The sequence below is a fragment of the Chanodichthys erythropterus genome, chromosome 10, assembly GCF_024489055.1.
Source record: "Chanodichthys erythropterus isolate Z2021 chromosome 10, ASM2448905v1, whole genome shotgun sequence".
NCBI classification, from domain to species: domain Eukaryota; kingdom Metazoa; phylum Chordata; class Actinopteri; order Cypriniformes; family Xenocyprididae; genus Chanodichthys; species Chanodichthys erythropterus.
In genome coordinates, this window is record NC_090230.1 from 26,390,282 (window position 1) to 26,461,335 (window position 71,054).

The 71,054-nt window shown below is 36.0% G+C and overlaps 6 protein-coding genes and 2 pseudogenes across 8 annotated transcripts; 6 read left to right on the forward strand and 2 right to left on the reverse strand.

The window, feature by feature from the left end:
• The first annotated feature begins 1,503 nt into the window (after positions 1 to 1,503).
• On the forward strand, positions 1,504 to 5,268 carry LOC137028227 (major histocompatibility complex class I-related gene protein-like; annotated as a pseudogene).
• An 8,204-nt stretch (positions 5,269 to 13,472) lies between these two features.
• On the reverse strand, positions 13,473 to 19,152 carry LOC137028070 (class I histocompatibility antigen, F10 alpha chain-like). 3 transcript variants are annotated; one of them, XM_067396788.1, is made up of 6 exons: positions 18,972 to 19,152; positions 17,804 to 18,070; positions 17,053 to 17,331; positions 16,576 to 16,863; positions 16,322 to 16,411; positions 13,473 to 16,059 (listed from the first exon to the last, which is right to left on the reverse strand). In XM_067396788.1, the coding sequence occupies exons 1-6, from the start codon at positions 19,015 to 19,017 to the stop codon at positions 15,971 to 15,973; spliced, it is 1,059 nt and encodes a 352-aa protein (XP_067252889.1). In that variant the 5' UTR covers positions 19,018 to 19,152; the 3' UTR covers positions 13,473 to 15,970. The 3 variants fall into 3 exon arrangements, with proteins under 3 accessions (XP_067252889.1, XP_067252890.1, XP_067252891.1); XM_067396789.1 differs by having other exon boundaries at positions 13,473 to 15,991; positions 18,972 to 19,151; XM_067396790.1 differs by having other exon boundaries at positions 13,473 to 16,091; positions 18,972 to 19,151.
• LOC137028071 (class I histocompatibility antigen, F10 alpha chain-like) lies at positions 19,148 to 22,558 on the forward strand. Its single transcript, XM_067396791.1, has 5 exons — positions 19,148 to 19,314; positions 19,576 to 19,842; positions 19,924 to 20,202; positions 21,114 to 21,187; positions 22,031 to 22,558. The coding sequence occupies exons 1-5, from the start codon at positions 19,209 to 19,211 to the stop codon at positions 22,112 to 22,114; spliced, it is 810 nt and encodes a 269-aa protein (XP_067252892.1). The 5' UTR covers positions 19,148 to 19,208; the 3' UTR covers positions 22,115 to 22,558.
• A 1,797-nt stretch (positions 22,559 to 24,355) lies between these two features.
• Positions 24,356 to 27,877, forward strand: LOC137028228 (major histocompatibility complex class I-related gene protein-like). Its single transcript, XM_067396999.1, has 7 exons — positions 24,356 to 24,401; positions 25,338 to 25,601; positions 25,686 to 25,958; positions 26,700 to 26,993; positions 27,067 to 27,124; positions 27,457 to 27,531; positions 27,739 to 27,877. The coding sequence occupies exons 1-6, from the start codon at positions 24,356 to 24,358 to the stop codon at positions 27,515 to 27,517; spliced, it is 996 nt and encodes a 331-aa protein (XP_067253100.1). The 3' UTR covers positions 27,518 to 27,531; positions 27,739 to 27,877.
• Positions 27,878 to 31,383: 3,506 nt separating this feature from the next.
• Positions 31,384 to 40,827, reverse strand: LOC137028229 (major histocompatibility complex class I-related gene protein-like). The gene is made up of 6 exons (XM_067397000.1): positions 40,820 to 40,827; positions 37,800 to 37,846; positions 36,679 to 36,945; positions 32,514 to 32,792; positions 31,957 to 32,250; positions 31,384 to 31,463 (listed from the first exon to the last, which is right to left on the reverse strand). Exons 1-6 carry the CDS (start codon positions 40,825 to 40,827, stop codon positions 31,384 to 31,386), a joined length of 975 nt encoding a protein of 324 aa, XP_067253101.1.
• LOC137029360 (major histocompatibility complex class I-related gene protein-like) lies at positions 38,464 to 40,311 on the forward strand. Its single transcript, XM_067398951.1, has 3 exons — positions 38,464 to 38,782; positions 38,890 to 39,171; positions 40,013 to 40,311. The coding sequence occupies exons 1-3, from the start codon at positions 38,464 to 38,466 to the stop codon at positions 40,309 to 40,311; spliced, it is 900 nt and encodes a 299-aa protein (XP_067255052.1).
• Positions 40,828 to 44,812: 3,985 nt separating the features above from the next.
• Positions 44,813 to 46,973, forward strand: LOC137028230 (major histocompatibility complex class I-related gene protein-like; annotated as a pseudogene).
• Positions 46,974 to 51,884: 4,911 nt separating this feature from the next.
• LOC137029292 (major histocompatibility complex class I-related gene protein-like) lies at positions 51,885 to 53,847 on the forward strand. Its single transcript, XM_067398862.1, has 5 exons — positions 51,885 to 52,095; positions 52,188 to 52,466; positions 52,563 to 52,853; positions 53,312 to 53,387; positions 53,732 to 53,847. The coding sequence occupies exons 1-4, from the start codon at positions 51,885 to 51,887 to the stop codon at positions 53,344 to 53,346; spliced, it is 816 nt and encodes a 271-aa protein (XP_067254963.1). The 3' UTR covers positions 53,347 to 53,387; positions 53,732 to 53,847.
• Positions 53,848 to 71,054: the final 17,207 nt, after the last annotated feature.

Below are 71,054 nucleotides of genomic sequence, written 5' to 3' on the forward strand. Positions count from 1 at the left end.
CTAACACAGAAATGCAAATTCTTCCAGCTATGCAAACTCAAATGCATGTGCTATTGATTACGTCATTTTTTTGTGTATATGTACTTACATATAATAACAACACATGTGGTTTAATAGCACATTTTATAGAAACTCTATCGCCCCCTAGAGTACTGGAGGACTTCTTGTGACACGGTTAACTGTATTCGGAATATTTTGTGTTTTTCAAACGTTGTTTATATCGATTATTTATTTATTTCACACAAATCCTCATGAATAAAGTGTTTTTGTGCAGTGTTCCCGTGAGATCCGGTCTGCTCTCTCTCTCACAGGTGTGGCGTGTCTCCTGTGCTCAGGGTGAAGCAGACAGTCGTGTGGAGCTGCATGTCGAGCGCCGGTGCTCAGACTCGAGCGCTGCAGAGCTGATGTGACAGCGGCCCGTTCACAGCCCTGATTCAGTGTGGCAGTGAAGAGACTAATTACCTCCTGCGAACAGCCCTCACAAACAGCCCTGCAGCTCTCTGATACCGCTCACTCGCTCCAGACCTGCTGAGAACATACACTGCCAGCGCTTTCACATGTCATAGGCACTGGAGATGGGTCATTGTGTGCACTGACTGGGCCTCTAATAAGAGAATTTTAGTATATATATATATATATATATATATATATATATATATATATATATATATATATATACAACAAATATCAAGCAGTATCATTAAGATGAATATGAACAGGAAAACATTTACATTTTTTCTCATTTAGCAAAATTCAAAGCAACAAATGTGGAACAACTTTTTCACCGTCAGGCCGAACAGTTCTAAGAACAGAAAGAAACTGTTACAAAATAAGTAAGGAATTTATTTGCAGGAATTTATTTACTTACTTTACAGTGCATTTGTTTTACAATATATTCTATTACTATCATAGGAGGAATAATTATAATTATTATATTCTGATACACCAGTGTGAATGTAATGTACTGTAGACTGAGACATTATATCACAACTAAAAAGAGGGCTGAGTAAAGTTTAGGTACAAGTAAATGCATTTTCCCCAATTTGTTCTGGGAACATGCACCAGACTTTAGAATTTAAATAACACAATTTCTTTTAAATTAGCTCTTTCTGTAGCTGTTTACATGTTGATCACTCACCAGCAACACACAGAAGCAGCTGAAGGTGTTGCTGACAAAGAATTCATAATTTAAATGACTTTACAAAATGAATCTCACCTGAGTAAACCAAAGGTACATAAATGAAGAAAATGATTAACTTCATTGCAAATGAAAATCCATCTTTGGGTAGTCACCGAAGAGCGCTCTTTCGCCTTTGCTGCATCTGAATCGACAGGAAAAACCTGTTACTGAAGAAGCTGCAGGACACGTCACTGCAGATCTAGATAAACAACCTCAACACGTAAGTTTAGGGTGAAACCTTATACTCACAGGTCGACATTAACTAAGGAGATTTCAATGTAATCTACGGCAATTATACTCAAATACATGGATTTCCATCTGCAATGAAGTTCATCATTTTCTTCATCTGCTTACCTTTGGTTCATTCAGGTGAGATTCATTTTGTAAAGTCGTTTAAACGATGAATTCTCTGTCAGCGAGACCTTTAGCTACTTCCGTGTGCTGAACTGACAGAAAATCATGATATGTTTTAATAGAATAGATTTGGTTTATTTGCTAAGGTAAAGATCAGAACTGGATTCACAGTCACAAAATGTGTTTGAATGAGTGAAACAAGTAGAAATTGTAGAACTATGGTAATGATGGCAGCCCCCCCAAAAAGCAAAAATGGCCTTTCTACAAAAGAAATATAATTTTTTATGTATTTATTTTTTTTAAAAAAAGCTAAAAAGCTAAGAATTGTTTTCAGTGGGATTAATGTCTCAAAATCAATTCATATTAATCTGGATAGTACTATTTCATACAAACCGAATTCCAGAAAAGTTGGGATGTTTTTAAATTTGAATAAAATGAAAACTAAATAACTTCATAATAGAACATAGATAACAAAACAAATGTTTAAACTGATACATTTTACAATTTTATGCACAAAATTAGCTCATTTCAAGTTTGATGCCTGCTTCAGGTCTCAAAACAGTTGGGACGGGGGCATGTTTACCATGATGTCTGGGCATTGAGGTTATGAGTTTCTGCAGTTTTGGTGTTGGAATTTGGTCCCATTCTTGTCTGATATATGTTTCCAGCTGCTGAAGAGTTTGTGGTTGTCTTTGACGTATTTTTCATTTAATGATGCACTGGAAGGTCTCCCTCCTCTTTACACGGTGTCCGTGATTTCCAACAAGAATGTCAAATTTGGACTCGTCTGACCATAGGACACTTTTCCACTTTAAAATCAGTCCATTTTAAATGAGTCTTGGCCCACAGGACACGACATCTTTACTTCTGAGAGACTCTGCCTCTCTAAGATATCCCTTTTATAGCTTATATAAATTATCAATTAACTTAATTAGTTGCTAGATGTTCTCTCAGCTGAATCTTTTCAAAATTTCTTGCTTTTTCAGCCATTTGTTGCCCCCGTGCCAACTTTTTTGAGACCTGTTGCAGGGGTCAAATTTGAAACGTCATAAAATTGTAAAATTTCTCAGTTTAAACATTTATGTTATCTATGTTCTGTTGTGAATAAAATATTGGCTCATGTGATTTGAAAGTCTTTTAGTTTTCATTTTAGTCAAATAAAAAAAAAAAGTCCCAATTTTTTTGGAATTCGGGTTGTAGTTATTTCATTTGTCACTATAAGATGTTTAACCGTGTTTGAGAGCTTTATGTCTTTTGCTTGTTAAATATTTTTCAGGGTCACACACCTTCATCACCACATACACTGGAATAACAGGCCAGACAACTGCAGGAATCCCAGAGTTTTCTGCTGTAACTACACTGGATGATCAACAGATTATTATGACAGTGACACGAAGAAGCTGATTCCCAAACAGGACTGGATGAAAGAGTTTGCATCTGAAGAACTGTGGAGAGAAGACACTGAGATCAGAAAACATGTGCAGCAGATCTACAAAAACAACATTCATGTTGTAATGCAGCGATTCAGTCAGTCACATGGTGAGTTCAGATGATTTATACTACAATTTAGAATATCAAAGATTACCTTATACATTAAACAAAAAGAGAAGATGTATTTTTTTCTCTCACCCCACTCTGTTTTCTTCTTCAGGTGTTCATTCGTATCAGAGGATGTATGGATGTGAGTGGGATGATCATACTGGAGACTCACAAGGGTTTGATCAGTACGCTTATGATGGAGAGGACTTCATCTCACTGGACCTGAAGGAGCTCAGATACAACACACCTGTAGCACAGGCAATATCCACAGTACAGAAGTGGAATAATGACAGAGCACAGCTTGAATCTCTGAAACAATACTATGAAGATGAGTGTGTTTACTGGCTGAAGGAGTTCTTGACATTAGGGAAAGCAGATTTAGAGAAAACAATAGGTATCTTGTCTTTGAGAAATTCACTTTGTTTAACAATAGATCTTTTTTATTATTACAATGAGTCATTAAAGTGTTAGTTCACCCAAAAATGAATTACTCTCCCTCATGCCGTTCCACACCCGTAAGACCTTCATTCATCTTCAGAACACAAATTAAGATATTTTAGTTGAAATCCGATGGCTCAGTGAGGCCTACAATAGCCAGCAATGACATTTCCTCTCTCAAGATCCATTAATGTACTAAAAACATATTTAAATCAGTTCATGTGAGTACAGTGGCTCAATATTAATGTTATAAAGCCAAAAAAGCAAAATAACGAGTTATTTAGTGATGGCCGATTTCAAAACACTGCTTCAGGAAGATTCGGAGCACAAATGAATCAGTGTGTCGAATCATGATTCGGGTCGCGTGTCAAACCGCCAACGGCTGAAATCATGTGATTTTGGCGCTCTGAACCGCTGATTCGACACAAAAGATTCATAACGCTCCGAAGCTTCCTGAAACAGTGTTTTGAAATCGGCCTTCACTAAATAAGTCGTTATTTTGTTTTTTTGGCGGTCCAAAAATATTCTCGTGGCTTTGTAATATTAATATTGAACCACTGTACTCACATGAACTGATTTAAATATGTTTTTAGTACATTTAGTACATAGTACTTGAGAGAGGAAATGTCATTGCTGGCTATTGTAGGCCTCACTGAGCCATCGGATTTCAACTAAAATATCTTAATTTGTGTTCCACAGTTCAACAAAGAAAGAGAATGCATGTTGTGTAACAGTATATTAGATTAGTGTAAAAACTCTTAAAGTCAAGCATAAAGGGATAGTTCACCCAAAAATGAAAATTCTGTCATCATTTACTCCCCCTCAAGTTGTTCCAAACCTAAATACAAAGAAAAATATTTGACAGAATGTTTGTATCCAACATCCCCCCATTTACAACAATAGTATAATTTTTCCTACTATGGTAGTCACTGGGAGGTGAACAAAAGACAAAGAAAATCACTTTCTGATCTTGACTGAATACGTTTTATAACTTTAATTGTAAGCATTAATCTGTATTTAATATTTTACAATAAAGAATGTCCATTGTTATTTTACATTTGAATACTATAACTTTTGTAGTATTTCTTACATGAAAAATAACCTGTTAGACCCACTTGAAAAAATTTAAGTCGTGTTTATTTAATATCTCTTAATTTTATTGCATTTATTTGCACTGTTTGCAATTTGTTTATTTGCTATTTTTTATTACTGATGTTTACTTATGTTTTTTGTTTATGAAAATAAAACTTTGTGTTAAAAATTAGATTTTTGTTTGCATGTGCTGTCAACTATAATTTGTAGGAAAAAAATCAGAAACTGCAAAAAGTCACACAAAACAACAACAATCAGAAATTGGAAATAGCCAAGAAAATTACATCTCTAGTTAATGTTCTGATCAGAAGTATTAAATATGTTCCTCACATTTATCTCAATCTTTTTCAGCTCCTGAAGTGTCTCTGTTACAGAAGCATCCCTCTTCTCCAGTAGTGTGTCATGCCACAGGTTTCTACCCATCAGGAGTCACTATTAGCTGGTTTAAAAATGGACAGGATCACTATGAGGATGTGGATCTTGGAGCGATTCTGCCAAATGATGACGAGACCTTCCAGAGGACATCTTCCCTTCGTGTTCCTCCAGACGAGTGGAAGAAGAACCAGTACACTTGTGGGGTGGAGCACATGGGAAAAAACATCCGGAGCAGTCAGGAGGTGGATGTGATCCATAGTAGTAACAGTAAGTTGTTAATAGTGCAGTAGGCCTATATGGTGTTTATGGTTATGCTTTTTTATTCTTGCTACAAAGTTGATCCTATCCTTACAATATTTAGCTACTAGGTCATTTGATCTTAAATGGAGTGACGGAAAGCTATCAGATTTAATAAAAAAAAAAAATGTGTTTCAAAGATGAATAAAAAGTTTGGAATGATGTGGGGGTGAGTAAACAATGACAGAATGTTCAATTTAGGAACAGATTATCCCAGACGAGGAATAAGGGTCTTCCATCAGTCATTTAAAAAAAAAAAAAAATTGAAATATTATTTCAGTCAGGACCACTTAAGTCAAAAATGGCAAGAGACAAACTTTTTAGTAAATTTTTTATTGGCATATTTTGTTAAAGTTACATTTGCTGGTATGACTCTGTTCTAAATTCCCCGTCCTTTTCATGAGCTCCATGAAAGCAAAGACCGGGAACAGCAGATGAGGGATATCCTCCCATTTTTTAACTGGGAGAGCAGCAGAAAATCCCCCTATTGAGAACAGAGCATGCATCAATGACAACAGAATGACTCTGATTAAGTTATAGACAAGTTTAAGGAGGAGCTGGGGAGGAGGTGGGTTGCAGTGGAAGCAGCCAAGCAGGCAGAGACATGGAAGCTGTGTTTAAGTAATGCACCTTATTTTAGAGTTGCCAATGGAGTCCATAGAAATTGGATCAGCTGATATGCGTGGGGTTGGAATTTGAGAGTCAGCTGATAGCGGAGCTTGGCTACGAGGCCTGCCTGAACTAACGCTGAATGCTTGATTTAATGTATTAACTAACATGAAATAACAACGAGCAATACATTTGTTATTGTATTTTTTCATCTTTGTTTAGTTAGTTAATAAATATCCAGCAGTTCTTGTTAGTTCACAATGCAATCTCAACAAAAAAACAACTCATGATTTGAATAATGTATTAGTAAATGTTGAAATGAACATCAAGATAATAAATGTGAAAGTGCAGTTCATTATTAGTTCATGTTAACTAATAAATTGTATTTTTAATGAACTAATGAATTGAATTTATTAACATTAACACAGATTAATAAACACTTTAACAAATGTATTGGTCATTGTTAGTTCATGCTAATACATTAATGTAAACAAATGAACCTTATTGTAAAGTGTTACCCTGTCATCATTTTCTCACCCTTACGTCATCTCTCTTCTGTGGAACATAACAGACGACATACAGCATAATGTCTGAGTGATCTTCTTTCACACAATGAAACTTTAAATAAACTGAAACTAGATGACTAGGAAAAGAGACATTAGTATTATGAAATGAGTCCATATGACTTGTAAGCCACATTTAAAGTCTTCTGAAGTCATGTGATAGCTTTGTGTGTTTATTTAAATGTAAGTTGTTGTTCATCTCAGTGCATTATACAGACAGGTTTGTTCTCATGGATATAAACTGATGTGAATGAGTTTGGGCTGTTCCTCAAACAAACCCTGTTTCAGAAGATTCTTGCTGATTTCATTTATTTTAGTTCAGTTTTGGTTGTCTTTTATAAGTTAGTAATTTTAGAACCGATTTCACAGACAAAGCTTAAGGTAGTCCTAGACTAAAGTGCATGTTTGAGCTGTTTTAACTGAAATCAACTTGTACTGACATAATAATATAATAATAATAATAATAAATATGTCAGTGTCATTGTTTTGTCTCAAGATGCACACCAGGGGCCTGTTTCATAAAACAAGTTTACCAAATAAGGTTTATTTCAGTAAATCTGATTTATTGTCAGTTGATTTGGTTCAAAATAATCAGACTAACTAAAATAAGCCTAGCTTATTTGGTAAACTTGTTTTATGAAACAGGCCCCAGTATTTTTTTTTCTTTTTTTTTTCTTCTAGGATATGTTTATAAAAGCTACTTAAATATCCTATGTGAACTAAGGCCTAATCCTGTCTGAATCTAAGCCCTGTCTGTGAAACTGGGTCATAGTGCTTTAACTTAATCCTGTTTCAAATGTTGCCAAGCAACAGTTGAAATTTTAAAAAGTTATCCTTTAACATATTTTTTTTTCCTTAATGATAATAACCCTGAACCTAACTAATAACTTTTAATCAGTATTATTATATCATTAGTTAATTGTTTCAGCATTATATTGCTGTTTTTTGTATATTATTGTATTTTTTTTAACAAGTGTTTTGTTTGTTTTTTTGTTTTGTTTTGTTTTGTTTGTTTGTTTGTTTTTAATGTCCTACAGAATTATACTTCACAATAGTGTGTGTGGGAGTGGGAGTATTCATAGTCCTGGTTATTGGTGTTGTAGTCTGTATTGTGATCAAAGTAAGTATATGTTTATAAATCTTTTTTTCTGCTCTTTTTTTTTTCTTTTAAGTGAAAAGTTTTATCAGCTGGAGGATGATAGGAATGTCCTCAGCAAGCATCACACAAGTATTTAAAAGTTGTGCAGAGATTTACAGAGACTTTTGAATGTGTTTTGTTTGAATGTGTGTTGGTCACATGCTGTTTCAGTGGTCATACTTGTGTTATTAAAATAGCCTAATTTAATTAATATTTATGACATTACTTTGCAGAAACGAATGAACGGTATACTGTAATGAGGATTGTGGGAGAACAGATGAGGAGATGACCAAATAAAAACACACTGGAGACGCATGAATCAATGTATAACTACAGATGCAAATCAGCTAAATAACATCCAGATGCTGTCTGGATATGAAACTTATGTTAATATCAGGTGTAATGTGACCTGTGATTTTGTCTTTCACCACTTGCATATTATATATTTTAAATGAAAAGGTAAATATAATATTTATTTGTAAATATAAAGTTTATTTTTTTAATTGTAAGTTCACTGATTACCAAAAGTTTGACAGCTAGCTTTTTGAAAAAAATAAACACTGAAACATTTAAGAAAATGTGCAGTTCTCCTTTTTTCAATAAAACTCGTATGGAAGAAAATATAAAGCTATCTAGTATATTGTGACATTTTAACCTCTAATTCCTAGGTTTTTTAAAAAAAAATATATATAATTAGTAGTTAATATCTTGCATTTGAAAGCAAAATTGCAAATGTATTTAATATTTATTTACTTTATTGCTTCATATCTCACAATTTATACCCTGTTTTTATAGCATCAAAATAAAAAAAATATCCCCTTTGGGTGATGCTACTCCACAAACCACCAACAGAGCATATAAAATACCAAAAATAAAAATCTTTTTTTTTTAAAACATCGCCAAGTAAAACGCTGCGTTTATATAGAACTGTCTCTTTACGACACAACAAACTGGACACGTCCCAGACGCACATTCAGACTTCTCCTCAGCGTCAGGCGCAAGTCAAACGAGCGAAGAAAAGGTTCATGTGACGACGAGGGAGCTTCAGTTGAACAACAGTGAACTGCGGTCAGATGAAATGTTGTCAGGCTATTTCGGTAAAACTCAGAAAAATGAACACGACTGTCCAATCAGCCATTATACTGTGCTCGTGGCGCGCACTCAAGAACTGCATGTGCAAATGCGCCGGCGCGCACTGCATAATTACTTTATTATAGCTTAAATAAAGCGCAGAAGAAACTACGAGCATGCGCCATCGTTGTTCTGTTGTAAATTAAGTCATGAAATTACCAAACATGTGATTAAAGCTGCCTCTAAACTGTGCATGCATGTACAGGTGCTGGTCATATAATTAGAATATCATCAAAAAGTTGATTTATTTCACTAATTCCATTCAAAAAGTGAAACTTGTATATTATATTCATTCATTACACACAGACTGATATATTTCAAATGTTTATTTCTTTTCATTTTGATGATTATAACAAATTCAAATTCAGTATCTCAGAAAATTAGAATATTACTTAAGACCAAAACAAAGAACGGATTTTTAGAAATCTTGGCCAACTGAAAGTATGAACATGAAAAGTATGAGCATGTACAGCACTCAATACTTAGTTGGGGCTCCTTTTGCCTGAATTACTGCAGCAATGCGGCGTTAAGGTCAGGCGAGTTTGTTGGCCAATTAAGAACAGGGATACCATGGTCCTTAAACAAGATACTGGTAGCTTTGGCACTGTGTGCAGGTGTCAAGTCCTGTTGGAAAATGAAATCTGCATCTCCATAAAGTTGGTCAGCAGCAGGAAGCATGAAGTGCTCTAAAACTTCCTGGTATACGGCTGCGTTGACCTTGGACCTCAGAAAACACAGTGGACCAACACCAGCAGATGACATGGCACCCCAAACCATCACTGACTGTGGAGACTTTACACTGGACCTCAAGCAACGTGGATTGTGTGCCTCTCCTCTCTTCCTCCAGACTCTGGGACCCTGATTTCCAAAGGAAATGAAAAATTTACTTTCATCAGAGAACATAACTTTGGACCACTCAGCAGCAGTCCAGTCTTTTTTGTCTTTAGCCACTTCTGATGCTGTCTGTTGTTCAAGAGTGGCTTGACACAAGGAATGCGACAGCTGAAACCCATGTCTTGCATACGTCTGTGCGTAGTGGTTCTTGAAGCACTGACTCCAGCTGCAGTCCACTCTTTGTGTATCTCCCACACATTTTTGAATGGGTTTTGTTTCACAATCCTCTCCAGGGTGCGGTTATCCCTATTGCTTTTACACTTTTTTCTACCACATCTTTTCCTTCCCTTCTCCTCTCTATTGGACACAGAGCTCTGTGAACAGCCAGCCTCTTTTGCAATGACCTTTTGTGTCTTGCCCTCCTTGTGCAAGGTGTCAATGGTCGTCTTTTGGACAACTGTGAAGTCAGCAGTCTTCCCCATGATTGTGTAGCCTACATAACTAGACTGAGAGACCATTTAAAGGCCTTTGCAGGTGTTTTGAGTTAATTAGCTGATTAGAGTTTGGCACCAGGTGTCTTCAATATTGAACCTTTTCACAATATTCTAATTTTCTGAGATACTGGATATGGGATTTTCCTTAGTTGTCAGTTATAATCATCAAAATTAAAAGAAATAAACATTTGAAATATATCAGTCTGTGTGAAATGAATGAATATAATATACAAGTTTCACTTTTTGAATGGAATTAGTGAAATAAATCAACTTTTTGATGATATTCTAATTATATGACCAGCACCTGTATACTGCGGTTCATTTGAGCATATGTGAACGCTGCCGTTCGAACCCTGGTGCGCACCAAACAAGCGGACCGAGGCCGCTGAAAAGATGGGTCTCGGTCTGCTTCCAAACGAACGGTTCTAATGATATATGAACGCAACACGGACCAAAGACATGTAAACGAACCAAAAACAGGAAGAAGAGACCCTGAAAAGGACAGAATCCTCACGCATATCGTTTTTTCTAGTCATAGTTGCGAGTTTGCCCGTCACAGGCATCAGACACGCGTCTTCACGCAGCAGATTGTTTGTGTGTGACGGATGGATTCCCGCCGCTGTTTTGACTCCTTTACACATTTTATAAGCTTCACGAGTTCCCAGCCGGCCAAAATACCATCATATGAAGTGCATTTATCTCAACACACAGCATTGTTTTGCATGTTCAGTAATTTCCGTCTCAAAATAGGCAATACGTCATAAAATCCGACCAATCACGTTGTGAATGTATCCCTATGCCTTTAGGTTCGGTGATAAAATTGCCAATCTGAACACTAATCGGACCAGGACTGTTTTTTTCCTCTTTTTTGGTCCAGACCAAATGAACCAAACAATACGAACTACAAGTGCAGGGTGAACGCACCCTAAATCCCATCTCATCTAACCATGTTAAGAATAAATGGGCCAAATCTAATTGCATCTGGACTCTGACTCAGTTTTCTGTAACTGTAAAAGGATACATTTCAAAAATATTGATTTAAGGGATTAGTTCTCTTTGAAAATGAAAATTAGTCCAAGCTTTACTCACCCTCAAGCCATCCTAGGAGTATATGACTTTCTTCTTTTTTTTTTAGATACACTGATTTAATGCAACTGTCAACATTAAGAAAGTTGTATTAAAGTTTTAAAGGCCATATTTACAAAAATAAAGCCAAATGTTTATCTTCATTTATTTTAGAGAAAGATATTTGCAGAAAATGTTTTTACAATTGCAGTGTGTAATAGCAAAAATGGCAAAACTATTCAAATGCAATAAGATCTGGAATTAGTCACATGCTGTTTCAGTGGTCATCAAATCATGAAATTAAAATAACCTTGATTAATTAATATTTATGACATTACTTCACAGAAACGGCTGAGCAGGTATTATAAATTTAAGCCGGTACCCTGTGAAAGTGAAGAGGAGGTTTACATCGACAAAGGTCTTTGAAGAGTTTCCTCCAATCGTCTGCACAGACTCCAGATCTTAGTCTGGTTTCAGTCCAGATTTCAGTCTTCAGGATGAGCGAGATCAGATGATTTCCAGCAAGATTGTGTGACCAAAACACATTTCATTGTTGAACAATATTCATGAGTATGTGGAGAAAAAAAACACTTTCTAACATATGTGTGGCATTGAGTCTATAAAAACACATGGGAGAAGTATAAGTGCAGATGCAAATGAAGTAAAGAACATCCAAATACTGTCTGAATATGAAACTTGTGTTAATATCAGGTGAAATGAGCGCCTTACTACTGTGTGTGATTTTGTCTTTTGCCACTTGCACTTGTATTTTAAATTAAAAAGGCATTTTTTTTGTAAATGTACAGTTTATTTTCAATTTGTAAGTTCGCTGATTACTAATAGTTTGACAGAGTTTGTGAGTTTCAAATGGGAAATAAAATGAACACAAATATTTAAGAACATGTGCAGTTAAAATAAAACTCATATGTAAGAAAATATAAAGCTGAAAATAGTACAATAAAAATACAATAAAAGTAAAAACCAATATCTTGCAATTGTGACATTTTTAACCTCTAGTTAGTAGTTAATATCTTGCATTTGCAAAGCAAAATTTCAAAGATAGGGGTGGGGTGAACAGTAGCTCATTATCATTTAAAGGGACATGCACCGAAACGGCTCACTGTGAACAGAGCTGTTTTTGACTAGGTAAAAAGGGTGTTTTTTACACAACCATTTAGAAATTTTAATCAAAGTATGTCATAGACTTTTCATGAAGACCCTAAAGAATCATACTAACTTGTGGAAAACTGGCATCCAATGTCCTCTTTAAAACATCAAATCCATCTGGTGAAGAGTAATAAATACATCAAACGTAACTTTTAGCTTCCCAGGGTGTTTTTCAAGCTTTTTTTATGTTAGCATTGAATTTTTCATTTTGTATCTTCAAATAATCATAATTTTTCTCTGTGTTTCTCTTATTTCCCTGTTAGCTTTAGCATGAAGGTTGTCTAATGTTTGCTATGTTAGCACTAGCATAAGCCAAAAGAACCTCCACAGAAAAAAAAGAGAAAGAAATCCATCTGGAAAAAGAGTAATACACGTATCAAATGTAGCTTTAGCTTTCCAGAGCACTTTTTAAAAGCTTTTTTTTTAGTTTAGCAGCGATTTTTCATTCTGTATCTTCAAATAATGTGATATTACCCATCATTTCTCACTGTATTTCTCTTTTATTCCCTGTTAGCTTTAGCACGAGGGTTGTTTCTTTGTTTAACAGTCTAATGTGTGGTATTTCAAATTCAAATATATATCAAATTTATCAAATTCTTACAGCTACACAAAGTCAAACGTGTGCTATTGATTACATAAATTTTTACTTGCATATAACAACGACAAACCTGGTTTAATAGCACATTTTATAGAAACTCTATCGCCCCCTAGAGTACCGGAGGCCTTCTTAAAGACTAGGTTAACTGTTTTTGGAATATTTTGCGTTTATCAAAGTTGTTTATATTGATTTTTTATTTATTTCACTGGAAAAGCAGAGCACAAATCCTCATGAATAAACTGTTTTTGTGCAGTATACCTGTGAGACCTGTCTGTTTTCTCTCATGCAGGTGTCACGTGTCTCCTGTGCTCAGGGTGAAGTTATAAGGATTAGAATAAATTATATACATTAAATATAAATAGCTGTAGGATAGAAAGAAAGAACGTAGATCCATAAGCAACAGTCTGGTGTTAGTTTGTTTGTTAGTCTCACATATTCGATCAGAATTCTGGGGTACATTTTTGAATGTAGTTTAAAAATTGTCAGAGTTGACATATGTATGAGTTAAAATCTGTGTAGCATAATCCATTTAGTCAGAATCTCTATTAAAACTATTATGTATACAGATAGATTATTGACAGACTGAACTTGCTCAGAAAAAAATTGACAACAGTATAGAGGTTTAATATTTAATGTAGCACAAAATAAATAAGGCAGGAAAGATAAAGGATTAATAAACTGGATGAAAAACATCTCAAGACATGTTGATGGGAACAATGTTGTGAAGGTCACAGGTTAGCATTCATTTTTAATGCTGTTAACCACAAGCACAACAAGTACTTTCCAGTGAGAAACCATCAGACAGATTGACTTAATCTGATCATTGACTCCAGTGTATGTACATATACAAATATATACATATATTTCCACAGGAAATAAGGCACATATATATAGTACTTAGACATATCAGATATGTGCATAAATATATAAACATCTGATTGGGAAAATGCACTCTAATATCTCCATAGAAGTCATAGGGTCCATAGGGTCATCTATTAAGAACGTAAGGTTATTAACAGGCAAATTCAAAATGTGAGATTATTTTTTGTAGTAAATTTTTGACAGTCTTTTTGACAGGACTTTTTTTTTTTGCTAGAGAAGTTTAGTTCTTATTTAATTTTTTTTTAAAAACAAATATAAAGTAATATCATTAAGACAAACATCTCCAACAAATAACGGAATACAACAAAAACTGCTTTTCCACAGTCAGGCTGAATGGTTTTAAGAACGGAAAGAAATGGTTACGGTTATATTTCCACTTGAGTTTGGTTCAGAACGCCGTGATTACAGAACTTTCTTGGCCCGAATAGTTTGTTGGTAGAATGCGTGTCTGTTGTCCTGTTGCCAGTTTCTCTGTAGCACTTTTTAAGCGAAGTAAACACTAGAAATATCCTGTCATCCTCCATGGTCGCAATTTTCTAGGACTGGGCAAAAAAATCTATTTTTTGATTAATCGTTTTTTAAAACGTGGTCGATTCGATATCGAATTCTCAAAAGCCATGAATCGTTTTTTTCCGTATTTATTTCTGCAAACATTGAACACAATATCTGATTGATGTTAATCTTATTACTAGTCTTATCCACTAGATGTCATCCTCTTATTTACCTTGCGTGATATTGTCATTTATTTGGTGCTGAACATGGTGGACACAGGCGCGACTTTCAGTGTGAAAGACGTTCCGGACAGTTGAAGGAACTGTCAGTCTCCCGATCGGGAAAGCACTTATTATTTGCACGTTTTCAAGTCTTGCCAATTTAAGCATTCAAGAGAAAGAGAACCTGGTGCGCGCGCCATGTGAGAAGTTTTGTGCGCACACACCCAAAGCGCTCATAGCTGCACATCTCGGACAGCATGCAAATAATAAAATTAATTCTCTTTCACCTCTCCTTGCACCTAAATGGGCAAATTCACACAAATTTATCTCAAAATGCCTGCCTTTGCGAGTATCTAAACATAGTCGGTTATGGTTATGGTAAGCAGTAAATAAAGGACGCATGTGTATCAGTATATTGGATCTGTGCATTAGCTTAAAGTGACAGCAACCTAATATTCCTGCAGCTGTTTGTGTTTTTAATCAAACTACAAAAGAGAAAATCACTTCTTTAAACTTTAATAAGGATTGACCTTTATTTAGTTTGTACAGTGAAGATTATTTGCAGTATTATTTTACATTTGATTACTCAATTTCTGTACCTGAAAACCACTTTTAGACCTACCTGAAAAAACCTTAAAAGCACTGATTATTTCATTTGTATCTTTGTTCTATTGTATTTATTTATTTGTACTATTGCTTATAATTTAATTATTTGTTCTTTTGTTCTTTAGCGGTGTTCTCAAATGGAATCGAGAATTGTTAAATTTCACTGGTATCTAAAATATTGGGTGTCATAACCTTATTTATTACATTATCCACAGGATATAAGGCACATATATAGTACTTAGACATATAAGATATGTGCATAAATATATAAACATCTGATTGGTAAAAAGCATTCTAATATCTCCATGGAAATGCTACAAATGGTGCTGGGTCACCTATTAATAACTTAAGGTTATTATTTATTTACAACATAAGGATACATTGGTCAAAAACAATAACTATTTTATTAATTTATTTTATTATTATTTCATTGAATCGAATTGAGAATCGAAATTGAATCGAGACCTTTTGAATCAAATTGGGACATCTAAACTGATACCCAGCCCTACAATTTACATCTCATAATGTCTGTAAACTCTTGCGTCTAATGACTGACACATTTCCAAAGAGTTCCGTTATCAGCATGGAATGAAACGGTTAAGCAAAGAGAACGGTGTGGCCTGATGGTGGAAAAGCGGCTAAAGTGATTCTTTCTAAAAGAAATGCTAAAATCCAATGATTAGAGATGGAAGAAAAGGTAAGAGTATAAAGAAGATTATTTTAAGTATGTATAGTTGAATGCTCATGGGAAATAATCTTTAAAAGTCTTTGTTTTTAAACCTTTATAAAAGGACCCTATCCTACTGTTGTCGGGTAGAGTTGGGAAGATTGTTCCACCGATGAGGAACTGTGAAGGTAAAGGTTCTGGAAAGTGATTTTGTGCACGAGGTGCTGCTCACTCACACACCACAGTCTTCTGGAGAGGAGATAAGAGCCTGTGAATGTTCTGTATGCATTTTGCAATACATTTGTTCTTCTTGTTGGCTGTGAAGTGAGATAAATGGAGGTGTATCATGCTGTAATGAAAAAAATTAAAGACTATTTTTAAAAGATTCACATATCAATTCACACACCACCACAGAATTCTTAAAGTTTGGTCATTTAAAATAAAATAAAATAAAATAAAAACATTACAAACAACAAAAGGTCACATTGACTGCACTCTTCTTCACTGTACTGCCACACACAGCAACACATGAAAAAACATTTGCACATGATGGGAATTATTTATCTCATTAGTACTTACGAGCTTTGGATTCATTCTTGCGTTTACAAATTACACACAGTACAATCAGTGCAACAACTGGGAAAATGACTGGAACATATAATCCAAGACCTAGAACACACATTCACACAATACACAATGAATGATATGGCAGAAAAACCTAAACAACAACAACAAAACAAAATTAAAAAAAATAAAAAATAGTGAAGCCATTTTCATTGTCAGTTTTTGGCCCCTAAAAGAAGTAAAATGTACATGTAGAAAAATGAACTTACTGATCTTATCTTCAGTCATAGTCTTCTGGATGGTTTCTGTCAAACTCTTGTGCTCCACCACACAGGTGTACTGTTTCTTCTTCCATTCATCTGGAAGGACATAGAGGGTTACAGTCTTCTGGAAGGTCCCGTCCCCATTTGGTAGTGTATCTCTAGACTCCACTTTATTACTCATAGCTTGTCCGTTCTTCCTCCATGAGATGTTTGTGTTTCTGAAGAGAAAACCTGTGACATGACACTCCACAGGAGAGTCTGGGTTCTTCTGCCACAGAAACACTTCAGGAGGATCTAGAAGTAAATAAATAACAGGGAACAAAACTAAGAACAGAGAAAGAAACACATGCACTTTCTGCTTATTACAGTTTAACAGTCTCTAATGTTGACCTGCAGAGATTTATCAAGCCGTCTGTTGAAACATGGGATCTGCACATGCAGGAAAGAAATGATCCAACTGTCCTGGTAACTCTGATACTATACCTGCTTTCTCAACAGTAGCTTTAGACAAATTTAAGAACTCCTTCAGCCAGTCAACGCAGTCTTGCACAAAGTAGTGTTTCAGAAATTCAAGCTGTGCTCTGTCATTATTCCACTTCTGCACTGTTAGCTCTGCCTGCTGTACAGGTGTGTTGTATCTGAGCTCCTTCAGGTCCAGTGAGATGAAGTCCTCTCCATCATAAGCGTACTGATCAAACCCTTGTGAGTCTCCAGTATGATCATCCCACTCACATCCATACATCCTCTGAAAAGTATGAACTCCTGAAAGAGAGAGAGTGGGACATTGTACTGTACTTACTTTATATGTTTAATGCACAAATAAACCCTTTCGTGGTGAAACGAGACTCCTCCTGATCACCCTGTCAGGGTTTATTCTGTAATAACAACTGGCTGGATCTACACTATCCCGCTTATCACACGTCTACTTGTGACATAAGTAAATAATTAGATATGGCTCCAGAAGTATTTTTCCATTCATTTCTCCCATTGGGATTTAAAAAACCAAGAACAGCATATTCAAATTAAAATAGAATATACTTTTTATACTTTAAAAAAAATGTTTTCCTATGGAGAAAATGAATGGAGGTTTTACTTCCAGAACTGTTGCACTCTATACAACATTGCTATTAGCAACAGACATTATCGAGGGATAATTGACATCAGAATGTCACGACTGACCAATCAGAATCAAGTATTTCAGAGAGCCATGTAACAACATTATATTTTTACTCACCTTGTGACTGACTGAATCGCTGCATTAGGACATGAATGTTGTTTTTGTACACCTGCTGCACATGTTTTCTGATCTCAGTGTCTTCTGTCCATGTGTCTTTAGATACAAACTCCTCCATCCAGTCCTGTTTGGGAATCATCTTCTTTATGTTACTATCATAATAATCGATCTGATGTCCGTCCAGTGAAGTTACAGCAGAAAACTCTGGAGTTCCTGCAAATGTCTGGCCTGATATTCCAGTGTATGTGGTGATGAACCTGTGCGACTCTGACAAAAACATTGAACACATTTAACACAAATAAACAACACCACAAAGCTCTCAAACTGGTAAATAAATACAGTGTCATAAATCAAATTACTATATGATATCAAGACAAGTCATTCAGTTTTTTTCTTTTAGTCCCCTTGGAATATTTTTTTAAGGAATATTGCAGTATTTATTATAAATGAATAAATAAAGGACTTCAGATGACACAAACTCTGGATCAACATGCACCAATGCAAATCTTCCTATATATCCGAATCATTGTTAACATCATTACATCAATGTGCTCATGTTTCTGCCTTAAATTAATATATTGTTTAAATGAATAGTTAGCTAACTGCGTGATTTGTATATGTACATTTCTGAAATTACATACTGACTTGCACAGAGACCTCTGATAAGATCACTCCAAACTGTAATGTTGACATGCTTTTTTATTTTTGCTTGTAAACGATAAGTATTGTGAAAAGCGCTGTACAAATAACTGTGAATTGAATAAAAGACTGGCGCAACTTACATTTCAAATCAATACTTTCGTTATAGTGTATATTTCACTAAACGGTGGCACGCAGACACACATGCACAGCTTATGCTTTCATTTACATTAAAATGTGCTTAACTTTAGTCATTCACAGGGCTATTCTCACTCTTATTATAGTTTTGCCTTTAAATAGACTTGCAGACAAATACATAACACTGGAAATTACTGAAACGATTTCAGTGCAGCTTCAAAAAACAAACAAACTAGCAGAAAAACTCATTTTTAAGCCCATGACAGAATTAGTTCTATTATCCTGGATATTATAAAAGACGTTTGAGAAAATGTTAGATTTGAAACATTTTCTGTAGCTGAAGGCCTTGTTGACAGAATTCATCGTTTAAACGTTGCAAAATGAATCTCACCTGAGTACACAAAAGGTATGTAGATGAAGAAAATGACGAACTTCATTGCAGATGAAAATCCATGTATTCAACTCATAATTCTTTAAGAGTAGTCATCGAAGGGCACTGTACAAACTCTTTAACCTTTGCTAAATCTAAATCGAAAGGAAAAACAGAGCAGACGTCACTGCAGATCTAGATAAACAACCTCAGTACGGAAGTTTAGGGTGAAAGCTTTTACTCACAGGCTGTCGTAACATGCTCTTCGACGACTACACTTCAGTAATTGTGGATCAAATACACGGATTTTCGTCCAGAATGAAGTTCATCATTTTCTTAATCTTCATACCTTTGGTTCATTCAGGTGAGATTCATTTCGTAACATATTTAAATGATGAATTGTCTGTCAGCATCCCCTTCAGCTACTTCTGTGTGCTGAACTGACAGAAAATCACGAGATGTTTTAATAGAATAGATATGAATATACAAGAATATAAAAGTAAGATTACAATTTCAGTCGGATTCAGTTTGGATAGTGGTATTTTATAGTTGTTTGATTTGATTTGACACTACGAGATGCTTAACCGTTATGTCTTTCTGTTGTTTTGTGCAATGTTTTTGTCAGAGTTGCACAGGTTCATCACCACATACACTGGAATATCAGGCCAGACATTTGCAGGAACTCCAGAGTTTTCTGCTGTAACTTCACTGGACGGACATCAGATCGATTATTATGATAGTAACATAAAGAAGATGATTCCCAAACAGGACTGGATGAAGGAGTTTGTATCTAAAGACACATGGACAGAAGACACTGAGATCAGAAAACATGTGCAGCAGGTGTACAAAAACAACATTCATGTCCTAATGCAGCGATTCAGTCAGTCACAAGGTGAGTTCAGATGATTTATACTACATTTTTAAATGTCAAAAGTTTTATATTTTTATTCTCTCATGCTGTTTTCTTCTTCAGGTGTTCATTCGTATCAGAGGGTGTATGGATGTGAGTGGGATGATCATACTGAAGAATCACAAGGGTTTGATAAGTACAGTTATGATGGACGGGATTTCATCTCACTGGGAGTGAAGGAGCGAACATACACTGCACATGTACCACAGGCAGAGCCCACGGTGGAGAAGTGGAATAAAGATGAAGATCAGCTTAAACTTCTGAAACGATACTACGAACATGAGTGTGTTTACTGGCTGACATATTTCTTGGAGTTAAGGAAAGCGGGTTTCAAGAGAAGAGGTGCGTTGTTTTTGAGAACTTCACTTTGTTCAACAAGTAGATCATGGATTGCTTCATTAAAACATAACTTTATGTCTGAGTTAATCATATGGATAAACATATCTGTAACGAAGCGGGACTCAGGCAGGGATCCAAATGCAAAGCTTTTATTAAAAGTGAGTGTGGTCGTACAGGCAGCAGCAAACAGGAACAGCAAGGGACAGGCAGAGTCGTGGTCAGGATACAGGCAGTATATCAAGGCAGGCAGATATCATACACAGAACAGCAGTCAAGGCAAGGGTCAGGACAGGCAGAAACGGGTCGATAACGGGTAACAGGCAGGAACAGCAACAGACAGACAAGATAATAATGCTTAGAAATGTAACACAAGGTAAACAAGACTTCACAATCCAGTGATGTGTGAGTGAGTCATTTATAGTCCAGATAACAAGCTACAGGTGTATGTGGCAATTGGTGATTGGTGCGGAATGTGAACATGTGACTGGCAGGGAGGATTATGGGAAGTGTAGTCCAGGAGCTGACATGAACTGACAGTGAACAATCTTTTTTTATGTTTTATATATATATATATATATACTTACTATAACATTTATCCTATCTTTACCACATATTTTTGTATTAATTTTCTGTTTAATTTTGTTTCTTAGTTGTCATTTTTATTAGTTTCATTTTTTTTTTTTTCAGTATTTACAGTGCTTTAACTTAAACCTATTTCAGGTCATTTCCAAGAAAACATTTGTAAGTTTTAATTTGATTAATTTTAATTTGTAACTGTAAAAAATTGTTAACAATAACAGTGGATGTAACTAATAACTTAGTTTTAGTATTGATTATTATTTCATCAATTGTTTCAGTATATTATTGTATTTTCAAGTGTTCAAGAGTATGTTTGTTTGTTTGTTTGTTTTAAGGACCTACAAAAGATTACACAGTGTTGTATGTGGTGGGAGTACTGGTTATTTGTGCTTTTGTGCTAATGAAGCGAGTAAGTATGTGTTTTTTTTCTGCTCTTATTTCTCATTCAATGATTGTTCAATGATTTTGAATGATTGTGTCATTGGGTCATTATAAGTTTCCATGGTTTCTGATTTATCACACACCTGTTTTTGTTTCAGTTAATTACAGTTTATAATCTGTGTACTGTGTAAAGATCACATACCTTTTCACACTGAGGACAATTGAGGAACTCAAACACAACTATTTAAAATGGTTCAAACATTCACTGATGCTCCAGAAGGAAACATGACGCATTAAGAGTCGGGGATGTAGACTTTTGAACAAGAATATGATGTGCAAGCTTTTTCTTATTTCGTTTAAAGATCATATTGTTTTCATTTAGTACTGCCCTTTGGAAGCAACAGAAGATTCTTGCATGTTTACTAAAAGATAAAAAGTATAATTTACCCTGTTCATCCGATTCAAAAAGGTTTTTTTTTTTTTTTTTTCGGCATCCCCGAATATTTGAAAAATTAATATTTTCAAATATTAATTTTGCCACTAATATTAAACAATGTATTTCAGTGCATTGTTACAATGATCATTTTCAGCACACAGTTAAAATATATTTTTATGAAGTGCAAATAAATACACTTTTAAAAAATGAACTGAACTTTCACTTCAAGTATAGTTTTCTAAAATATATTTTTTATAAAATATACTAAAGTACAAATATTTTAAGTGTGTTAAAGTTTTATTGTGAAAATATGATGCTAATATACTTTTTATATATTTAAAGTTAGTACATTTTTTGTTAGTATATTTGCAGTGTACTATAGAAAAAGGGAATATATTTAAAATACAATAAAGTATACTTTTTTTTCCACTATAGGGTATTTTGCAGAAACTAAGGAGGTTTTTACTTAATGAACCCTGTTACTACAACCGCTTGATCAGCAGATCAAACTACCCTTGATGACTTTCCTCCAATTGTCTGCACAGACCCCAGACTTCAGTTCAGTCGTGGATTTCATCAGGATGTGGGAAATCAGAAGATTTCCATCATGCTTGACCAAAACAAGTTTCAGTGTGGGTTAATATCCATAAGTTTTCCCAAACAAGATGACCAAACAAACAAAAAAAGAACATATGTGTGGCATTGAGTCTATAAAAACACACTGGAGATGCATCAATGTATAATGCAGATGCAAATCATCTAAAGAACATCCAGATGCTGTCTGGAAATGAAACTTATGTTAATATAAGGTGTAATGTGTGCTTTAGATGTACTTCTGTGTGCGATTTGTATATATTTTCAATGAAAAGGTCACTTTTTTCATTTTCTTTTTTTACGTAAATAATTTATTTATTTTCAAGTTGTAAGTTCATTGATTACTGATAGTAATAAAAAAAACATTTAAGAAGACATGGAGTTCTCTCTTTTTTAATAAAACCTGTACGTAAGAAAATATAAACCTGAAAGTATGTAAAGTATGTGTAAAAAAGGAGAAATACTATTATCTTGTAATTGTGACATTATTAGCCTCTAATTTCTATATTTTTTTAAATGCACTTAGGTGATATCTTGCATTTGAAAGCAAAATTGCAAATGTATTTTATTTAATAAACATGAACTATATGTATTGCTTTATATCTCACAATTTAGACATTGTGTCTCAGTATCCCAAGAATAAGAAAATGAAACATGAATTTATATTTGTAATCACTAATATACACAGCTCATATCATCACTTCTTTGCTGCTAAGCCACTCATTTTCTCAGTATGTTGTCAATTACGGTAAGTAAGTTTGTATTAGCGTGTGTTCAGTATGTGAGTTCTTAGCTGTTATCTCTTGACAGGAGCTGACTGTGATCTCCACACCCATAAATGTGATATGTCTTGTCAGTATGCACCATGACATTGTTATATGTATTATTATGATTACTGTTTATGGGTTTATACTGTTATTTATACTGAAATGACCGATCCAGAGTCTTTTCCAGGCACTTAATCACCAATATGTGAATATAGTTTTTTATTAATAATGTCAGATAAATTGTTGTCCTGCCCATAGACTCAATCACAAGCACAGCTGTCAATCATGATGCCACACCCCCTTTTTATACCATCAAATAACTGACTAAAATCAAACTTGCTAGAAAAACGAACACTTGCACTTGTCAGCGTGACAAGAGATGCGTAAAATGACAGAAACCATCTTTAGGAAAAATTTAAATTATAATTGGATATTTGTAGTTTGGGTCTCATCACATTTGTTTACATGGAGAAGTCGGGGTTTATGACCTATACTGCAGCCAGCCACCAGAGGGCGATCGAAATAAGTTTGCTTCAGGACACCTGCAGCCCACTTATAAAAGTTGTTTTTGTTTTTAAATTAGTGCTGTCAAATTGATTAATCGCAATTAATCACATCTAAAATAAACGTTTGTAAATATATATGTGTGTACGTACATAATAATCGATTTGACAGCACTATTTTAAATGCGCCATTTTAGGTGCGCAGTACATTCTGCGTCAAATGGTTGCACTTTGTGAGCTACTGGCGCCACCAACACAACTCGGAAAATAAAATACTGATACGATGCCACATTGTGCGGCTTTTGTTTGTAATTCTGCCCTTCATCCGTTGGTTGGTGTTTTTTTGTTTTTTTTTTTTGACAGGAGAATCAAGTCACTTTATAAATAGTGAGACCTTGAATAAGAGCATGTTCAAATGTATTGGCCAATCGGTTGATGCAAATGTTGAAGAGGGTGGGGCTTAAACTGCAGCCACGCCCCCTGGGGGAAATTCAGTTCTTTGGTTTCCAATTTTAACAGCACATTGGCTGCCTGTGAACAATGAGTTCATCAAATTACAGAATTTCCCCCATTTCCATTGTCAATAAGTTTAAGGTATAATCCTTCATGCCAGATTGAATGCTTTCTTGAAACCAATGAAAGAAACAAAAAAAGATTTGCCTTTTATTTTGATGTACTCATTCATCAATTAGTGTTTATAGAGTAAAAGCTTCCTCTAAACGTCCGTATTGAGGTTGGGTATCTAGAGCATCAGTGATGTTTGTTCAATCCACAGCTTCCTCTAATGACCACTTCTTCCTGTCGAATCAGATGTTGTGAAGACTTAACAGTTTTACAGTGCACTTCGACGACTACATTGAAGAATTGTGTATCAGATACAAGGATTTTCTTCCAGAATGAAGTTCCTTATTTTCTTCATCTGCATGCCTTTGGTTTATTCAGGTGAGATTCATTTAATTTCATTTAAACGATGAATATCTGTCCTTCAGCTACTTCCGTGTGCTGAACTCTGTGTTACTTTAGTTTAATTTATTGCGCTTTTGTCATTTTATGGCTTTTTAAAATAATGCAGTTTAGGTTTAATTTATTTTTATTTCAATTATTTTTAGTGCTTCAACCTAAACTTATTTTAGTTTATTGCCAAGAAAACATTCATAATTTTCGTTTAGTCTGTTTTTCAACTAATATTTTTTTTATTTATTTGTTATTATTATTTCAGCTTTATTTCTGTCAATAGAAATGTTTTTAATAGTTTTAATTGACAGAAAATCATGAGGTGCTTTTAAACTGATGTTTAATCTTGCCATTTCTGTTGCGGGTTGAAAAGCAGGATTTTTTTTTTTTTTTTGAAGATGCACAGATCGGACCTTAAAGGGTTAGTTTGTCCCAAAAATGAAATTTCTGTCATTATTTACTCACCCTAAAGTCGTTTGATGAAATCCATAGATTTCTGAATCACACATAGGCAGCAACATCATTGCACCATTTGATGTCCGAAAGGCATTAAAGACATTGTTAAAATAGTCCATGTGACTTCAGTGGTTCAACTTTAAACCTTTAAAACTTACGGCCCGCTCTCCCGTTTGCGTGTCTCTGTTTAAAAGCCAATAGAAACTGAACTCATATACAGTAGCACAATAATTCTCTTTGCATACAAGATCAGAGTCAGATCAAGCCTCAAACATGCTCCTGTTGCGTTATTTTCACCCTCTGAGTCTGAACAAATTGCGCAATATGCGTTTACAACAAAAACAGCAAACAGATACCTAAAATATCTGTGCAAAATTATTAATTTGAAATGAAAAGAGAATGATTTATTTATGATTTATGGTGTTTAACCGTGTTTGAGAGCTTTATGTCTTTGTGTTGTTTGTTCAGAGCCTCACACCTTCATCACCTTTTACACTGAAATAAGTGGAAAGACGACTGCAGGAATCCCAGAGTTTTTTGCTGTAACTACACTGGATGATCAACAGATGGATTATTATGACAGTAACATAATGGAACTGATTCCCAAACAGGACTGGATGAAGGAGTTTACACCTGAACTGTGGAAGAAATACACTGAGATCAGAGAACATGTGCAGCAGATCTTCAAAAACAACATTCATGATCTAATGAAGCAATTCAATCAGTCACATGGTGAGTTATACTGCATTTTTAAATGTCAAAGGATTAGCCTGTACGTTCAAAAAAAGAGCAGATCTCATGGTTTACCTTCTTCAGGTCTTCATACGTATCAGAGGATGTATAGATGTGATTGGGATGATCAGACTGAAGAGACACAAGGGTTTGATCATCATGGTTATGATGGAGAGGATTTCATCTCACTGGACCTGAAGGAGTTCAGATACATCACATCTGTACAGCAGGGAGTTCAGACAATGCAGAAGTGGAATAATGACAGATCACAGCTTTTCTTACTAAAACAATACTTTGATTATGAGTGTGTTTACTGGCTGAAAGAGTTCTTGAGGAAAGCAGATTTAAAGAGAACTGGTACGTTGTGACTAAGATGATTGCTTTGTTCAGTATCTAAAATGAGTATGAATGCACTGACATGATTTTGCTGCATCATTTTTGTTGAACATGGATTGGATGCATTTTATGGAGCCCCTAAAAAACACTTGGTTAAAAACAACCCAATTTGGCTTGTTTTTAGCACAAGCGTTGGGTAAATATAGGACAGAACACATGTTGGGCTAATTTTACCCTGCAATCTAACCCAGCATAATGTGTTGATTTTATTTACTTCATATTTACTACTTATTTTTTTAATTCATGCTTACATGTTAACTTAAATCCTCTACACTTTTGTAAAATACTCCACACAACCACTGGTTTGCCTGATAACTTCATTTATTGTCGATCATATTTTACAGCATATTTTATACCAGTTTTAATATGTAGGTTATACATATTGCCTACACTCTAAAAAATGCTGGGTTAAAAACAACCCAAGTTGGGTTGAAAATGGACAAACCCAGTGATTGGGTTGTTTTAACCCAGCAGTTGGGTTAAATGTTTGCCCAACCTGCTGGGTAGTTTTATTTAACCCAACTATTGTTTGAAAATGACTATATGGCTGACTTAAAATGAATCTAAAATGAAATTAAAATGTTAATTTATTAAACATATTAATACATGTTAATTTTCCAGATATTTTGGGTTCATTTTAAGTAAGCGATATGTTCAACTGATCTGAAATATGTTCCTCACCTTTATCTCAATCTTTTTCAGCTCCTCAGGTGTTTCTGTTACAGAAGCATCCCTCTTCTCCACTAGTCATGTGTCATGTGACAGGTTTCTACCCATCAGGAGTCACTATTACCTGGTTAAGAAATGGACTGGATCATCATAAGGATGTGGATCTTGGAGATCTTCTGCCAAATGAGGACGAGACCTTCCAGAAGACATCTTACCTTCATGTTCATCCAGACGAGTGGAAGAAGAACCAGTACACGTGTGAGGTGGAGCACATGGGAGAAACCATCCGGAAGATTCTGACTGAGGATGAGATCAAGACTAACTACAGTAAGCTGTTAATACTGTGGTTTAGTGTTTTATGGTTAATTCACAGTTTTCACCATATATCGCTCTCTTATAGGACCGCCTCCCTGGTGGAGAAAACTATTCTTTCCTTCCGCTGCCAGTGATTTTAGCAGGTTTGTATCAAGTACTAATGTAGGAAAACAATGATATTTTCAGTTTCTCAGTGTTTTTCCATAGAAATGTGCAGGTATCCACAGAGAGTTTATTGCAGTGTTCAATGAAAACAGGTTTGTTTGTTTGTAATGAGTCGACATCAAGAGTTGAGATCTGTTCCTCAAAGCAATTGCATGGCTTGATAATATTCTTGCAGTCAGTTCTTAAACCTTTATGATGATTGATTAAGAGCAGATAACCAGTGTTTAGTTTTATTTGTATGCTATTATAGTTTTTCTTAATAATTTCAGTATATTTTTAACACTAAAAACAGTGTTTTTATGTTTTTAAGGACCTACAGAAACACGCATGCACTTCTGTGTGTGATGGGAGGATTCATGTTTGTACTGTAGTCTGTATGAAGCAAGTAAGTTCATGTTTACATGTCTTTGATCTTTCTCTGAACCGCTCTTATTCCTCATTCAAGAGGCTTCATCAGCTGTTGGATGAATATATATTTCCTTTCATTTGTGATGTGGAATTGGTCACATGCTGTTTCAGCGATCATACAAACCCGTGTCATTAAAATATCCTCATTTAGTCTTTATTAAACTTGATCTTTATTTCTTTGCAGAAGCTAAAGTGTGAGCAGACGATCTGTCAGAATGAAAAGCAAAGCTTCAGTGACAAAAGTTTTTCCAATCTTTCTCCAGATCTCAGTCCGGCTGACAATCTTCAGGAGAACAGATGATTTCCCGCTTGCTTATGTGACCAAAACATGTTTTATTTTAGAAGAAAAACTCCTGCAAATATACAATTTACATGTGCGCATCATTATTTTGGCTTTTGGAATATACAATTTAATGCATTTTTTTTCAAGTTGTAACTTCACTGATTTCAAGCAGTTTAAAGGCTTTTATAAGTTTAAATGTTGAACTTGTACGTCCTTATTTGTGAACCACACCTTATACACCTGAAATGTCACTTTTTTTCCTTCTTCAGTAAAATCAATTTAATATATTTTTGTTCAATAATATTTTGTCTTTTTTATTTTGCATTTTGAGAGAATTTTATGGTACTAATGAATATTTGTGCTATAATTATTATCAATCTGTTCTATTGAAAACAATACAAATTTTTGTACATAAAAAGGCCTTCAAAATCCAATTTTTGAAAAGCAGATTAGCACCATTTGGTTGTAAAAAAAAAAAAAAAAAAAAAAAAAAATCTTAGTGTAACCACTAGGTTCCAGTATAGCTCTCTATAGAGCAGCTTGTGAATTGCTTAATTGTTTTTAGACATAATTACAAGATTTGAAGAGTTTAAAAATGGTCAGAGTGACATAAGTATGAGTTAAAATCTGTGTAGCATAATTAATTTATTGTGAAGCTCTATTAAAACTATTGTGTTTTTTTCTTAAAAATTGCATTTGAATGTGCGGCAGCTAGAGTCGCCGGTGGGCAAATATGTTGTATGCACCCCTTCAATGTCAAATTTGAATAGGAGGAGAACATTTGGCATCTAACTCAAAATAACTGCTTTCAACAGATCAATCTTTATTCATAAACACATTTATTATGTATAAAAGTCTAAGAACATTCAATGCGAACACAAAAAAGCTGCATCTATCTTATAATCTCTTGAATATAAAACACAACAAACAACAAAGATATTTGTCTTAAAGTGGAGGAACACAGTGCAGCACATTAATTTGCTTCAACAGGGCAGTGTGTATCAAAAAGTTAAATAAATAAAAATATATGTGACCCTGGAGCACAAAACCAGTCATGAGTTGCACAGGTATGTTTGTAGCTATAGCCAAAAATACATTGTATGAGTCAAAATTATCAATTTTTCTTTAATGCCAAAAATCATTAGGATATTGAGTAAAGATCATGTTCCATGAAGATATTTTGTAAATGTCCTACCATAAATATATCAAAAATATTTTTTTTGTGAATGGATATGCATTGCTAAAGATATGCATTTTTTTTTTGTTTGTTTGTTTGTTTTTTGCACCTTCAGATTCCAGATTTTTTTTCAAATAGTTGAATCTTGGCCAAGTATAGTCCTATCCCAACATTCATATTTTTAACAATTACAATTTTTTTTTTTTTTTTTAAATGGACCCTTATGTATGATATATATATATGTATGTGTAGAGGTAGGAAGTTGATAGCCTCATGTGACAGGAAGGAAGAATACTTTTTTTGTGTGTTCTTGAAATCCTTTATTTGGTTGTTTTATGAGACATAAAACATGGATAACATCTAGAAAAATACAAAAGGAAAATGACAACTATACAACTAAAGTTGACTGTGGGCTGAAATGGGTTTTAACCACAAGCTCAACAAGCACTTTCCAGTGAGAAATCATCAGACAGATTGACTTAATCTGATCATTGATTCCAGTGTTTATACATATACACAAATATATACATATTTTCCACAGGAAATAAGGCACATATACAGTACTTACACATATAAGATATGTGCATAAATATATAAACTTCTGATTGAGAAAATGCACTCTAATACCTCCATAGAAATGGTACAAATGGTACTGGGTCATCTGTTAATAACTTAATATTAATAACTTAACTTAAGATTATTAAGAGGCAAATTTCTGCAAATTCAAAATTTGAGGTTATTTCTGTAGTTAATATTATTGACATTTTTTTGACAGTACCAAAAAATCATTGGTTTTAGTGAAGATTTTGTAGGACTTTTTTGACAAATATCATTTGATATCTTAAAGGGTTAGTTCACTCAAAAATGTCTCCCTCATGTTGTTCTACACCCGTAAGACCTTCGTTCATCTTCAGAACACAAATTAAGATATTTTTGTTAAAATCCAATGGCTCAGTGACGCCTCAATTGACAGCAAGATGATTAACACTTTCAATGCCCAGAAGCTACTAAAGTCATATTTAAAACAGATACGAATCTTTTGTTTCGAATCAGTGATTCAGAGCTTGTATCAAACTGCCAAAGTCTGAAATTTCAGTGGTTCACCACTGGGGGGCGTGACTTTAGCAGTTTGATACGTGATCCGAACCACTGATTCAAAACGAAAGATTCATAAAGTTCACTGAGCCATTGAATTTCATCTAAAATATCTTAATTTGTGTTCTGAAGATGAACGAAGGTGTTACGGGTGTGGAACGACATGAGGGTGAGTAATAAATGACAGAAATTTCATTTTTGGGTGAACTAACCCTTTAAGCAAGATGGAGAAACTAAACATAATTGTGACAGTAAGACAGAAAGAAAATAAGGCACATATATAGTACGTACAAATAAGTTTTGAATAAAAAAATACATTTTGTCAAAAAAAAAAAAACGGTATTGTCCATTGTTAAGGCATCGCGAGTTCCCGTTTTACAGCAGAAACTGACAAGCGCCCTTGTTGTTTGTGTACACAAACTGATAAGTCTGTTTTAGCAGATCAGCGCACAGTATTCAGGTGAGAAGGCTGCTAGTCACTTTGAAAAGATGCTCTAGCTGAGGGTAATTTCATCAAAGCTGACTAACCTGATTATTGAGAATTAATGAAAATGGAGATCTGTTTTTGCAAATGAACTCTGCACTGTTTGGGAAAATGCGTATCTTTATAAAAAATGGCACTGGGTCATATCTTAGTTACATGAGGTTGTTTAGAGGCAAATCGGTTCTAGAACGGTTCTAAGAACGGAAAGAAATGGTTCCACTTGAGCTTAGTTCAGCACAGCATGATTGTAAATCGTTCTCGGCATGGAGACTGAGGTGGAAGAATTTGTGCACTGATGTTTCCACTCAGGATTGGTCACTTCAGCCAGTTTCTCTTAACGTCTCATAACATCTCATTTAAACTCTTGCGTCTAATGACTGACGCATTTGTGTTACATTTCAAGGAGCTGTTGAAAATGAAACCATATCCGTACTGGCTGGGCCGGATCAGCACGGAATAGAACGGTTAAGCAAAATAGAACGGTTTGGCCCTGAATTTTGAAAAGTGGCTAAAATGATTCATTCCAAAAAAAATGTTAAGAGGCAAAATCTCAAGACTAGAGATGGAAAAAAGGTAAAAGTATGAACTTTCACTATCTTGAAAAATAGTCTTAAAGTCTTAAGAACTTTATAAAAGGACTCGGCTGTCCAGGTAGAGTTGGGAAGATTGTTCCACCGGTGAGGAACTGTGAAGGTAAAGGTTCTGGAAAGTGATTTTGTGCATCTCTGTGAAGGCACCATGAGGTGCTGCTCATTCATACACCACAGGCTTCTGGAGAGGATGGAAATCTTTAAGAGGAAGTGGAAATAAGAGCCTGTTCATTTTCTGTTAGCAAGTTTTGAGTGTTCTTATAGAATATCCCCTTGCTGGCTGTGAAGAGAGATAAACAGAGGTGTAACATGCTGTAAATTTAAACAATATTATCATGGGATTCACATATTTCACACACACCACCAACAGAATTTGAATAGTTTGATCATTTTAGAGAATTAGCAACAGGTTCACATTCACTGCACTCTTCTTCATTGGACTGCCACACACATTTGCACTTATGATGGGGATTATATCTCAAAATAGGTCATCTGTACTTACGAGCTTTGATTTCCTTCCTGCAGTTCTTATGTACATACAGTGCAATCAGTGCAACAAAAGCTGGGATAAAAATGATTAGAATATATAAAGCATCTGATCCAGGCTCTAGAACACAGAAAAACATATGCACAATACACAATGAATAATATGGAAGAAACAACAACAACAAAACAAACCTAAAAACAACAACAACAGATAAAGTAAAGGCATTCTCATGTGTTTGACCCCTAAAATAAATAAAACGTACACGTATAAAAATGAGGTTTCTTACTGCTCCTCTGGGTCACATTCACAGTCAGAATCTTCTCAGTCTTCTCAGTCTTGTGCTCCACCACACAAGTGTACTGGTTCTCCTTACATTTGTCTGAAAGGACATAGAGGGTAAGATTCCTCTGGAAGGTCCCGTCCTCATTTGGTAGCGTGTCTCCAGTCTTCAATTTACAAGAATTGTTTACATCTCGTCCATTCGTCCTCCATGAAATGGTTGTGTTTCTGAAGAGAAAACCTGTGACATGACACATAAAATTCCCTGGGTTCTTCTGCAGCAGAAACACTTTAGGAGGCTCTAGAAGTAAATGGAGAACAGGGAACAAAACTGAGAACAGAGAAAGAATTTATGTATAATGTATATATGTTATATATGTGAAGCACCATGCGACTCTAAATTAATTGCCTCTAAGGGGATAAATAAAGCTCTAAACTAAAACCTAATTTAATGTTGACCTGCATAGATTTATCAAGCTGTCTGTTGAAACACGGTTTATCTGGGATCTGCACATGCAGGAAAGGAATAATCAACTGTCTCTCCTGGTAACTCTGATACTATACCTGCTTTCTCAAGAGTAGCTTTAGACAAATTTAAGAACTTCTTCAGCCAGTAAACGCATTCATCCTCGTAGTATTGTTTAAGTAATTCAAGCTGTGTTCTGTCATTATTCCACTTCTGCACTGTTAGCTCTGCCTGCTGTACAGGTGTGTTGTATCTGAGCTCCTTCAGGTCCAGTGAGATGAAGTCCTCTCCATCATAAGCGTACTGATCAAACCCTTGTGAGTCTCCAGTCTCATCGTCCCACTCACATCCATACATCCTCTGATACGTATGAACACCTGAAAGAGATGGAGATAGAGGGATACTCTACTGTACTACTTTATTTTTTTATGAACAAGTGTTCTAGCAACAAGACAAACGCCTCAACAATGAAAATGATGGTTATTTTCTTCAGTTACAGCTCGTTAGATCTAGAATTCTGCTGCTTTGAATCAGACAGAGATAAAGTAGTGCGTAAGATTGCATTTATTTGAATTAGTTTTCAAGAGAGAGAGATGCGTGTGTGAATTACCCTGTTTAGCATCTCTATCAACAATGAATCTGAGAGTTTACTTCAAAAAAGCAATGTTACCCCCTCGTTGCTGAGAAATATAATGTAGCGATTCAGTAGCGAATCAATTTTATTACTAAAAGTTGAGGGGCAGTGTTGATAGGTTTCTGTGCTCCTGAATGTTTGTGTATGTACGCAGCACAATCTTCTCCGCTTTCTCTGTGCGATGCATGTGTGTGTGCGCCTAAATGAAAACGTCTTGGTTACGTATGTAACCTTAGTTCCCTGAATAGGGAACGAGACGCTGCGTCAATCGCTGTGGGAACGCCTCTGCGTGATTGCGTCATGAAGCGCGTATGAAATCAGTCCAGTAGAGAGACGGAACGTCACAGGTGGGTGACGTCACTGACCAGGAATTGTAAAGCCTACCTGAAAACACACTCATTCAGCTTCTGAATTCTGAAGCAAGGCGCTTACGGTCATGCTGGGTGTATGGCAGGGTGACGCAGCGTCTTGTTCCCTATTCAGGGGAACCCTTATTCCCTATTCCTTTCAAGGGAACTCACGATGCGTCAATCGCTGTGGGTACGACAATCCCAACATTGCCAACAATATGAGCAAGTGACTGTACGTGTGAAGTCGAAATGCACGCAATCACGATAGCACCTGTGCCCCTGGAGTGGAGCCGAGGTCTAGCTCGTAGAACCTCATGAATGTGTGCAGTAAGGACCAGCCTGCCGCATCACAAACTTCTTGTAGGGACACACCCGAAAGTAAAGCCTTGGAAGCAGCCATACTCCTTCACCTTTGGCTCGAACAGCCAAAGGTGAAGGCTGACCAGCCGACTCATAAGCAAGTGAGATAGCCTCGACTACCCACTTGCTCATTCTCTGCTTGGATGCAGGGAGACCTTTCCTAGGTGACCAGAAACATACAAATATTTGATCAGATTTTCTCCACATGGCAGCTCTGTGGACATAGGCATCCAAAGCCCTAACTGGGCACAGCAGATTAAGCTTTTCCTGGTCCGACTTTGTAAATAGAGGACAGAAGGCCTGCAGCACAATAGGTCTCACAGTATTAGTGAGGACCTTAGGAATGTATCCCGCTCTTGGATGCAAGAAAGCCTTGACCATACCGGGCGCAAATTCTAAGCACGATGGAGATACTGAGAGGGCTTGAATGTCTCCAATTCTCTTGAGAGACGTAATAGCAAGGAGAAACACTGTTTTTAGTGTGAGAAACTTCTCTGGGACTTCTTCAATAGGCTCAAAAGGGGCCATAGAAAGGCCTTGTAAAACAACGGCCAAATCCCAAGCTGGTTCTCTTGTGTGAATTGCAGGTCTAAGCCTCAAAGTGCCACGTAGGAAACGAGTTATAAGCAGGTGTCTACACAAAGATACACCACTCAAAGGAGCGTGGTAAGCAGCTAAGGCCACCACATACACCTTTAGTGTGGAGGGGAATAGCCCTGTGGAAAATCTTTCCTGCAGGAACTCCAGCACCTCGCCAACGGGGCAGTTAACTGGATCCCACTGGTGATTTTCACACCAAGAAGTGAATAATTTCCACTTCAAGGTGTAAAGTTTCCTCGTGGAGGGAGCTCTGGATTGGAGAATGGTCTCAACAACCTTAGTTTAGAGACCTGAACCTATGAGCTGGGCCCCCTCAGAGGCCAAGCCCACAGTTTCCATAACTCCAGGCAGGGGTGAAGGATCGAGATGCTTGCCTGAGAGAGAAGGTCCTTCCTGATCAGAATCTCCATCAGAGAGCCGTCTAGCAAGGACATCAGGTCCGAGAACCATACTCGGGCTGGCCAGTATGGGGCTACTAATAACAGACAGGCCCCTGTCCCGGCAAACTCTCTCCAGAACTCCCGGGAGCAGCACAATCAGGGGAAATGCGTACAGCGGCAGCCTTAGCCATGGCTGTACTATAGCATCCAGCCCAAGAGGTGCTGGGTTTGTCATAGTGAGCCATAGTGACCACCCTCGGTGACTCGCAGGGAATTGCGGCGGAGTTGGCAGAGTGCCCCCCTGAGGGCACCGAAGGCAAACGGGCACCGTGATATCAGGGTGAATGCCGTTTGACTTCGGAGGGGACCACCCTCAGGATCCTGACGCACTTGCACAGCAGCTTGCTTCTTAAATTCTAAGAACCTCTCGGTTACAGATGATATAGCATCACCGAAGAGGCCAGAGGGATTCAGTGGGGCATCTAAGAGAAACATCTTTAGCCAGAGATGCCTCTCCGTGGGACTGCCATAGAGCAGCCGATGGATTTAGCCATCTCCTTGGTGGCACGGAGGGCTAAGTCAACTGACTGAAGTAACTCTTGAATCATATCAGCACCCACTTCCTCACTCTCATCCAAATCTTTGAGCAGGTCAGCTTGGTATGCTTGCAAAATTGACATCATATGCAAGCACGCTGCTGCCTGACCTGCAGCCGAGTATGCTTTGTTCACCAGCGCCCATCCCTGGTTTTTAGGTGCTTGGTGGGCAACGTCGGGGCTTTAAGGGACTATGCCGCCTGGGGGGAGAGATGGCTCACAAGCGTCTCTTCCGCCTTTGGCATCGCCCCATAACCGTGTCTCCTCATACCCACTACATTTCTGTAGGTTGAGGTTTGCAGTGTGTACACATAGATACCGGTCTCTTCTACGACCTCAACACCTCGTTGTGGAGGTCAGGAAAAAACGATAAGCCCTGACGTGGAGGTTGAACAGATCTAGATGGCAGGAAGCGCTCATCTAGCTTACCCTTAACCTGTTGCTCTTGTTTCCGGCCAATTGATGTTCAACTTAGCCACGGCACAAGTTAAAACCTCCATGAGCTCCTCACTTGCGGGAGAATGAAGTTGCGAGTCTTCAATTTCTCCCGTTATTCCTTAGAACTGGACGCCATTAATGTGACTGTATCAACCAGAGCGGAAGAAACCGCAACGCGTGCTTCCTGACTCCGAACTGACACATTAGATGCAGCAGGTGAGGGTCGAGATAGGGCTGGGCCCATCTCTAACCCCTCTGCTACATCCATCTGCGAACCCCATGACATGAGGCGCCACCCTGCCTTGGCAGACGCGGGACCCAAGCCATGAGGGGCGCGAGCCGACCCACTCTCCTCAAAGAGGGCTCGGCGGGAGCGCGGCGTTCTCAGTGGTAGCTGCTCACAATGCACACAGGCAGACCCCTCGAGAGCTGCTTGGGCATGCTGCACTCCCAAACAAACAATGCACATTTCATGTGTATCCCCACCCATAATGAAACGAGGGCAGGGATGAACACACTTCCTGAACGTTTGTTCGCTCGCCATTTCACTGATATATTCAAGACAGACAACAATAAATAGGATAGACACGTAGAGCTTGCTGAAGACACAGAAGCTGAATGAGTGTGTTTTCGGGTAGGCTTTATAGTTCCTGGTCAGTGTTGTCACCCACCTATGACGTTCCGCCTCCCTATTGGACTGATTTCATACGCGCTTCATGACGCAATCATGCAGAGGCGTTCCCACTGCGATTGACGCAGCACGAGTTCCCTTGAAAGGGAACAGCAGATTAATATAGAATGGTGATTAAACTGACTTGGAACTACCTGTGCATTTTATTGCACACCTTCCAGCCAATCAGAATCAAGTATTCAGACAAACCACGGTATAAAGCATTTTAACTCACCATGTGACTGATTGAATCGCTCCATTACAACACGAATGTTGTTTTTGTAGATCTGCTGCACGTGTTTTCTGATCTTAGTGTCTTTTTTCCACATGTGTGTAGATGCAAAATCCTTTATCCAGTTCTTTCTGGGAATCAGTTCCATTATGTTACTGTCATAATAATCGATCTGTTGATCATCCAGTGTAGTTACAGCAGAAAACTCTGGGATTCCTGCAATTGTTGTTCCATTTATTCCAGTGTATGTGGTGATGAACCTGTGTCTCTCTGAACAAACATTAAACACACGATCAACATCACAAAAACACAACAAACAAAGCTTTTAAAATTACTATTTGACACAATTTTTTTTATGGAATATTGTAGCGTAACGAGACTGGAGACAAGGACTATGGATGAGGATGAGGAAGAGGAACAGAGCAGCTAAAGGCCTGAATCTGACTGGAAGCTTTTGCCAAGAAGACGCTCTTTCCAAACTCACTCACATTCACGTGCCGGAGAAACTGCTGTTATTACAACTCAGTATGAAATCAAGATTCAACAACTTTTATGGAATATTGCAGTATTTATAATAAATGACCATTCGTTTTTTACTTAATGTGTCTTGTAATCTTGTAATCAGAATAACTTCCCCTCCCTCTTGCAGCAGCAGCATCTCTTCTCTAATGACGAGGCAACCTGTCACTCACATGAGCTATAGCAAACCACAACCATCCAATCAATTCCCCACAAACTGAAGTCCACATTTTTTCTTGTTTCAGAAGCAGTTTCTTCCATTTTATAACGACTATAATTTCAAATCAATACTCTTGCACAGATAACAATGTCTACAGGACTGTGGCACACAGACATATCTGCACAGCAATCTTTCATTTACATTAAAATCTTTTACAAATGGCTATTCTCAGTCTTGTGTCTCACTTGCCATTTAAAAAAATCTGCCAGTATGAGACAAATGAAACGATTTCAATGAAGCTTCAGTGTGGCTTTCATGAATGTGGAAAGAAAAAATTATATTTATTTTATAAACCTTATTTTCCTGTTAGCCAAATATCACAGTCATAAATGTGAATTGACAGACAGAGAATTCACCGTTTAAATGACTTTGAAACGAATCTCACCTGAGTAAACGAAAGGTACGCAGATTAAGAAAATGATGAACTTCATTCTGGGTGAAAATCAATGAATTTGACCCACAATTCCATAACTGTAATCACCGAAGAGCGCTGTAAAAACTCTTTGCCACACCAGAATCAACTGGAAAAACAGGTTACAGTACAGACGTCACTGAGCTCTATAGAAACAGCCCCGATACGGAAGTTTAGGGTAGATCCTTTTACTCTCAGGCTGCCGTTGCTTCGCTCTGTAACCTGTTTTTCATTTTGATTCAGATGATGTGAAGACTAATGTGTTTTTACAGCGACTACACAAAGAATGAAGGATTTTCGTCCAGAATGAAGTTCATCATTTTCTTTATCTACTTACCTTTAGTTCATTCAGGTGAGATTCATTTCGTAACATCGTTTTAACAATGAATTCTCTGTCAGCGAGACCTTCAGCTACTTCTGTGTGTTGAACAGACAGAAAATCATGAGATGTCTTTAATAGAATTTATTTGGTTTAGTTGCTCATGTAAAGATCAGATTCCCTGGATTCAGAAAATGTTTGAATGAGTAAGAAAAAGTAGAACTCTGCAACAAAAAGAAATTGTTTTCATTAGGATTAATGTCTTGAATTAACTTAATATTCATTTGTATAGTGGTATTTAAAATTTGATTTGACACTATGAGATGCTTAGCCGTGTTTGAGAGCTTTATGTCTTGTGTTGTTTGTTCAGAGAGACACAGGTTCATCACCACATACACTGGAATAAATGGAACAACAATTGCAGGAATCCCAGAGTTTTCTGCTGTAACTACGCTGGATGATCAACAGATCGATTATTATGACAGTAACATAATGGAACTGATTCCCAGAAAGAACTGGATAAAGGATTTTGCATCTACACACATGTGGAAACAAGACACTAAGATCAGAAAACATGTGCAGCAGATCTACAAAAACAACATTCGTGTTGTAATGGAGCGATTCAATCAGTCACATGGTGAGTTAAAATGCTTTATACTATAATTTAAAAAGTGAAAGATTATCTTGTACGTTAACGATAAAGAGCAGATGTTGTACCCCCCCCCCCCCCCCCCTTTTTTTCAGGTGTTCATTCGTATCAGAGGATGTATGGATGTGAGTGGGATGATCATACTGGAGACTCACAAGGGTTTGATCAGTACAGTTATGATGGAGAGGACTTCATCTCACTGGACCTGAAGGAGCTCAGATACAACACACCTGTAGCACAGGCAATATCCACAGTACAGAAGTGGAATAATGACAGAGCACAGCTTGAATCTCTGAAACAATACTATGAAGATGAGTGTGTTTACTGGCTGAAGGAGTTCTTGACATTAGGGAAAGCAGATTTAGAGAAAACAATAGGTATCTTGTCTTTGAGAAATTCACTTTGTTTAACAATAGATCTTTTTTATTATTACAATGAGTCATTAAAGGGTTAGTTCACCCAAAAATGAATTACTCTCCCTCATGTCGTTCCACACCCGTAAGACCTTCATTCATCTTCAGAACACAAATTAAGATATTTTAGTTGAAATCCGATGGCTCAGTGAGGCCTGCATAGCCAGCAATGACATTTCCTCTCTCAAGATCCATTAATGTACTAAAAACATATTTAAATCAGTTCATGTGAGTACAGTGGCTCAATATTAATGTTATAAAGCCAAAAAAACAAAATAACGACTTATTTAGTGATGGCCGATTTCAAAACACTGCTTGAGGAAGATTCGGAGCACAAATGAATCAGTGTGTCGAATCATGATTCGATCGCGTGTCAAACCACCAACGGCTGAAATCATGTGACTTTGGTGATTCGATACGCTGATTCATAACGCTCCGAAGCTTCATGAAGCAGTGTTTTGAAATCGGCCATCACTAAATAAGTTGTTATTTTGTTTTTTTGGCGCACCAAAAATATTCTCGTCACTTTATAATATTAATATTGAACCATTGGATTTCAACAAAAATATCTCAATTTGTGTTCTGAAGATGAATGAAGGTCTTACGGGTGTGGAACGACATGAGGGAGAGTAATTAATGACATTGTTTTCATTTTTAGGTGAACTAACCCTTTAATGTCTTTCTTTTCTCAAGCATTGCTTCATTGAAACAACAAATTTTGCTTGAGATAATCTTATGCATAAATGTAACTGATCTAATCTGAAGTATTAAATATGTTCCTCACATTTATCTCAATCTTTTTCAGCTCCTGAAGTGTCTCTGTTACAGAAGGATCCCTCTTCTCCAGTAGTGTGTCATGTGACAGGTTTCTACCCATCAGGAGTCACTATTAGCTGGTTAAGAAATGGAGTGAATCACCATGAGGATGTGGATCTTGGAGCGATTCTGCCAAATGAGGACGAGACCTTCCAGAGGACATCTTCCCTTCGTATTCCTCCAGACGAGTGGAAGAAGAACCAGTACACTTGTGTGGTGGAGCACATGGGAAAAACCATAAAGAGGATTCTGACTGAGGATGAGATCAGGAGTAACTACAGTAAGTAGTTAATAGTGCCGTACAGTGTTTTTAAGGGTTATGCTACAAAGTTTATCCTATCCTAAAACAACATATTATAGTATTATGAAATGACTCGTGGGCTGTATTTCATGTCTTCTGAAGTCATGTGACAGCTTTGTGTGTTTATTTAAAAGTTGTTGTTCACTCAGTGCATTATACAAACAGGTTTGTTCTCATGTTATTGTTGAGGCTTGTTCAACTTGTCATTATTGATTATTATTTCATCAGTTAGTTGTTTCAGCCTTATATTGCTGTTTCTGTATATTATTGTTTTTTAAGTGTTTATTTTCTTAAGGACCTGTACCATACTTCACAGTACTGGTGTGTGTGATCACAGTCCTGGTTATTGGTGCTGCAGTCTGGATTATTCACAAAGTAAGTGTATGTTTACATCTTTTTTTCTGCTCTTATTTCTCATTCAAGTGGTTTCATCAGCTGATGGGATGATGGGAATGTCCTCAACAATCACACACGCATTCAAATGTTTGGATTTACACAGACATTTTAATGAGTTTGATAGAAATTACAGTAAAGTGGAATTAAACATGGACACTGTTGAAAATCACTATTATTTTTGAATTATTTACTTCAACAGCCATCACTTCAGTTAAATTTACATGTGATAACAAACTTCTGAAAGCTAGTGTCGAGACATATTGTCTATGCATAGTCCAGTTTTCAGTAATTGCATTACATGGACCACAATAGCAGACTAAATCCCATCTCATCTAACCATGTCAATTGGAATAAACGGGCCAAATCTAATTTCATTTGGACTCAAACAGTTTTCTGTAACTATAAAAAGGATGCATTTCAAAAATACTGATTTAAATGTTTAGATACACACATGCATTTATTTGATGCAACTGCCAACAATTAAGAAAGCTAAGTTTTAAAAGCCAAATGTTTATCTTCATTTCAGAGAAAGAGATTTGCAGAATTTGCTGCTTTTACAATTGCAGTGTCTAATAGCACAAATTGCAAAACCATTCAAATGCAATATGATCTGGAATTAGTCACATGCTGTTTCAGTAATGTAATTAAAATAACCTCAATTAATTCATATTTATGACATTTCTTCACAGAAACGGCTGAGCAGGTATTATAAATTTAAGCCGGTTCCCTGTGAAAGTGAAGAGGAGGTTTACATCGACAAAGGTCTTTGAAGAGTTTCCTCCAATCGTCTGCACAGACTCCAGATCTTAGTCTGGTTTCAGTCCAGATTTCAGTCTTCAGGATGAGCGAGATCAGATGATTTCCAGCAAGATTGTGTGACCAAAACACATTTCATTGTTGAACAATATAACATGTTTTATGAAGTATGGACTTCATGGAATTGCTTACAAGTGAAGGAAAAGAACACTGTATATGTGTGCCATAAAAACACACCGGAGACGCGTCGCTGTATAATCAGCTAAAGAACATCCAGATACTGATATGAAGTATATTTTATACTGATATGTACACTTATATGTATATATTTTTAAATTAAAATGTCACTTTTTTGTAAATGTACAGTTTACTTATCTTTAATTTGTAAGTTTTCTGATTACTAATAATTTGAGTTTGTTAGTTTAAGAACACGTGCAATTTTTTTTCCAATAAAACTCATATGCAAGAAAATATAAAGCTGAAAATAGTAAAAGTATATGTGTAAAAATGGAGAAAAACTATCTTGCAATTGTATTTAATATTTATTTATTTTATTGCTTTATATCTCACAATTTACACTTTTTGTCTCAGTATCCTGAGATTCAAAATAAACATATATTTTGTATTGTAATCACTAATAGCTTCACTTCTTTTTGCTGCTGAGTCACTGATTTTCTCATTATACGAGTACACTGGCATTCAAGTAAGTTTATACATGTGTTCAATGAGTTCTTTGTTAATAGTCTTATCTTTTGACAGCTGCTGTTGTCCACAACAATACATGCAGTATGTCTTTTCAGTATGCATCAATGTATTATTTAGATGACTGTTTATGAGTTTATATTTAATCTGGAATGACCGGTCCTGGATCTTTTTAAAGTTGTATTAATCACAAATATGTTAGTATAGTTTTCTTGTTGATAATGTCAGATAAATGTTGCATTTACCTTTACCCAGAAGACTTTTAAACATCAAATCTGGACTGACATGCTGGTAAGTATGATGACCGTTTTCATTTGTGGGTGCACTGTTCCTTTAAATAATACACCACACCATTTGATGCATTTGTTGTCACTTTATTCATAGTATATATATATATATATATATATATATATATATATATATATATATATATATATATATATATATGAAAAAAATTGTCATTGTTAAACAAAAAAAAAAAAAAAAAGTTAAACGAAATAAGAAGGATCATAAAAATTGCATATTATTTTTTATTTAGTACTGTCCTGAATAAAGTATTTCATATAAAAGTCCACAAGACAAAAAAAAAAAAAAAAAAAAAAAAAAAAAATATCTGAATTTATTAAAATAACCCCATTCATAAGTATGTGAAGCATTGATTCTCAATACTGTGTGTGGTTCCCTGATGATCCACGACTGTTTGTGTGTTTTGTGATGGTTGTTCATGAGTCTCTTGTTTGTCCTGAGCAGTTAAACTGAGCTCTGTTCTTCAGAAAAATCCTGCAGATTCTTCAGTTTTCCAGCATCTTTTGTATATTTGAACCCTTTCCAGCAGTGACTGAATGATTTTGAGATCCGTCTTTTCACACTGAGAACAACTGAGGGATCAAACACAACTATTAAAAAAGGTTCAAACATTCACTGATGCTCCAGAAGGAAACACGATGCATTAAGAGTCGGGGGGTGAAAACTTTTGAATTTGAAGATCAAGGAATATTGTGTTATTTTGTCTTCCAGGAAACATCCAAATATCTTCTGTTGCTTCTGAAGGGCAGTACTAAATGAAAACAAACATGTGTTACAAAAATGTAACTTTATTGGTATCATGCTTCCTATCAAAATGATCCTCGTTTAACACCCTGCACATTTATGTACATCATCTCCTCATAGCATGCATTATATGCTTGTTGTTAACTGATTAACTGATTGTTATGTGTGGTTATGTTTCAGTTTCATTCACTTTCACTTTCCATTGTGTGTGTATGTGTATGTTTAGACTAATCATGTGTTTGTGATTTAGTGAAATAAAACCATTGTGCAAATTCAAAGAGTTATGTTTCTATGACCATGAAAAATATCCTTTCTGAGAGCTGATAGACGATCAATACTGAGTGTTCACTGGACCAACAGATCAACTGATATTAATATTAACACTTTCCTCACCATTGGTAGAATTTTTCAGGCTCTCTGTGTTTTCACTGTTATATGGTAGGGGGCGCTATTACACACCTTCTGAAAGAGAAGAGAATCTCCTGATCAAAACACAGGCGAAGAAGAAGCAGAAACAAGCGATATCAGATGTAAGCAGATGCATATGTAAAATAACTCGATCATCAAACATTAAACAGGATATAAATCAGAACTGCCTAATGTTGCTGAGTGAAATGTTGATCCCTGAAGAGGAAATGACTGAAGATTTAGGGATGTTGATGGACTCGATCATCGTTCTGAATCTGATCTGATCTGGATGAAGTCTTTCATTTTCTCCGCTTTTTGCTCAAAATGTTGCTTTTTTTAAAGGAACTTACCCACATTCATGTGTTGATGAAAACATTAAACTAGAATAAAACATGTTTTTTCTTCAGTCTTTGTCTGTCTGGATCTGGTCTGGGTGCTGAAGCTCTGGACGAGGTGTTGGGTGGGATATTTTCCTGACGTGTGTCTTGTTGTCTTGGTTGGGTCAGGTCTGGTTCTGCTCCACATGGGGCTTGTTTGGTCGGTCCTGTTTAGAGCGACATCTTTGAGTCTCTTTGCAAGAATATGTAGCAGATTCTTATATAGGTGGATGCGATCATATACGGTCAGTCTCAAGGGATGGATGGTGGTGTCAAGTGAACATTAGAGAGAGAGAGGAGCTGCAACAATGTTAAATTTGGGGAAAATAATGTGTTTTGAACATTTAAGCATGGATCCTATTCTAGTGGAGCCCAAAAACAAAATCAAGACTTTGTAAGAAGGCATAATATGGCGCCTTTGTTTTATTTCCTGGCTAATGAATCTGAAGTCTTGCACATTTACAGATAAAAGCTCATTTCTGCATTGCAAAATAAGGCGGATAAAGTGATCATGTTGAATCATACGGATTCATTTCATGCTACCTTGATGTTGCTGTTTTATTGTTTTTTGTTTCTTTTGAGCATGAACATTTTGTATACATGTACAATAAAGATCCTTCTAAACGTCCGCATTGAGGTTTTTAATCTAGAGCATCAGTGACGTCTGTTCAATCTGCAGCTTCCTTTAGTATATGCTTCTTCCTGTTGATTCAGATGTGGGTGAAGACTAAAGAGTTTTAGTGCTCTTCGACGACTACAAATATAGAGTCCGTGTCAAATACAAGGATTTTCTTCCAGAATGAAGTTCATAATTTTCTTCATCTGTGTACCTTTGGTTCATTCAGGTGAGATTCATTTAAACGATGAACATCTGTCAGCAAGATCCTTCAGCTACTTCCGTGTGTTGAATTTACTTTAGTTTTATTATGATTTTGAATTGGCTTTTATTTTTATATTTTTAGTTTAGATTTTTATGTTAATTTTTTTTTGTAATTTCATTATGTGTCTTTTTTTTTTAAATATTGCAATTTAGGTTTAATTTATTTTATTTCAGTTTTAGTTTAGTTAGTGTTATTAACTATATAATTTAACGATATATTTATAAGCTAATTCTATATTTTGAATTAGCTTTTATTTTTATATTTTTAGTTTATATTTGCATGTTAATTTTTAATTAATTTTTGGTTTTATGCTCTTGCTGTTTATTTTTTATTTTTTTATTATTGCTATTTAAGGTAAAATTTATTTTTTATTTCAGTTTAATTTTTTTTTCAGTTATTTTTTGTGCTTCAACTTAAACTTATTTCAGTTTATTTCCAATGCAACATTACTATCTTCTGTTTAGTCTAAGTTTTTCAACTAATATTACATTTTATAATTGTTGAACTGACAGAAAATCATGAGGTGTTTTTTTTTATTTATTTTTTTTATCTGATTTAGTGCTCGCTGTTTCCGCTGTTGAAAAGCAGCTTTTTTTTTTCTTTTTTCTTTTTTTTTCCTTTGCAAGAATTCAGTCGTTTGAGTATTTTCCAATGATGTGTATTTGACAGGCAGGTCTATTTTGAAGGCAAAACTATATCAGACTGAAAACAGCCCTATATGACTTTACTCTAAAATTTCTATAAAATTAACGCCATATATCTAACCAAGTTGTGTCCAGTTTTGAAGTTGATATCACAAAAAATTAGCTGCTAAAGGCAAATAAAATAAAGTATAAACAAATGTTAAATTTTAAAACATTTTCACAGGATGAATTTTGAACTAAAATACTTAAATATCTGTGCAAATGTATTGAATTGAACTTAAAAAATAAAAAAAACCTGAATGACACGAACAGTAATTTGATTTATTTATGTGGAGTTTAACTGTTTCAGAGCTTTATGTCTTTGTGTTGTTTTGTTCAATATTTTTTCAGGGTTTTACAGCTTCGTCACCACTTACATTGAAATAAGTGGACAGATGACTGCAGGAATCCCCGAGTTTTCTGCTGTAACTACACTGGATGGTCAACAGATAGATTATTATGACAATAACATAATGAGGATCTTTCCCAGACAGGACTGGATGAAGGAGTTTACATCAACAGAAAAGTGGAGGAACTACACTGAGATCAGAGAACGTGTGCAGCAGATCTACAAACTCAACATTCATGATCTAATGAAGCAATTCAATCAGTCAAATGGTGAGTTAAAATGCTTTATACTACATTTTAAATGTGAAAATGACCCTTTACATTAAAGAGCAGATCTCATGGTATCCCGTTTTCATCTTCAGGTGTTCATACGTATCAGAGGATGTATGGATGTGACTGGATGAATCACACTTTGATAAGTACGCTTATGATGGAGAGGATTTCATCTCACTGGACATGAAGAGGGGCGAATACATCACATCTGTACAGCAGGGATCATAATAATAATAACAGAGCACAGCTTGAATTTCTGAAACAATACTTCAAAAATGACTGTGTTTACTGGCTGAAAGAGTTCTTGAAGTTAAGCAAAGCAGATTTAGAGATAAGAGGTACCTTGCTCAGAAATTCGCTTTTGTTCAACAAGATAATTTATATATGTGTGTATATAAAGGGGCTTTCCTCACATTTATCTCAATCTTTTTCAGCTCCTGAAGTGTCTCTGTTACAGAAGAATCTTTCTTCTCCAGTAGTGTGTCATGTGACAGGTTTCTACCCATCAGGAGTCACTATTACCTGGTTAAGAAATGGAGAGGAGCACCATGAGGATGTGGATCTTGGAGAGCTTCTGCCAAATGAGGACGGGACCTTCCAGAAGACATCTACCCTTCGTGTTCCTCCAGACGAGTGGAAGAAGAACCAGTACACTTGTATGGTGGAGCACATGGTAAAAGCCATCCAGAAGATTCTGACTGAGGATAAGATCAAGAGCAACAACAGTAAGTTGTTAATAGTGTGGTTTAGTGTTTTTATGGTTATGCCTTTTTAATTCATAGTTTTCACCTGACATCACATTAAAGACTATAGAAAGACAGTTCACACTCTCTTTACCGAGCCGAAGAGAGCACACATCACACCTCTCTTCATCGGTTTGCACTGGCTATCACTTGCATCAAATTCAAAGCACTGATGTTTGGCTAAAAGACAACCACAGGCTCTGCACCACTACACCATTACACCTCACTACTCCAGACTTATGCGCCCTCCAGAAGCTTGTGATCTGAAAGTGAATGGAGCCTTGTGGTGTCATCCCAAAGAGGCACAAAATCACTTTCATGGACCTTCATCTTGACAGTTCTCTGCTGGTAGAATGACCTGCCCAGCTGAGTCTTAGGCCGGGTTCACACCGCAAGCGTCAGCGGCGCGTGAGCGTGAACTGCAGCTGCAGAGACGCGCGAGTATTCACACTGTTTGTACAGCGTCACAGCAGCATAAAGTGGGCATTTCTTTACAAAGATGGTTGGTCATTTATAAACTAGATAGTCTTGAAAGTTTGTTAACAAACTCACATATAATAAATATGAATAAAAATAAAAATAAGCCTCGTGTCATCCATTGCTGCACACGAATGAGGTAAGCTGTTTTACATCATCTGCCGCATGAACATGTTTACAACACTGCAAACTCAGCGAAAAAAGCCAGCAAACTCGGGTTTGATTTGGGTATGCAAGAGCCTATATTGCTGTCTGTGTAATAACTAAAATAATGTTTATTTTCTGGCTAGTTTAGTTTAGTTTTTTTATAATACCATACTTTAACCCAAACTGAATAATTAAAAACAAGTTTAAATGAGTAAATCTTCTATAAATATTTTTTAATATTAATTTTCTTTCCTGACATACTTCAATTCACACTACATATGCTTATTCTGTGCATTTTAATCACTTTTTGTGTGAAATCATATTTATTTTGTCCATCAATGGTGTACTTTCACTTTAATTGAGCGTTAAGGCTGATTTATACCTCTGCGTTGAGTGTATGCCGTAGGAACGGCGTAGGCTGTGCGTAGCATGCGTAGCCTACGACGTAGCCTGACGTGCACCTCTTCAAAAATGTAACAACACATCAATTCTACGTGCAAGCGCTGTGATTGGTCTGCTAGAACCACTCCCTCGGGTCAAAAAACTGGCGCGGAGCATTTGGAGAAGAGCGAGCACTTTCAACTTCACTATGAGTGAAAAAACACTGTTTCAGAGGACACATGAAGTCAAACTGCAACAAAAGTCATTTGCCGCTTCTCTGCCGTTTCTGTTTGTAAGCTTCCCTGACAACGTACATGACGAGCTGCTTCTTCTTCACTTTTGTTTTGATACTAAACATGATCATGGACACTGCCTCCTAGTGGTCTGCATGCATGTCGACGCGGACAATGACGCAGAAGTATAAATGAAAACAGACGCATAGCCTACGGTGCAGAGGCTCCGGCGTAGGTCCGTATATATCAGTATAAATCAGCCTTTAGCAGCGCAACAAAAATAGATTGTTTTTATTGCCGTTTTCAGAGCTTGTGGCGACTACAGAGACCGTGTTTTTTACAATGTGTTCAGGGGACAGGCAGCTAGCGGATAGTGAGGAGATGTTTGCTGTATGTGACAAAAAATGTTTTGGCCTAAAAACCCATGACATCGCTTAGAGCACCTTTAACATGGACGGCGAAAACAATACGCTCTGCTAACACGTACGGTGTGAACCCGGCCTTGGTCATTTTCAAGAAACTGTTGAAGTCACATCTTTTTTGGCAACACTTGACCTATTAATACTTACACTTACTACTAGAGGTGCAACAGTTCATATTACTCATGGATCGGTTTGTATCACGGTTTTAGGCTCACGGTGTCGGTACGGTTCGGTTTGTGCTATGTTCAGGTAAAAAATTAATACTGTCAAATAAAAATAAAGATAATAAGAACAAATAATCAAACGGCATAAATAAAGACAGCAAAGCAAAGATAGAAATAATTAAAGCTTTTCAGAATTATCATGTATTCAGTTTTCAAGTACAGAATTTGAATAGCTAATAAAATGTAAAACAACATTGCATGTAAACTTCACTGTATAAATTAAATAAAGATCAATCATTATTAATTAAGTTACTATTCAGTCATGAGCAATGAGTGATTTCCTTGTCTTTTGTTGTATGATTAACATTAAACACATTCAGGTAGCAGGAAAGCAAGGGCTGCTGTCTCTTTAAAGGCCTTTGAACAATGAGTCTTTTCCTGCTAAAAACAGACATGGAATTTGAATATGTCTGTTTTTAAATGTTAAAAGTAATTTTAATGAATATAAATTATACGTTTTAACCACTTGGTGGGATTGGTAGACGTTCCCTTAATCATGCGCTGTGGTAGCGCGTCAAATCATTCACAAGTATAAATATGAAGCTATTTTGCACGTAGGTGATATTGAATTAATATTTTATGTCGATATACGGTGGTTACATACTGTTTAAACGAATCGTGGTATTGATATTACTGCCGACTCTATAGAACAGTGGCAAGGAAAACTAACTTTATCAAGCTCTGAGAGCCCCCTAGTGGCGCTAATAGTTGGCGCTTCAGCGATCAAAACGCGAAACGTCTCATAACTCATAGAGCGTTTGTCGTAGACTCAAGTGTCTTATATCATTGTAATCCCTGGCTCAAATCAAACAAATGTATATCTGATTTCTGCCATTTTGAATTTTGTCCAAAACCTACTTTGCAAACTAGTCCTAGGTTTTTCGCCCGATCAGAACCAAACCAGTGCAGAAATGTTCTCAATAGTCTGAATATCAAAAGTTATCAAAAAAAAAAGTTGAAATTATGATTCACGGTCACTAAGGGGTGACAAAACGTACGATGAGGGCGGAGCTACTTTTACTAAAACTCAACAACGAAATTATATATTTGCACCAAACTTGGTACACATGTGTAGGGGCTTAATCTTTGGTCACGGTTAAAAAAAATCGCAATCGATTGGACACTAGGTGATGCTATAACTTTAAAAAAAAAACATGAAACAGCTGTAATTGTAATTCTAATTGTAACTATGCAACCGTTTATCCGATTGACTTGAATTTTGGTATACAGTGTCTTGGTCCAAGGGGGCATGATGGTCTATGAGGACCATCTTGGCGTATCTCAAAAAACATGGCCGCCATCGGCCAATGAAATTTGAGCACCTATTAGACAAGGTTAACGGAGGCCGATCAGAACAAAACTCGATGGGCATGTTCGACTCATGCGAACTAGTCCTAGGTTTTTTGCCCGATCGGAACGAAACCAGCACAGGACAATTCTCTGGACTCTCTAGATCAATAACTATCAAAAAAGTTGAACTTTACCCTTTGGGTAGCTATAACAGGGTCATTTAGAAAGTGGGTGTGGCTATATATACCCAAAAGTCTATAAAACCTAAAAGAAAACTCAGAACTTAACAAAAATAGGTGAGCACATGCAGCATATGATTTTAAAGAAGCATGCCAATTTTTGTGCAGATCGGACCATTGGTGGCGCTATAACTGTTAAAAACCATTAAAAACATATGTTTTTAATGGTTTTGGATGAAAATGTGTATAACTTTGGATGTGGTTAACTTATTTTCACGGGAGTCATGTCTTTAGACTCCTGAAACCTTGCCGAGTCCAATGATACCAGACTTGCAACGTTGTGATTTAGCGCTCAAAAACTTTTGTGAATATCTTCGAAACTGTTAGTTCGATCGAGAAGAATCCAGCACAGGAAACACGGAAACTAAGTTGATTAACTAAACGTTAATGCTCAAATGTCAAAATTTTGATAGGAAGTGGCAAAAAAAATACAATCAAAGTCTTTCTTGGATCATTACTCATGCTCTCTTATATAGTGTCTTATATATGTCTTATAAAGTGTCTATAACTTCAAAACGTAATGAGACATTTTCAGCAAAATTGGCACACATATGTATGGATACACTCTGAGGACACCCAAAAAAAGGGGTGGAAATCGGGCAATAGATGGCGCTATACCTGTCAAAAAACCTTTAAATCCATGTTTTTCCTTACTAAATTGCCTCTATTGGCTGCAAATGGTCTTTTCCATCTATGACCTAAGTGTTTACATGCTTGCTAAATAAAATACAATACCTTTTTATGTGCTTAAAGGCCTTTACGTGCTTGTAAATGCTCTGTAAATGCTGCTTACAGCTTTAATTAATTTTATAATTATTATTCATTTTAATTGATTTTTTATTTATTTAACTTTATTTCATTCAACAGAAATATTTTGTAATAGTTTTATTTGTTGAACTGACAGAACATCGTTAGGCTTTTTTTTTCTTTCTTTCTTTCTTTTTCTTTTTTTTTTTTACATTTGCACTGCACTGAAATGTGCAAAAATTTAAATTCAAGTTGGAGCTTAAATCTGCAGGACAGTTACCCTCCAGGACCAAGTTTCGATACCCCTGATATAAGACAATAACGAGAAATTACTGCAGAAGAGAAAGCACTTAAAAACATGAAAGTTTAAAAAGTTAAAGAAATTTAGGTTTACTGTAAAGCAAATGTACTAAGCTAAATATTCTCGGCTGCTATAAAATCAAAGCCATATCAAGCCAAGTTGTCCAAATTTGAAGTTGATATCACATAAAAATAAGCCACTAAAAGCATTTAAAGTAGTGTTACCATAGTAAAACAATGTTCATTTCCAAACAGTTTCACAGGGTAAATTTTGAATACTTTCTAATGATACCTAAAATACTTAAATATCTGAGCAAAAGTATTGAATTGAACAATGAATGAATGATTCAAATGGTAATTTGATTTATGACACTGTCTAATGTGGTGTTTAACCATGTTTGAGAGCTTTGTGTTTGTGTTTGTTCAGTGTTACACAGGTTTATGATCACATACAGTGAAATAAGAGGCCAGACGACTTCAGGAATGCCAGAGTTTTCTGCTGTAACTAAACTGGATAATCAACAGATCGATTATTATGACAATAACACAAAGAAGCTGATTCCCAGACAGGACTGGATGAAGGAGTTTGCATCTACAGAAAAGTGGAAGAACTACACTGAGATCAGAGAACGTGTGCAGCAGATCTACAAACTCAACATTCATGATCTAATGCGGAAATTCAGTCAGTCACATGGTGAGTTAAAATGCTTTATACTACATTTTAAATGTGAAAATGACCCTTTACATTAAAGAGCAGATCTCATGGTATCCCGTTTTCTTCTTCAGGTCTTCATTCATATCAGAGGATGTATGGATGTGAGTGGATGAATGGCACTGAATACTTGCTTATGTTTGATAAGTACGCTTATGATGGGGAGGATTTCATCTCACTGGACATGAAGAGGGGCGAATACATCACATCTGTACAGCAGGGAGTAACCACAATGTGGAAGTGGAATAAAAACAGAGCACAGCTTGCATTTCTGAAACAATACTTCAAAAATGACTGTGTTTACTGGCTGAAAGAGTTCTTGAAGTTAAGCAAAGCAGATTTAGAGATAAGAGGTACCTTGCTCAGAAATTCACTTTTGTTCAACAAGATAATTTATATATGTGTGTATATAAAGGGGCTTTCCTCACATTTATCTCAATCTTTTTCAGCTCCTGAAGTGTCTCTGTTACAGAAGAATCTTTCTTCTCCAGTAGTGTGTCATGTCACAGGTTTCTACCCATCAGGAGTCACTATTACCTGGTTAAGAAATGGAGAGGAGCACCATGAGGATGTGGATCTTGGAGAGCTTCTGCCAAATGAGGACGGGACCTTCCAGAAGACATCTACCCTTCGTGTTCCTCCAGACGAGTGGGAGAAGAACCAGTACACTTGTATGGTGGAGCACATGGTAAAAGCCATCCAGAAGATTCTGACTGAGGATAAGATCAAGAGCAACAACAGTAAGTTGTTAATAGTGCAGTATAGGGTTTTTAATTTATGCCTTTTAAATTCGTAGTTTTGACCTGACATCACACTTGTACTGCCTACCTGTTGGACAAAACAAAGCTTTCCTTCCCCCACCAGTCATTTCACCAAGATTGTACCAAGAACTAATGTATGAAGAGAGTGATATTAATCGATTACATTCAGCTTATTGACAATGCATACCATATACGAGCAGTTGAGCCTATACAAACAAAATCATATGATAGCTTTGTTTGAGGAACAGAACAAAATTTAAGTTGTTATTCATTGCAGTGCACATGCAAACAGGTTTGTTGTCATCAATATAAGGTGGCTTAACCTATTTCAGTAACTGTAGGTGCCAAGGCAACTTTTATTACTTTCTTTAAGTTTGATTTTAATCTAATATTTTGTTTTGAGCTATATTTCAATTATCACTGTTTTTATTTTTAAGGACCTACAGAAGCATACATGCACTTCTGTGTGTGATGGGAGTGATTCTTATTTGTACTGTAGTCCGTATGAAGCAAGTAAGTCTGTTTTGATCTTATATTTAATGCATTTATTGTTCAACCAAGCATTTAGATCCAGTTTTCAGTAGCTGTATTCACATCCACAACAGTCTTATTCAGTCTAAATAAAAAGAGTCTCATGTAAGCATGTCTGTTAGAATAAACTGGCCAAATCTGATTGAGATTTCACTTGAATTCAAACATTTTTTAAATCAACATTTTAGATAAAGGGATTTGCAGAATTTGCTGATTTTACCATTTTACCAAATATCCTCATTGAATCTTTATTAAATGTAATCTTTATTTCTTTGCAGAAGCTAAAGTGAGCTTCAGTGACAAAAGTTTTTCCAATCTTTCTCCAGATCTCAGTCCGGCTGACAATCTTCAGGAGAACAGATGATTTCCCGCTTGCTTATGTGACCAAAACATGTTTTATTTTAGAAGAAAAACTCCTGCAAATATACAATTTAAATGTGCGCATCTTTCATTATTTTGGCTTTTGGAATATACAATTTAATGCATTTTATTTTTCAAGTTGTAACTTCACTGATTTCAAGCAGTTTAAAGGCTTTTATAAGTTTAAATGTTGAACTTTTTTTTTTCCTTCTTCAGTAAAATCAATGTCATATATTTCTGTTCAGTAATATTTTGTCTTTTTTATTTTGCATTTTGAGATAATTTTATGGTACTAATCAATATTTATGCTATAATTATTATCAATCTGTTCCATTGAAAACAATACAAATTTTTGTACATTTTTTTTTTTTATATATTTTTTCAATTAATGCAGTATTTGAGGTTAAAACAGAGGCTTTAAAATCCAATTTTTTGAAAAGCAGATTAGAACCAATTGGTTGTAAAAAAAGAAAGAAAACTTACAGTGTAACCACTAGGTTCCAGTATAGCTCTCTTTAGAGCAGCTTGTGAATTGCTTAATTGTTTTAGACATAATTACAAGATATAAATATATATAATTAAACAATCGCAAAGATTACTTTTGTCAAGTTTTAGATATTTATTCACTTGAAAGAGTGATTTGAATTGTTAGTTTTTGCATTAGTTAAACCTGAATATTGTGATATAAAGAGAACACAAGGAAGCATTTTGTTACCCATTTTTTTATTCAGAATTTAATTTTTTTTAAAAATGCTATTCATTCAATCATAATGCTTTATGTAAACATTTTTCAAACATTTTCAAACATGAGCCACACTCATGGTTTTCACGGTCAAGAATGACCGCCATAGGAAATGAATGAGAAATCAGCAAAAATACGAAAATTGAGAGATTATTTTGTGTGCATGATCGAATCCTAACCTTATTTTTTATACACCAAGTGCCATAAAAGTCACCAGATGAAGCTACAATTTTTAAAATTTCAAAACATACAATTTCTTGGTCTAAAGGCAAAAAAAAAAAAAAATATATATATATATATATATATATAAAAAATAAGCATGTTTTAATAAATTATATAATAATAAATTTAGCCTTTTTTTCCTTTTTTATTCTGAAAAAAAATATATATATATATTAATTAATGTAATCACTAACATATACAGGCATCATACAGCCTCATATCTTTATTTCTTTGCTGCTAAATCACAGATTTTCTCATTATATGAATATGGGGGATTTAAGCATGTTTGTGTTCAGTATGCAAGGTCTTTGTTGTTAGAAAGCATGGCAAGTCTTCTCTTTTGACAGGTGCTGATGTCCACACCAATAAACACAGTATGTCCTGAGTTCCCAGAATGCACCATGGCACAAATTCATTATGCAGATTACTATTTATGGGTTTATATTGTAATTAATACTGGAACGACCAGTCCTGAGTCTTTTTTTATGCATTTACAGTTCTATTAATTCAAAATATGGCATTATATATTTCTTCTTGAAAGCATCAGATAATTTATGCTGTACTTGCCTTTTACTTATTTATTAAATAATACAGAACACAAATATACTAAATAACTATATATAATCTGTTACATATGCACAGTTATAGCCGTGAGTATTTTAGTATTCAGTTGTGAAGAGAGCCGTTGTCTCTTTTAAAGGTCTCCCTCCATCGCTTCACTGTCTCTCAGAAAATTAAACAGTGTTTCAGATGATAAAACCCTGAAACTCGTAATTTTCCACCTCGTGGGGCCGGTGTGAGCGCTGCTGAAATATTGTTCTTGGTAATGAAAATGAAGAGAGATTCCAGCACGTAAGGCACTTTTTGGCTCGCGGGACACCGTGGCGCGTCGGGAGGAATATAAACAGGTTTTGCCGGCGAGTTTTGGCTCACCTCCTTTGCCCTCTTGTTTCAAACAGCGAGGGTCCCTCTCTCTCCTCGTCTTTCCTCCCAGCAGGTTTATTCCTCACTCTCGGAGGCCTGAGTGCTTACAGCGTGATTCCAGCGGCCATTAGCTCGACGAGAGGTGGGGGAGATGAACGCGCTGGCGAGTAAACACACACACGCTCCCCGCTGCTCGCCACGGGCGAAGAGTTCCTGAAGAATCCTGAAGATTTCCCAGCCCAAATCACATCATCAGTTTCTCTCATCTGGAGGTTCACATTGTCATCTCTGACCTCTGGAGAAGAACCACTTATGTGTGCTTCCTCAAACACTGCAGTTTTAGGTGTAGAATTCAGTGTTCTTTACTATTTACTGCACACATTATAGACAGAACCTAGATTTTAATATGTAGAATTCTTCTCCTGTTGCCAGGGTGTTGCTATGGTGTTCTGTTTGGTTTCTAGGGTATTGTTAAATAGGTGGTTGCTCTCTTCTATTGTTAGGTGTTGCTATGCAATTAGCAGTGTTAGAATGGTTGCTAGGCAATTATAGGGTCATTGCTAAGCTGCAATTGCTACATTGTGGCTAGGATGTTACTAGGGTATTCTTAGTTGTCAGGGCATTGCTAAGGTGTTACTAGGTGATTTATAAGGTATTCTGGTTTGTCACGGTGTAATAGCTATGCAGTTAGTTAGGTTTTATGGGTGGTTGCTAGGCGGCTTCCAGTGAGGCTGCTGTTATGAGATTGTGCAATGTTTGGCCTGATGCTCAGGCGTTGCTAGGGCCTTCTGTATTGTTGTCAGGGCACTTCTAAGGCTATCCAATAGCTATGGTGTTCTGTTTGGTTTCTAGGGTACTGTTATATAGGTGGATGTTAGGGTGTCTTCTATTGTTTGGTGTTGCTATGCAGTTGGCAATGTTATAATGGTTACTAGGGTTGTTGGTAGGGTGTTCCTAATTGTCAGGGCATTGCTATTTAGTTGCTGGGGTGTTACTATCTGATGGTGTTCTGGCTTGTTGTCAACGAATAGCTATGCAATCTGTAGTTTTATGGGTGGTTGCTTTGGTAGTTGCTAGAATGTTATGTGATTTCTGCAGTGTTTGGCATAATGGCTAAGGCGTTGCTAGGGCCTTCTGTTTTGTTGTCAGGGCATTGCTATGCAGGTGTTAGAAGTGTTTGCTAGGGTGTTTTTTATGGTTGTTAGAGTATTGCTAGGTGGTTTCTAAGGTGTTTTGGGTTGTTTCCCAAGCAGTTAGGGTTTTATGTAGGGTTGTCAAGTGATTGTCATGGTGTTCAGCATGGTGACTAGGGTGTTGCTAGGGTATTGTCAGGGCATTGCTTTTCATCATGCTGTTGGTAGAGTGTTTGGGATGGTTGCCAGGGTATTACTACTGTAGGTGTTTTGTAAGGTGTTCTGTGCTGTTGCTAATGAATTATACAATTAGTAGGGTTTTTGGTGTGGTTGCTAGGTACTACTTTGCAGTTGCTACAATGCTTTGCAGTTAATTGGTGTTGCTAAGTAGCTGCTAGGAAGTTATGGGTGATTGCCATTGTGTAACTATGCAGTTGCCAGGGTGTTGCTGTGAGATTTCTTGGGTATTTTGCATGATTGCTAGGTGGCTTCTAAGTGTTGCTGAGGAAATGCTATGTAGTCAGTAGGGTTTTATGGGTGGTTGCTAGGTGCTGCTTTGCAGTTGCTACAATGCTCTGCTCAGTTACTATGGCGTTGCTAGGCAGTTCATTCATGTCTTTGGCACAAACGGTAAGCCGAAGTATAACAGACAAATTCAGTTTAACTTGAAATGGAGTAATTCTGAAACACCTCACAATGATGACAATATAAAACGACTAGCTGAACTCAAACTGCTCTCATGTCGTAATTTGTGTTAAGTGTTTTTTAACACTTCCAGACTAAGGAGGTGTCATTGTCATCGATTTGCTGTCAGCATCTGTGAAGTTTAACAGGAAGAGGAAATCAAGACTCTTAATGAATAACTTGATGAAAGCCTCAAATCCACATGAAGATGTGTAATCCAAGATGACACTTTGTGTCTTTCATCGGACTAGATTCAGCTTGTATGTAAACGTTCTTAGATATATGAGTTTTCATCATAGACTGTAATAAAAGATGGTAGTCTCCACTTCTTTGCACAACAAAAGAAAGAAGCCAAAATATCTTACAAATGGCCGTTGACATCTTGTGACGAATTCGTCGTTTGAAGCCCAGATTTGAGGAGTAGTGATCATAGAGCTGTCAATCATGATGCCACACCCCCTTTTTATAGCATTAAATAACTGCCTAAAACTGAACTTACTGGGAAAACGAACACTTGAACATACATCAGTGTGATAAGAACTACCTAAAATGTCAGAAAACTTCTTCAGGAAAAAATTGAAGTCTATTTGGATTTTTTAGTTTGGCTTTCATCCCATTCGATTACATGGAGAGTGTGGGGCTTAAAACCTATACTGCAGCCAGCCACCAGGGGGCGATGAGGACGTCTAAGGCCCACTTGGTTTTAGTGCAATAAAAGTTTTTTTTTTTATTTGTTTATAACTTCGGTTGCATGCGATTAATCGATTTGACAGCACTATTTTAAATACATATGTTTGTTGTTTTTTTTTAATGCAAAACTTTTTTGTACCATTGTAGAAATGTTATAATGTTGTCAGAACGTCCTCTTGCAATGTTTTAAAACAAACTTGTAAATAAGTCACATTTCACAGTGCTTATTAAATATTGCATTTAAATGTACAATTTATTTTTTTATTATTTCAACCAAAATGTTACAGAAACAAGCCGTTTGGTTTTTGTCATAAAATTATAATAAAGTGATGTTTTGAAGCTAATTTTTTCCCCCGCAATTTTCAGAATGTTTCAAATTGGTTGTAGAAACTTAAGATAAAACTTTTGACCTTAACAACTACCGAGAACATCTCAAGTGACTCATAAAAGACCGGAGAGAACGAGAAGATGATGAAGGACCACTAGCTCCTCTAAGGTGGATTTGATTCATTTGCTTTATCATCTTAGCATTCATTTAATGCATGTTTATTACTTAGGAGGCCGTAAACCGCCATCAAAAGCCATTTGCAAAGAGGACGAGAGAGGATACAAAAAGAAGAGTGGCAGAATCGTGCCATTGGCTGGTATATATAGATCTTTACCACACAATATGTATTATGAATTCAAAGACAAATGGGTTTTCGTTGTCTCTGCTGTACAGATGACTTCATACAGCCTTGTTCGTCTGTGAAACAGCGGTGAAGTGTGTATTTATGAGTTTTAAACATGACACACGCAGGGGAAAGACGATCTGGTGAAGAAAGACTCAGTCGGTTACGTCCCAGCAGGCACAAAACACTTTCAAAACACGTGAGGGTGAGTAAATAAAGACTCCACATTCGTTTTTAGGTGAACTATCTCTTCAAAATAGCCGGCGCTCATCAGGAACACGCTAACTGTGGATTTATTTCCCGCCTGGCCAGCGGCTCCTCCATTCTTTATGATTTGGCGCCTTTCAGAAACGATTCCTTGTTCATTTCAGCTTAACTCCCGCTGACTGCTTGCGTTTGTCGAGCTCAGATTCGTCTGGTGGGAGAGAGTAACGTATCTATCGGGTAAATCGGTGACCTCTGCTTGCTTTCTCTCCTCGCAGAGCTTAAGATGAAGTGGACGTGTCGTCCCGTATAGCCGCGCTCATCTGTGAAGTCGCTTCTCATGGGCCTTTTGTCTTTCCGCAACAGATTTTTTTTTTTTCTAAATAAGAGAAGAATGGTGAAAGGAAATACATCACCGTTCCAATATATGTAATATATTTGTAGATATAGGTATTTGTCAAACTCGCTTCAGCGAGAGCGGTCATGTTGTTTACACTTTGAGCTCGACCGGAAGCCAGTTAATTTAATCTTATTCACATATTCTGCTCTGGTAAGGAAAGACCACAGTATCACATCTGAATAATAACTTAATTTGGGTATAAATCCCATGAAATTAATATTTTTTAGAGGACTAGGAGTAGCACTTATTGTTCAGATTCACCAGTTTTGTGAGAATAATGGGAGCGTCATTGTTCGACTGTTTTTCCTTTCACTCCCTGTATCTTATTTTCAGTTTTTAATAACATTGTCGTTTCTGGTAATTTAGGCACTTAAGTGCTTCACGACATGATGACAAAACTCAAAAGTTCGGAAGTCAACGTGCCAAACATCTGCCATCAAACACACGAGTAAACAAACGCTTGCAGTGAGAGCGAGACGAGGGCGTCTGATGACAGCATGTAAATTAGAGAGGAATCAGAGAGCAGCCTGTGAGAGCACTTGAGGTTGAGAGACATGTTAAGAGACTTCCTGTCTGTGCGGTTTAGTGTGTGAGTTTAAGATTAAAACACCTACAATCTCTCTCTTTCTAAACTCTGTTAAAGATCTGTGCTTGAATTGATGTTTTTGTCGTAGATGCCGAGCGTTTGTCTGTTGTGTTTGGGTTCATGGCCTGACCGATGAGGCTCTGTGTTTCGTCCGTTGTCGTCTGACCCCACGCCGCCACCAAACACCTCAGGGCAAATGAGAGAAAACCCTCATTAGGAAAACAAACTGGCCGCAGACTAATGAGGCAAAGTCCACTTGTGTCTTTACTCTAATAACGGCTTAAGTCATTAGTGCTCCGGTGAAGCTCTCCCTCCGACGCTTACCAGGTGAAATACCAGGTGAAAGTGTTCGCTTACAATTACTTTAAACATAACGCTCAAACAAATATTACACCAAAATGGGGAAATAAAAAAATTTTTTTTTTTATAAAAATAAAAAAAAATAAAAGTTTATATATATATATATATATATATATATATATATATATATATATATATATATATATATATATATATATATATATAACGAAACGCATCAGCTGACCGCACATGTAACAGCGGTCATTACATTATCGATTAATCATACTCTCTTAACAATGTGTATAACTTGGTTTACTAATCTCTCAAGGAAAAGTTAACACAAAAAAGGAAAAGTTAAACATATTTTACACAGTAAATCCATAAACGATATTTAATTAACAAAATTCAAGCACTTCTTCGAGGAGATGATAAAAACATACCTCTCGCCATGACAACCAGTAACGTAAATAACAGCGCGCGCATGTTCCCTTTGCGTACATGACGTGACTTTCGTAGATGTGCTTCTTACAACTTTTTCTAAATTTGTTATAAACTCTATAAAAAGTTAAATACAAAAACAATAACACAGAAATACACATATACATTAAATCAAAATAAAACTATTATACTTATGATCACATGACCATCACTCTTCCAATACAAATTTCAAAATAAAATACCCTTAAATTAACAGTTACTAATTATTTCAATAATCTGGTGTAACATTCACTCGTCACAGATAAGTCACACCTGTCACACACATATATATATATCCTCCTGGGACCCAGGAATAGACTTCTGTCCTCTGTAGTGGACATTATATTTGAGTGATTTTCTCTGACATCATACATGTCACAGTTTTAAGTCTGGATGTCCTGTAAAGAGCACATTCAGGGCTTTGCAGAGATACCAGATTTTTAGAGGTTTCCCCATGACAACAACAACTTCTTGGTCTTTAATTATGACTGAAAATGAAAATTAGCACTCTTATGGAAATATGATAATATTTTGTGATTAAATTTAAAATTTATTTAAATCGGATTAATTTTCAAATTGTTTATTATAAATCAACATCTCAGGAAAATGTTATGGGGTTTCAAATCAAAATATGACTTTCTGTTATGAAACAGAACATTGATTTCATACATGTCCACTGTACAGGACACCAGGACTTAAATCATGTTTATCAGGCATTTTAGGAGATACAACAAGTGAATAGGGAAAGAAATTATATGTCAGTATTCCTATTAATTATTAGATATTATTATGAAAATGTTACCAATTATTGCTCCCATTATTACACTTCTTTTTTCATTGCATGTTGCTCCAAAAATACATTAATATGCAAATTAGATACAGTGTATAGATACATTGTATTGAATGGGAAAACCGATGTATGGCCATTTTACCCTCATATTGCATAAAGTAAAATGGTATATCAATTAATTCCATTATATGTTTCATAACATAGTTGAGAATCATCTTTATACATAGTTTGGTTAAAAACAATATTGAAGCCTAAAAATTGATTGGTGATTAAAAAAAAATTCCATTGTTTTTGCCTATAAATGTCATTTCATGTCATTTTATTTTTTAAACAACTTAGTCCTGGTGTCCACTACAGAGGACATATCATAACATATGAATAAAATATAATTTTTAAAAAAAAATATTTTTTCATTTGTTTCTTATGCTCTAAACAATATAATGACGTGAAAAAAATGCTAAATTCAAAAAAAAAAAAAAATGTTGGGTCCCAGGAGGATATATATATATATATATATATATATTTTTTTTTTTTGCTGTCTTTACAATTATTTTCAATCATAGTAATCATATATTTTTGTTAATCATCAGCGTTTTTGTTTAACATCAGTGACCTAATGAGAAATAAAAAAATATTAATAAATAAAATAATGAATAATTATATAAATATTAGTTAAAACAAAGATTTAATAAATAAAAATATAGTATTATTATAAAATAGCCAATGTTTGCAAACCTGTGACCATAAACAGAATTAAGATTGTATAGTTTGGTGTAATATTTACAAACAATTAAATATTAAATTAAATATTAAATATTTTTTCTTAACAACATCATGTATGAGTCTAATTATTGATCATTGGTGTATTTTATCTTATTCTTCTTTTCGTAATTTTATTAAAGCTACACTAGGCTCTTATTAATTAGCACTGTAATTACAGCACCTAAATATGCAATAAATAAAGGATAATGCTAATGTGATTTGTACTAAAGCTACACTAATCTGAAATCTGTTACTGGAATATTTGCCAGATGTTTTTCTGTTACTATTTCACACTGTTTCTATAATGTGATTCGCATATCAGAGACCTGTGAATATTCATTCATCACCATTAAAAGCAATTAATCCAGCAGAAATCATACGGGGAATATCATCAAGTGATCCAAACCAGAACACATGAACATCATCAACATTTTGGGCTGTCAATCAATAAATGTATCTGCATATTATGTAATTAGTTCAGATTAACCACATGGATTAAATCAGAGCTTTTGTTTGTTCTGACAGGTGAAGTCTGGTTCACTTTGCAGCTTTTCTGGAGATAAGAAATGCCTACTTACACAGGAATGGAAAGTGTAATTGACATATAAAACAACCAATCAGTGTTAGTTCTGTTTGTACGTGTCATTTAGGGGTGGAGTTTACCTGAAGTAGTCAATACAATCATAGACGTGTGTGGAAAAATTCATTACAATCAATCCGCAACTGTTAACAAAGTTAAAACTTTTTTTCTCTAATAAATTTAATAGGTGTTTTGTGACTCGTACTGTAAATCACAAAAAACTGAAGCCCGTTTAAACAAACTGAACATTTAAATGCATGAATGTTTTACCAATCATTATCATTACATATTCTGGTCTTTAGCGACCCGGATCTATATCTAACACAGATGGATCTCTAACTGCTGCAATACTATAAGACTCTCCTGATATTTTAATAACAAGAACAAAAGAATAAAACAAAGCATATTTTCTTACCCTTTGAAAACTTGGAAGGGTTTAATTTGAGCAGATGCTTTTTCCCATCATCACTGATCTGGCTCGTATTCACAATCTCAACCATATTCTCAAAAACATCGCTTACAAAATCAATATTTTGATTGCCGATGGCTTCTTCACCAGATCTGCCATCAAGTGACAGAGACACTAATATATGATTGCGTACAAAGTAAATCAGTGAGCCATTTTAAGTTTGGTTGATATATTCTTTTGTTTTATGCCTGTGGTGAGTTTGACATCGCCACCTTGAGGAATAAAGGTGAATTGCACTTATTGAGTCGGATTTTGCTGTGTACTTACACTATTACATACCTCGGGTCACTAGTGACCCTATGCAATATTTTAACAAAATAATTAATTAAAAAATAGACATTCTTTTATAATTTGTTTTTCTTGTTATATTGTATATAATGAATAGATTTATTACTAAGAAGGCTGAATGAATGAGGGGGAGGGTAGCAAATGACGTCCCGGGTCGATAGAGACCCAAGGTATGTGTTTAAGATCTCATGCTACGAGATCTCGCGAGATTAAAATGTGACGAGATTTCGGGCCTGGAGTGTGAGGGTGAAATTAGGATAGAATATGCCACTGCTATATTTACATTATGCCTACACTGTCGTTATAGAAATAAAAACCATTTAATGAGCTGCAGAGTCGTATGTAGAGGAGCAGGAATCAGAGTTCCTTATGACTGACAAGACCATGCACAACAGAGCCTAGTGTATGACAAATGTCTTATCCTGTAGAATGGACACTCAACACCGTCGCTCCCTATTCACAGAGTATGCACGATTGCGAAATCAGAAAGCGAAAGTAAAATGCGAGCATGCATTCAAACGCGAAGCAGCTCCCTGATGCATGCAAATATCTCCCAATATGAAAGCTGGGCTGTGCAGTTGTAACATCTCTCAGCTCTGTATCATACTTGAAGAAAAATGTGGTCTCTATTTGCACTTTGAATATTGAGAGAGTACTTTGATTATTGCACTTATTGTTTGCACTTATATCATTAAGATCACTATGATTAATTTGTGGAAAGGAGTTCAAAATTTGTAGAAGCTCATAAATCATGTACAGTAAGGTCTGAGGAGACTCATATGAAATCATACAGGAGAGAAGCCAGTCAGTTTGTGACAAAACCTTTTACAGTGCTTGAGTATTGTTGTCTTTTATGATAATTCAGACTCAGAAAGCAGAACTGAAATGACATTCATTACAAGATGATTTGTTAAAACATTTCAAATGCACCTGCAGACTATTTTTCTAGTCATGTGTTTTGTTTTGTTTGAAGATTTCTTAAAAATACTGTGCAAAAATCTTTAAAAGGGTTAACCAGTCATATGGAAGTCGACTCAAGTTGAATGGCGGAATCTAGTCTTTTTTTATAACAGGAGTATCTCGTATCCGTAGGCAGCCGACAGCAGGAGGTGCTGTTTATCACAGGGGGAGAAACTCACACGGATGACTTTGACACACACACACACACACAGAGCAGGTGACTTTGACGTTGAAATAGCTCCAGATGATCTGGCAGCGGTTTGACATTGCTGGTGGTGTCCGAGCCAGACTGTCTTTCCTGGGGCGAGTGTTTCCTCTGGTGAATCGAGCTGCCGCTCTAAACGCTTTATTGCAGGTGCTTTTGGGATGCAGCTTTCCTCTGTTGTGGGTATTTGGTTTCAGTTGAGAAAAAGTGTCCAATTAGGGAAGCCACAGTATCGATCTGGAAAACGAGTCAATCTCAAACACACACACACACACACACACACACACACACACACACACACACACACACACACACACACACACACACACACAGAGAGAGAGAGAGAGAGATTGTCTTTTTCCACATATTTACTGCTCAAGACACAACACATACTGAAGAAATGCCATGATACCTTTCGGACAAGACAGTGCAAAAATACTATGATTTATAAGACGTGTACCATGGTAATACCATGTTTTTATTATGTTTTATAAGGTACCGTGGTATGTTTGTAAGGATATCCACATATTTATTGTACCTGCTCCGCCTGTAGCTTATCCGGCGTCTGTCAGTATTTCTCAGTATTAGCTTGTTCGTTCAGTTAGCGATCTCGTTTAGTTTCAGCACAAGAAGTGAGGGAACATTATAGAGGGTTTCCTTTGAACCCGGCTGTGCACTGATAAATACTTGTTGCCGCAGTTTCATTGAAAGTTTGCCGAGAAAGTCTTTCAAGACCCCCTTTCAAGCACTTTGTTTGTGTGAAATGATCTGCCTCCCGCTGCGAACGAAATGAAACTGTGAAAAATAATTACTGCGCCGCTGTCTTTCATAATCACAATGTAGTTCAAAGCTAAAACCACAAATTAACTCAAGGGTAAAATGTTTAGGAAAGAAAACACTCTTATTAGAATATATTTGCAGTTTTAGCTATAGCCACTAAAATTGCTAACACGTGCTAGTCACTGTAGCCGTCTTCAAATTTAAATGCTAATTGCAATTAGCCATAAGCCGTAATTATGCTTGTTGTGACAGAACAGTTTAGTTTACTCACATTTATAGGGCCCTATAAAATCTGTTTTATTTTTTCCTGAATTCAGTTTTAATTTTTCCCAAATTCTGTTTTTTCCGTTTTAATTTTTCTGGATTCCATTTTTTTTTTTTTTTTTTTTTGGACCCCATTTTAATGGTTAAATTAAATTTTTGTAATTAAAAAGCATGTCTAATTAATGGAAATAATGAAACTTATCCAATTTACCAACAATTTATTAAAAGTTTAACAAAAATATATATATATTTTTAGGGCCCTATGATATTTGTTTTATTCATTCCCCAAATTTTATTTTTTACCAAATTCTGTAAAACTTTTTTTAAATGGTTTAATTACATTATAATAATCAAAAAGTCTAATTAATTGAATTCTTAAAAACAACAAAATTTATTAATTAAAAACTTTTTTTTGTATTTTTATTATTTTTTTTCTCAGAAATTCTGTTCCGTATTTTAATTTTTCCGGCAATAAAATGAACGCATACCATTTAATTTATCTTTTAATCATAAATTAAACTTTTTTTGTCAAACAGTGTGCTGCACAACAGAGCTTTACTGTTAAAATTAAAACATGGAAGAAAAACTGTGTGTATTCCATAAAAAGAAAAGTTTTTGATAATTTATTAATGTATCTAAATTCTACTGTACAACACCAATATGTTTCTGTCAAGTTAAATCGAACTTTTATTTTGACGGGTTGCCGACAGCTTTGAGTTTCTCTGTGTTTATGACGATAGTTTTCTCAAACGAAGCGGTTAAATGCTGATGAAATGACTTTCAGAGCGGCTCTGGAGATGAATTTCGTGCGTTCATTTCCTCATATAGTGAGGCGACAGAGGATGAAAACATCGCGAGCGTCGCACGTGCTTCAGTGTGTGTGCGTACATGCATGCGCGTGTGTGTGTGTGTGAGGCGCGCTTCCGCGTCATTCATTTCAGAGACTCACAGACATGCAGGATTCATATTTAATATTATAGCCTGTTTGCAGTTTAATATTCATGGACACTAGTCGTGATTTGATTTAAGTGTACTGACCTGCTTTTTATTCATTAATCAAAAATTTGACAAATTCCGTGACATTCCGAGTTATAAATTCCGTTTTTATGATTAACGTTCGCGTTTTCTGCATCACGGAAATCATAGGGCCCTACATTTATGCACTGACTGACCTATACTGTTTTTAAAATAGTTTCTGAGGCTAGTGTTAGCATTTCATGCTAGTGTTTCATCTACAAGTCGCAGTGGGAGTTTGTTTGCTAACCCATTTTTAAACTGTGATGTGCAAATGAATATTCTCAAGCAGAAAGTAATTTGTTTTGTTGTTTTTTTAGCCACCAACAAGCCTGAACCAGGAAAACAAGAAGTTAGTCACCAAGTGTACTAAAAAAACATCTAAATTTTAGCTTATCGCATTTGCTAAACAAAAACAAACATGGTGTATCTTCAGAATGTGTACAATCACATTATACACAGGATGAATATGAAGTAACGTTATCAGTAAATGATGTCTGAGCTGCAGCAGAGTGATAGTCATGCTAAATAATCAGTGATGTTAGCGTGTAGTCGCGTTAGCGCAGTGCCAAAGAGTCGGACCTGTTTCCAGAAAACACAAACCTGATGGAGTTTTATTCTAGAGCTGTGCGTTTGAATGTTGTGTGCCATGATGTTATATTAGCACCGATGTTGACCCATGTCATTTCACTCCACAGACAGGAAGTTAGCAGTGTCAACGAGGAAGTCATAGTGGTTGTATGAATCTCTAAGAGTTGCTAAGCTACTACGATTCTGGATATTAATGAACCAAAGGATGCATTTTCAGCCATTGTGTGTTTCACAAATTCATATCAAAGTGCTAAGTAATTAGTACTTGCTTAGATTAGCATTGCTAGTGTTCATACGCAAGAGTTTGTAGATGATAAAACAGGCAAGTGATCCATTCATAACCACCTGCAACACACATGCTAAAAAATCACTTAGCATAGCAGTGCTGTAGCAACCAATGACCTAGCATTGTGGCAGCTTCCCAGCTAACAGGGCTAACGTTTTCAGAACTTTAGCTAACGTTGTGGTAAGGTAATGTCAAGTGTTCTTCCAAGAACATTAATAAAATATTCATTATCTGGTCCTAATGTTCTCAAAACGTTAGCACAAAAACATTTATATATTGTTTGTTTATCATGGAACGTTTTTACCAGAAACGTTTAGATGTAATTTTTTAAATGTTACTACTGGTTTCAGAATATTAGAGAACATTCAAAAGTAACATTCACATAATGTTTGCAAAATTATAAAATGTTCCCTTAATGTTCACATTAGGGCTGGGTATTGACACAATTTTCACGATACTATTCACATGTTTGCGATTCGATTACGATTTTGATTCGATATCGATTATTTTGGATTTAGTATTTCTGTTACAGTTCATGCCAAATTTTCTAGAGAAAAAAAATCTCTCAACTAATGCTGTAAACTACACATGAGTCAGCTGGTACTACTATAATAATATTATAATAACGTTAAATTAACTTATTTAAATTACACTCAATGTTTTTTATAATAAATAAAGTTTAGAATTACATAGTCATATTTCTACTCCGATTCGTTTTTTTGAAATATAAACATTTAAATCGCGGCTGTCATAACTGATTTATTCAAACATGCATTAAATATTGAAGAACATTAAAAATGATAATGAATATGTTACGGTGCATAGCTATATTTATCAGAATGTTGCTTTCTAGAGTTAATTTTTCTAGCTGACTATTGAGTTTATGGTCACTGAATATGTTTTTCTGAGGTAAATGTGTCGTTACGTGACATTGTTCAAAAGCTGTTTTATTGACATCTCTCTGAGGTTGAAGCACTGATTGAGCGATTACACGAGACATGATACGGATTTCAGTAAGTTGTACTGTATATTTTAACATACCTTCAGATGTTCATGTTTATTTCGCTGTAACTGGTATTAAAGCGGAGGAGAGGATGATCACATGCTTCTCTTTAAATGAGGTGCTAAAGCGATCCGTCACGCCACATTAAACAGCGGCAAAACGGTATTTATTTTCTGAATCTCATAATAAGATGGACGTCATGTGAAATCTGAGACTTTGCTTCATATCAAAAGTAACAAAGCACAAAGATTATTGCGATTTATTGGATGGGAGGCGCTACATATTCTGCTCAATCATCAACTGAAAACAGACTAGACTAATCGTTTCTTGGGATTTAAGAATCGATATCGGTTCGTAAAAATGAGAATCGATTAAAATCGAGAAATCTATATTTTTTACCCAGCCCCAGTTCACATAACCAAAAAAAAACAAAAACGTTTTAAAACGTTTAAAACTGGACGTTTTGAATGTTCAGAGAACATTCAGAAATAACATTTTTATAACTTGGAATGTTAGCAAAACGTTATAAGACCATATTTTGTTAGCCAGGTTCATGTTTGTTTTGCTGGAATCTAAAATTCCAGTTGTTTGGTTTTGGTGTGACAGTCTGAATGTATGGAAATGTAGTTTTGTGCTCGTGCTACACGCATCTGAATGCTAATCAAGGCGCGCAGCTTGCAGTGATGCTTTTTTTTATTTCGCTCCCATCACGTTCTGTAAATGACTATCATGATTACGTAACGTTTACTCTGTCGTCGGTTTTGCGTGTGTGTAATTACACGCCTGTCTACGCATATCAAACCACCCACAGCAGCTTAACAGCTAAAACACCATCTCTTAAAGCGTTTGTTCTCACCGCTACTATCTTACTATGCTAAGAAGTGCAAATGCTAACTCGTGGCCTGCATTTCAGCTTGTACCATCTAAACTGGTTTAGACTTGTTGCAAAACCGACGCAACCAGTAACTGCTGGTGTTTTTGCATGTTTATGTCAAGATGATAGGCTAATGGATAATGTTAGCCAGTAGCTAATTAGCCAAGTAGGCATTATTTTAACAAATCCAATCAAAATCAAGTCTATATTTGTTTTATAATATACTCTTTTATATACTCTTTTGAGCTCATTAGCATGTAGCATCCGACTTCAATTGTTAACGAAGTTTAGTTCCAGCTAGCAGCTTATGTTTCCCATACCAGCTAACAAGCAATCGGTGGGTTAGTTATATGCTACCTTTCATAATGATTATAGTTAGCATTAGCATGCAAAACACAACCACCATTTTGAATGTTGTAATTAGCTGCTCTTTATGTGTGCGTTAAATAGCCTCAGCATTGTTTTGCAACCACTTACTACGTGTTTATGTTGTACTTGAGGTCTGTGTGCAGGGTTAGCGCTAATAAAATCCCATTGCTAGTCAAGCCAGCTAATCCTAAGACTAAAATGTTTGCAACAGGGTGGCTAGCTACATGCTATCATGCTAATCTCACAAAATCATAAGGTATTTTCTCATTAAAGTCATGTAGTAGTGATCAAAACCCAGTTTACTTTTTTTAATGTGATTGTATTTCTGGATATATAATGAAAAAAGTGTGGGTGACTTGATTTTATCCATCAAGATGGTGTAAAAGTCGTCGTTTCAGAGATGTAACTCTGAACACCGAGCTAAGTAAATTGCATCAAACTTCATTTCATGTTAAGGTTTTGACTCGAACAGTTTGCGTATTTTTTGTCAGTTAGCATGCAGATCAGGTGTACGTTGACTGACCACCAGGGGGTGCTGCTGCGTCGCTTGACCGCGATGACCTGACATCTTGTTATTGAGTTATAATGAGTTCCTTAACTATTTATCTGCTAATTTATTTATGATGAAGTTGTAGCAGCGTGTATGCCAAGACTCAAAGTCATTAAGGGACTAATTAGAGGAGTTTTGGTAGCAGCCATGTTTGGTGGCGGAGAGAGTTTGTGGCTTTTGCATCGCAGACGGAGACACAGTCTCGCTCTCCTTCCCTGGGTGCTGGTTGTAACATCGGCACACTGGCGCTTTTCCAGGCCACCTGGTGTGCGGCAGAGTCTCGTGTCTCGAGGGCAGGTTAAAACCTGGCGCTCGCTTGCAGGAGCTCGAGGGGGCTTGAATATATAAGGCCGCCACACGCCGATGCTCCTTTCCAGATACGGTGGCAGCCGCTGCGCCTCTGAACGTGACCGCGCTCGGATCACAGCTGCCAGGTCAGGGTTACTGGCTGTTGTCGCTAGATTATTTTGA

What these genes read in the sequence shown, in the direction of transcription:
- LOC137028070 (XM_067396788.1), bottom strand. Translation starts at nt 19,017, where the DNA reads ATGAAGTTCGTCATTTTCTTCATCTACATACCTTTTGTGTACTCAG. An exon ending in GCGATTCAGTCAGTCACAAG is followed by an intron (nt 17,332 to 17,803) that starts GTGAGTAAAAAT and finishes TCTCTCTTTCAG; the next exon opens with GAGTTCATACTTTTCAGAGG. An exon ending in AGCTACTGTTGAGAAAGCAG is followed by an intron (nt 16,864 to 17,052) that starts GTATAGTATCAG and finishes ATTTACTTCTAG; the next exon opens with ATCCTCCTGAAGTGTTTCTG.
- LOC137028071 (XM_067396791.1), top strand. Translation starts at nt 19,209, where the DNA reads ATGCTCTTCGACGACTACACTTCAGTAATTGTGGATCAAATACACGGA. An exon ending in CATACCTTTGGTTCATTCAG is followed by an intron (nt 19,315 to 19,575) that starts GTGAGATTCATT and finishes TGTTTTTGTCAG; the next exon opens with AGTTGCACAGGTTCATCACC. An exon ending in AGCGGGTTTCAAGAGAAGAG is followed by an intron (nt 20,203 to 21,113) that starts GTGCGTTGTTTT and finishes GTTTGTTTTAAG; the next exon opens with GACCTACAAAAGATTACACA.
- LOC137029292 (XM_067398862.1), top strand. Translation starts at nt 51,885, where the DNA reads ATGCCAGAGTTTTCTGCTGTAACTAAACTGGATAATCAACAGATCGAT. An exon ending in AGCAGATTTAGAGATAAGAG is followed by an intron (nt 52,467 to 52,562) that starts GTACCTTGCTCA and finishes AATCTTTTTCAG; the next exon opens with CTCCTGAAGTGTCTCTGTTA. An exon ending in TAAGATCAAGAGCAACAACA is followed by an intron (nt 52,854 to 53,311) that starts GTAAGTTGTTAA and finishes TTTATTTTTAAG; the next exon opens with GACCTACAGAAGCATACATG.
- LOC137028228 (XM_067396999.1), top strand. Translation starts at nt 24,356, where the DNA reads ATGAAGTTCCTTATTTTCTTCATCTGCATGCCTTTGGTTTATTCAG. An exon ending in GCAATTCAATCAGTCACATG is followed by an intron (nt 25,602 to 25,685) that starts GTGAGTTATACT and finishes TACCTTCTTCAG; the next exon opens with GTCTTCATACGTATCAGAGG. An exon ending in GCTGCCAGTGATTTTAGCAG is followed by an intron (nt 27,125 to 27,456) that starts GTTTGTATCAAG and finishes TATGTTTTTAAG; the next exon opens with GACCTACAGAAACACGCATG.
- LOC137029360 (XM_067398951.1), top strand. Translation starts at nt 38,464, where the DNA reads ATGAGATGCTTAGCCGTGTTTGAGAGCTTTATGTCTTGTGTTGTTTGT. An exon ending in GCGATTCAATCAGTCACATG is followed by an intron (nt 38,783 to 38,889) that starts GTGAGTTAAAAT and finishes CCTTTTTTTCAG; the next exon opens with GTGTTCATTCGTATCAGAGG. An exon ending in AGATTTAGAGAAAACAATAG is followed by an intron (nt 39,172 to 40,012) that starts GTATCTTGTCTT and finishes AATCTTTTTCAG; the next exon opens with CTCCTGAAGTGTCTCTGTTA.
- LOC137028229 (XM_067397000.1), bottom strand. An exon ending in CGTACCTTTCGTTTACTCAG is followed by an intron (nt 36,946 to 37,799) that starts GTGAGATTCGTT and finishes ATGTTTGTTCAG; the next exon opens with AGAGACACAGGTTCATCACC. An exon ending in GCGATTCAATCAGTCACATG is followed by an intron (nt 32,793 to 36,678) that starts GTGAGTTAAAAT and finishes CATCTCTTTCAG; the next exon opens with GTGTTCATACGTATCAGAGG.